This window comes from Amblyomma maculatum, chromosome 4, assembly GCF_055883805.1.
Source record: "Amblyomma maculatum isolate TAMU_Amacu chromosome 4, ASM5588380v1, whole genome shotgun sequence".
NCBI classification, from domain to species: Eukaryota; Metazoa; Arthropoda; class Arachnida; order Ixodida; family Ixodidae; genus Amblyomma; species Amblyomma maculatum.
Genome location: NC_139347.1, coordinates 99,644,347 through 99,716,435, shown reverse-complemented (window position 1 = coordinate 99,716,435; position 72,089 = coordinate 99,644,347). Strand labels below are relative to the sequence as shown.

Genomic DNA, 72,089 nt, shown 5'->3' with positions numbered 1-72,089 from the left:
GCTCGTTGTGTGTGAAATTTAATGTTCGGTGTGAACATTCGAGAGGAGATCAATGCAGAAACAGGTTTACCTAAATGTTGGTATGCTAATTCTAATAGTTCTATAACATTCAATTTTTTCTAAGTGCTGCCCAGTTTTTGCAGTCATCTGTGTTGGCTGATTTTCTTTTTATGAGAGTATTGAATGGAATTCTGGGAGAAGCACCTAAAAAATTGTGGCATTTTATTTTTTTTACCCTACAGGAGTTTCTAATCTACCATTCTTGCCTTGTACAATTTTCTGAACCTTTCTTCATGTGCTTTTATTACCTAAACTGTTTAATTTTGCTTCCATTTGTGTATACATACTTCAGTACATATGTGCAGCCCAATTCTTAATGTGGCATTTTTAAAGAGCATTTCTCATTCTCGAGTAATATGCCCAAGGTACGAAGAAATTGTAATTTTTTGCCAGTCACATTCTACAGGCTTGTGAAAGGGGGTGTACTGCTTCTGTGTAGGTATTTATCATATTCAATGTGTGAAAGAAAGCAAGCAGATGGAAGGTGCAAAGCGGCATGCGGGCTGTTCGCAACTGTTTGAGCACTTGCTGCAAATTCAGAGAAAAGTAAAGAATACTACAGAGCTACAAACAATATTGAAAGCACTGAGCTAGAACCTGGAAAAAATGACTCAAAGCAGAACAAGGCAGTCTGGTCTCATGCCTTTGGCATCTTGGCCACCTTGTAGTTGCAGCCCTGTCTCCAATAAAAGGTTCCGTACTCCCATTTTCACCATTTTGTCCAGCCAGCACAAGTTTACAAGCTTTTTGCACAGCAATGTTTGAGTTCTTGTATCAACTGCCAATCCAAGTCAAAATTGCAAAATTTTGTTTTTAGGACCAAGTCTACTAGTGTCTTGAGGTATTTTGTATTTGTTTGCTCTTTCCTTCCTTTGGGTTTTGTTTGCATTCTTTAGATGCTGTATTGCCGCATAGCTTTGTCTGTTACATTTGCCTTCATATTTCTTAAAAAGCTCTTGAATAAGCTTTGCTTGTTGGTAGTATAGGACCTGCCATCGTGGTGCAGGGGTTAGGGCACTCGACTGCTGTGCCCAAGGATGCAGGATAGAGTCCTGCCCGCGGTGACCACTTTTTGATGGAGGCGAAAAGCAAGGCACCTGTGTGCTGTACAATGTCAGTCCACATTGAAGAACCTAGGTGGTAAACTTCCTGACCCCTCCTTTACTGCATCGCTCATAGCCAGAGTTGCAGCAAACAAGATTTTGGCTTGAGTTGAGCATTGAGTTGATTCAACGGGGCACCTGCAAAGTGAATGGAAGAGCTTAATACATTGGCAATAAGCCTTCTTTTTTTTCCTACGCCAAAATACTTAGAAAATGGGTGTCTGTCTGCACCTTGAATAAAAGCCCTCATAATTATGATTGAGTGTGATTAGCTTTCTATTGGTAGTTCTTGAAGAGAGGTATAAAGCCTTTATTATTGAATCATGACTGTATTGTCTCATGTATTTGGGGCTTTTTTGCTTGCAGGTTTCAGTAGTTGAGGCAGAAACTTTTGCCAGAAGCTTAAACCCAGGCTTGCCCAAGGATAAGGTGCCCTACTTTGAAACATCCAGTGCAACAGGAGAAAACATTGACAAGGTCTTTGAGTACATTTTTGAGTATTGTAGCCGTGAACATGGCCTGCTGTCATGTTGTCTGAAGAATGTTCACGAAAAAGACCTAAAGAGCATCACTCTCAAACCAGGCACGTTCAAAATAGCCAAGAGTGTTGCAAATTGTTGCATATGATACTGGTGCTTGTCACCTATGCTCGCCTCCCCACAAGACAAGCCAATCTGGCATATTACTAACTATAGTTGGACGCAACTCAAGAATGAAATGGTGGATTTCCCTCAAAGGAATCCTTTTAGCCATTGGTGTTCGTCGATTCTCTTTACTTCATGGTTAATACCTATACCTACTAGTGAGACATCAGTGTGTGGCAGGTAAAGGAGATTGACCATCACACCATAAAAATTGTACAATGTCTTTGACTGAAAGGCATCTGCCACTCACTTTGTTCTTGAGTTGTATGCAACCATATTTCAAATGCATTTATATAAATACTTTGTGCAGCCTTCAGGCGGCAACATCGTGCACCACACTTGTGAGGCCAAAGTACACTCTGCTATGCTACTGACAATTATTTGTGCTGCCATGACAATGCACAAAATGCTGTGATATCTTGTGATGAAACCTTGACTCCTTTTTTCTCACAGGCCATAAGTTTTTATTGTATAAATGTCGTGACCATGTAGGTTTATTTAAATCATTGTCAACTTGTGCATGTTTTTATTCTGTATATACATTATGTATAGAATGTTCATATGACCACGGACGATGCATGCTGTAATAAAAATGTGTGTGAACATGACTAAAGAGTGTTGCAGTTTCACACTTGCTTTCTTTAAAATATCTGACAAGACTGGGCTTCCACAATGTGCAAGGCCATGAAAACATGGTTATCTCATAGTTATCAATTTTTGAGTGCTGAGTGGCAGATAGTGGTTTTATTTTGTCTACTTCAGACATGCCAAGTTGTGTTTTCAACTCTTGCATTGTTCTTTTGCTTGATATCACTGTTGCACTGCAAAAGACAATGAACCAACAAGACCAGGTGAAGTTTTACTGCATGCAATCATTCTGGTGTTTTATCAAAAGAAAAGTTTTGAGGAAAGCAAGTGGGACCGGGGACCTGTCTTGGGCAAGCACCATTGATCTAGTTCTGCCTTGGGGCTTGAACGTGGATTCAAGTAGAGTACAAGGCTTGGTGGTTTTGGGTTTTATGCCTACAAGATATAAATTTTTAGGTAGTTCTCGGGCTATGCGAATTAACTCTGATCCAGTGACACGACTCGTTAACAAGGAGAATGGTGAGAATGCTGTGCCAATTACACCAACCTGTGCCTTTACATTCAGCCTGCTACATGCTTCTACAAATTGTGCCACTTCTGATACCAATCTAGCAACCAGTAACTGGTATGGATGAGGTGGTGGAAGATGTCTCCTATTGTGCATAAATAAGCACTACTTCAATGTATTCTTTTTGTGATGACTGGAAACATATACCTGAACAGTTTTACCTTGCGATTATTTACTGCCCTGCAGTTAATATTGTTTGGGCACTTTTTTGCACGTCGGCCTCGATGACGCTGACATCCTCCGGAATGAATGCAGCGATTAATTTAGTAATAAAGAAAATACTTTTGAAAGACAGTTTAAAGGGACCATGAAAATCTATTTGCTAAAATTTGAAAACTCTCACGAGCAGTAGGTATTCCATCAGTCCTCTCTGCCCCGCAGTGGAGCGGCTGCTGTTGTCTAAACATGGCACATACCCACAGAGGGGGATCGGCCAAGTATTGGGCAGCAAAGAAAGTTTTTGAGTATGCTTACTTGTAAAAAAAAAAATGATTGCAGGTGTAGAGGAAAAGGAAAGAGTGAAAAAAATAAAATAAAGTCATACAGGAGATTGACACTGGGATTTGTAGATGTGATGTTGAAAAATTTAGGCAAGCGATTTGATTCCAGTAAAAAAATTTTCATGGCAGTAAAAACAGACCTGTGACAGTGTCCAAGGGGATGGTGGTGCCAAATTATAACAATGTCTGACTACTTAAACTGAGGCCTAGCTGTTGCAATGGCCTTTCCATCAATTGTCTTCTCAACGTAATGAAACTGCGGAAAAGCAATAAAAAATGATCTAATGATTCCTGTTCACTACAAAATGCGTAGGCTGGAGGAAGTGCCAAGCCAGACTTGCGAAGATAGAAATTTAGAGGAGGGTTATGGCAGTGCAGCCTTGTTAGAGAAACCTCAAGTTGCCATGAATGGCGCAACTTCCTACTCCAAGAATATTTGAGATGCAGGTAGTCGTTAGACCATAAAAGGTGTCCAGTTTGCATGTTCAATAAAATTTTTCTCCGAAACCTCACTGCAGTGATACACACTGTCGCCAGAAGGATAGATAATACTGGGCCATTGAGCGACTGCCAAGTTATAAGCCTATTCATTGAAAGTCTCATTGCTGTGACCTGGTACCCATACCATGTGTACAAATTTCAAGTGTCGAGGGATCAGGGACAGAAAGGTTTTTACAATTGCAGAATCCACTGACGAAAAGAGGGATGAACACAAGGATAGAGAATCTGTAATTACAGCCTCTGCAGAAAAAGAGGAATCTAGTTTTGGTAGAGCGAGTACCACTGCCAGAAACTACTCTTGAAAAATTTGGGTGAAGTCCGGAAGATGAACAGAAAAAGACCAGTCTAGATGCGGACAATATATTCCTACACCTGCCTTTTCATTACACTGAGATGCATCATGTCGCCCCTTTCTTGGTGACATGGTTAATGTGGTGCTACCATGAAAGTTTATCGTAGATGACCCCTAGATAACTTTAAAGATCTAATTGGGGAATTATTTGTTGCTGATACGTTAAAGACAGACTTATGGGATCTTTTATATTGCAAACAAGGACAGTGCTCTGGTTCACATTTAGCGTGACGCAAGCCACACGACCAATTCTCAATTGAGTTTAGGTACATTGGCAAGCAGAGATAAAGGGATTGAACATCCAATGCAGCTGCAAAAAATGCAATATCATCTGCATGTACGTAAGTGCGGACATCATGATTAACTGGAATTGAGCTGAGTAGTATGTTGAAAAGCACAGGTGAGACGACTTCTCCTTGCGGAACTCCCCTGGCTTGCTTGTATCTGCCATAATGAACGCCATTTAATGCACAGAAAAACTCTGTTTTGAAGGAATGCAGATACATATCTACGTCACTAAATAATGTGGAAACTGAAGAACATTTAATTTTTGCAATGAAATGCTATGTTCATAGCTATCATAGGCTTTAGCTATATCTAATGTTATGTCTAGTGCTAAAAGAACTCTACTCTCAAGGTCGGCATGCACATTCCAGATGGGACACTTTTGACTGAAACCAGATCGGCAAGGGCTGAGGATATTTTGTTGGTTCACGAGGTCTGAAATATGTATAAGTATGACTTTTTCAATTCATTTTACGATGTTTCATCTCAATAAAATTGGTCTAATATTATTCACGGAAAAGGCACCACCTTTGTTCTTATGTAGCGGAATCACTTTGCCAAGTTTCTATTCTGGGTGTATCTGAGCATGTTTGATGGAATAATTTACTAGCTCTAATAACGAGTCAGGTGACTCCTCAAAGAGGATCTTTATCGTTTTTGAAGTTACGTTATCAGGACCAGGAGGAGTGGCTGGTTAATCTCATTATTATAGGAGAAAGCTCAGAAAGGGTAATTTGATGATCATAATTACCTGGATCCATTGGCACCAAAACGAAATCAAAGCAGAAGCTATTAGTTCCACCTTTATCCTGGCCGCTGACATAAGCAGTCTGTGACTAAATTAGTCCAAAATAAAGAGCCTTGAAATGTGAATAGCGGTGTGTATTATAACGGTTGGACCGAAACAATTTTTTTTTAAACATGGGTAACCATAGGAATTCGCGTGCAAACAAGTGGTCCGTCCTACGCCTTCCGACGTTTATATAGTAAGTAGGCTAGCCGTAAGTTTAAAAATTCGCATCGCTGTGGTAGGGGCTGGGATCCTACCCAGGTTACCCTGGGGCCGGGATTGTTGTTCCGCAATCACGTGCCCCCTCTTTTGTTAAAGTACCGCCAGTTCTCGTTTATGTATGGTAATACATTCAAAAGATGCAGCTTGCTGACATTTAAGCCAGAGTAAGCGGAAATTTAAACCCATTGGGTGAGTGGTTACAGTCAATTATGTGTAGCATTTTGCCCGTTTCTCTAGCCAGTGCCAGGGAGCAATGTTCATTGCGTAATGAATGTTCTGTCCTAATAATGCGGGAAAGTAGTTGTAGTAGAAGTTCTAAAACACTGCACCTCATGAAGCACTCGATCGAGAGACTCCGGTTCCGGCCACAGTGTTTACTGCTAACAGCGCTTTAAAACAGCGCACTGGTCCTGCTCACAGCATGTATTTAGGGTTGTTTCTTTTACGTCGCATATAGTTTTCTAAACAGGTGGGGGGGGGGGGGGGGGGGGAATCGGAACCTATTTTCCAATTTGATAATAGGGCGTGAACCGGGTTTTTCGTGAAAACTGCCGAAATTCGGATTTTCTTTTTGAGGGGGGGGGTGATTTACAAGCTGTAATAGTTATTTGATTCTTCTTGATCGAATGGTAACAAATATGGCTATGTTTTGCTGGTAAGCGGGGAATAATCTGAATTACCAAGAATATATTTCGGAATTACGTGTTTCTTTGATAATTAATAATTACTAGCAGTAAAGAGCCTGGAACAGTTTTGGGACATGAAACATGTTATTCACACAAGCTGGTTATCGACTTATTACACGTCTTTTCACATACATATATATAATTTTCGGTTTCGCTACGAGACCTGTCCGGTCTTTGGGGATATCTCTTCTGAGAAGCTGAGAGAAGGTTCTCTCAGCATCGCAGCTACCATTATCTAGGCGCAACAATGTAAATGCGGAATTGGTAAGCCCGGAGTAGCGCACAGTTGCGTCGTGCCAATAGTCATGCAATGACTTCAACACCTGCATTAGTGGGCTGGCTTCCAGAAAGTATACTGGTTAAACTCCTCGAGAAGGGAATCTACAGCGTCAGTCACGAGAATCGAGAGATCGATTCATCAAACGACTGAAACAGAAGCCGCTTCTGAAATAAATACAGTTGTTAGTCCAGTCGTTGTGCGTGCCTCGTCTATTCTCTGTGTTCTGTCTTTTGACTTTTTTTTTTTTTTTCAAAAACATGCACCAATTGACCGAGATTTAAACTCTACTGCAACGGCTCCCAATTTAGAGCAGTTTTACGGGCACATTTTTCTTTTTTTTTCTTTTTTTTTCAGAAACGGGGAAACAAAATCGGGTTTTACCTGATTTTTCAGTAACATGCTCGGGACGCTAAAATCAGGTTTTATCGGTAAACAACCTTACATATATTTTAATTTGGAAGTAACCCAAGTAAACTTAAGTAGATGCTAATTTCTTTTGAAGAGCGCATACGCCGCAGCCTTTATAAGGTGCCGGTGCAGATGAATGTCAAAGGAGATCCCAAATAAATGGGTGGCGTTTCAAGGTACTGTTATCTGCGCGCATGCGCACTTGTTCTTCCGCGCAACGGGTGTATGAACTGAACCGGCGATTGCGTCAAAACTGGGCAATGACGCGTGCACGGGCTTTGTTTATCTCCCAGCACACTAAAACAGAGGAGTTGCTTTGCTGCAGGCGCAATGCGCGCGTATCTTTTCGACGTCGTGGACCCGACACCGCTCTTTACTCCCTCCTTCGTTGTGTACAGTACCGGGAAAGACAATTGAAACACCAATCAACGGGGCGCCAGTGCACAAACTGCCCCAGCAGCAGCAGCAACGTGCTCCGATAGCTGGGCCTGTTTTGCGCCGTTACTCTGCACAGGGAGCTGGTAGGTTCATCAGTGCAAGATGTACGCGCGGTTGACAAGCCGCTGTTCGTGCTACTGTTTCGTGCTTTTTAAAAAAGCGCACCGCAAGCGGGATTCTATCCACGGTTTGAACTATAGCATGAGCTGTTGAAACATATATGCCCTGCGCTATAATGACTCTGAAATTATTGTGAACTACTTTAGTAGCTGCCTCGGCTGCCATTCGAACTTTGCATGCTACGTCACTTACGTGAGGTATGTACCGTCTTTGCCAAAAGTAGCCAGGCTGCATGTTTTGCTTTCCGCTTGATTTCTAAAGTCAACATGGAATCCCACATTGTCAAAACTTGTTAAAAACTGAGGACAGGAGGTCGTCTTTAGTTTGCATATGTTTAGAGCTTCAGAAGTTCTACGAATTCTCTACTACCGGACTGAGAAGGGGAGCACGCTGCCTGGTTACTTTTGGCAAAGACTATATATGCACAAGTGTTGATATACAAGTAAACGGAGTGCGCTGGCCCGTTCCCAGTTCAACAGAACTTACTGGAAATGAAGGAAGAATGCCGTGACCATACAGGGAAGTGAGCTAGAGGACACGCTACCCCCTACTAAGTCACATTGGCTTATTCGATGGTGGATCGTTCGGTTACTGGAAAACTCCCCGAGCACGTTATAAGGCGAGGCCTTTAATGGATCATACTTCCGGCACTATAGCTGTCAATCAAATGACGTCATCAGAAAAATCATGTCTTCACCGAGAATCGAACCTCCATCCCTCGGAACCCCAGCCGAGCGCTTTAACCAACTACGCAACGTCCAGGATCATGAAAAGCGTATCATATCTCTGCTTGTCGAACGTGAAGATGATAGTAGCGAGGACAGTGACGCTGCAGTTATTGATAATGGCAATTATGACAGTAGCATTGATAATGACGGTGCATTTGATTGATAATGATAATGAGAACAAACGTGATGCACCCTGTGCAGCAGCAACGCTCAGGCTTTCGCATTTCTGCAGTGCAGATTCAACAATGCTCTCGAAATTTTTATAACCGCGATCGTTTGTGCTATGATTCCGTCACACATCCAGTAGCATTGATAATGACGGTGCATTTGGTTGATAATGATAATGAGAACAAACGTGATGCACCCTGTGCAGCAGCAACGCTCAGGCTTTCGCATTTCTGCAGTGCAGATTCAACAGTGCTCTCGAAATTTTTATAACCGCTATCGTTCGTGCCATGATTCCGTCACACATCCAGTAGCATTGATAATGACGGTGCATTTGGTTGATAATGATAATGAGAACAAGCGTGATGCACCCTGTGCAGCAGCAACGCTCAGGCTTTCGCATTTCTGCAGTGCAGATTCAACAGTGCTCTCGAAATTTTTATAACAGCTATCGTTCGTGCCATGATTCCGTCACACATCCAGTAGCATTGATAATGACGGTGCATTTGGTTGATAATGATAATGAGAACAAGCGTGATGCACCCTGTGCAGCAGCAACGCTCAGGCTTTCGCATTTCTTCAGTGCAGATTCAACAGTGCTCTCGAAATTTTTATAACCGCTATTGTTCGTGCCATGATTCCGTCACACATCCAGTAGCATTGATAATGACGGTGCATTTGGTTGATAATGATAATGAGAACAAACGTGATGCACCCTGTGCAGCAGCAACGCTCAGGCTTTCGCATTTCTGCAGTGCAGATTCAACAGTGCTCTCGAAATGTTTATAACCGCTATCGTTCGTGCCATGATTCCGTCACACATTGATAATGACGGTGCATTTGGTTGATAATGATAATGAGAACAAACGTGATGCACCCTGTGCAGCAGCAAGGCTCAGGCTTTCGCATTTCTGCAGTGCAGATTCAACAGTGCTCTCGAAATTTTTATAACCGCTATCGTTCGTGCCATGATTCCGTCACTCATCCAGTAGCATTGATAACGACGGTGCATTTGGTTGATAATGAGAACAAACGTGATGCATCCTGTGCAGCAGTAACGCTCAGGCTTTCGAATTTCTGCAGTGCAGATTCAACAGTGCTCTCGAAATTTTTATAACCGCTATCGTTCGTGCCATGATTCCGTCACACATCCAGTAGCATTTATAATGACGGTGCATTTGGTTGATAATGATAATGAGAACAAACGTGATGCACCCTGTGCAGCAGCAACGCTCAGGCTTTCGCATTTCTGCAGTGCAGATTCAACAGTGCTCTCGAAATTTTTATAACCGCTATCTTTCGTGCCATGATTCCGTCACACATCCAGTAGCATTGATAATGACGGTGCATTTGGTTGATAATGATAATGAGAACAAACGTGATGTACCCTGTGCAGCAGCAACGCTCAGGCTTTCGCATTTCTGCAGTGCAGATTCAACAGTGCTCTCGAAATTTTTATAACCGCTATCGTTCGTGCCATGATTCCGTCACGCATCCAGTAGCATTGATAATGACGGTGCATTTGGTTGATAATGATAATGAGAACAAACGTGATGCACCCTGTGCAGCAGCAACGCTCAGGCTTTCGCATTTCTGCAGTGCAGATTCAACAGTGCTCTCGAAATTTTTATAACCGCTATCTTTCGTGCCATGATTCCGTCACACATCCAGTAGCATTGATAATGACGGTGCATTTGGTTGATAAAGATAATGAGAACAAACGTGATGCACCCTGTGCAGCAGCAACGCTCAGGCTTTCGCATTTCTGCAGTGCAGATTCAACAGTGCTCTCGAAATTTTTATAACCGCTATCGTTCGTGCCATGATTCCGTCACGCATCCAGTAGCATTGATAATGACGGTGCATTTGGTTGATAATGATAATGAGAACAAACGTGATGCACCCTGTGCAGCAGCAATGCTCAGGCTTTCGCATTTCTGCAGTGCAGATTCAACGGTGCTCTCGAAATTTTTATAACCGCTATCGTTCGTGCCATGATTCCGTCACACATCCAATAGCATTGATAATGACGGTGCATTTGTTTGATAATGATAATGAGAACAAACGTGATGCACCCTGTGCAGCAGCAACGCTCAGGCTTTCGCATTTCTGCAGTGCAGATTCAACGGTGCTCTCGAAATTTTTATAACCGCTATCGTTCGTGCCATGATTCCGTCACACATCCAGTAGCATTGATAATGACGGTGCATTTGGTTGATAATGATAATGAGAACAAACGTGATGCACTCTGTGCAGCAGCAACGCTCAGGCTTTCGCATTTCTGCAGTGCAGATTCAACAGTGCTCTCGAAATTTTTATATCCGCTATCGTTCGTGCCATGATTCCGTCACACGTCCACTGATAAGAACAAGTTGGAAGCGCTGAATTCAGCACGTGCGCACAGCTTTCATTGGTGCAGCGCGTATCAGGCTACGCCAGCAGTCGATCTTGTTTTAAAGACCTGATATCACCGTCCGAGAAGTTACGTAAGTGGAGATCAAAGTCATACCTTGTCAAGGTGAGAACCTGCCATATGAAATTCTGACTGACCGATCACTCCATGAGAAAGCGCACATTTTTAAAAGCGTCCACTGCCGGCATGTACATATACTAGCGGGATGTTTCAACGAAGCAGCTCGTGAAAAAAAGAAAAAAAAATGTTAGAAAGCAATATAGTGTGTTCTCTTTACTGTTGTAGGCGCACCTGTACTTTCTAGCGCATACACGCTGCGCTCTTTCGTCAAACTGACCAAACGCAAAAGAAAAAAATATATGTGCTGGGTCATATTTTCTGTATTAAAAATAACCTGTCTTCAAACGCATGTATCACGTTGCAGATTTTAGTGAAATGTCTTTAAACGATTTCTTTATTTTATTTTCGCCATGCACTAACTGAGTTCAAGCCGCAGAACTACATGCGTGCAAAATTAAGGTATTTTAATATCGGACCACGTGTGTCGAACAAAACGGGAACAAAGTTTGAAAACGATCGAATGCTAACTAGTTGCGTACGCAAAACTTTTTTATTACCATTTTCATAAAAAAATCTCCCCATGGGATTTTCAAAAGTGATTTCGCTGGTCGTGGCTCAACAGGAAGGTACATACTTTTAACGATCGGTGAGCAAGAATTTCATATGACAGGGTCTCACTTTGATCTCTACTTGCGTAACTTCTCGGTCGATGATATCAGTGATGTTAGGTCTTGTGAAACAAGGTCGTCTGCTGGGCGTAGCGTGATGCACACTGTACCGATGAACGCTGTGTACACGCGCTGAATTCAGCGCTTCCAGCTCATTCATCAGTGGACGTATGGAGGAATCACGGCAAGGACAGTAGCTGTTATAGAAATGTGGTCGGCGGTCTTCCAGTGACCGAACGATCCACCCCCATTTTGTTGATTGGTTGGTTTGTGGGGTTTAACGTCCCAAAGCGACTCAGGCTATGAGAGACGCCGTAGTGGAGGACTCCGGAAATTTCGACCACCTGGGGTTCTTTAATATGTACTGACATCGCACAGCACATGGGCGCCTTGCTTTTCGCCTCCATCGAAAAGCGGCCGCCGAGGCCGGGATTCGACCCCACGGCCTTATGAACAGTAGTCGAGCGCCGTAACCACTGCGCCACCCCGGCGGGGCGCACCGCCATTTTGTAGCACGAATAAGCCGAAGGGACTAATAAAAGGGCTAGTATATCCTCTTGCGCACGCATCTGTAGGGCTGCTTCATTCTTTCCAAGCTCTGGGGAATATTTTCATCGCTAGAAATAGAGAATACTTATGGCTGACAACGGAAGATGATTTCGTTTCAAGACATGCGATGCTTTATATAGGTATTTAGCCATGGTTTTTATGTCTTCTAATTAATATCCATACTGTCCGGAACGCCTATCGCAGCTGTTAATCATCTCCTGCTAATGATAATTAATTGCATGAAATAAATACGATTTTAGGAGTGAAATGCATCTGTTATCAATAGTAAAGCATTCCGTACATGCATGGGGTGGTAAAAACGTACCCGAGTGTTTGGAGAAAACACCATGCGCCTACTACAAGGGAGTGCGCTAACGGACGTGGTGCACCCTTTTCATTCCTTAAAGGACAATTTGTGTTTAGACTTTGGCTGAAGCCCTCATACAAACGGCTGTTCTATACTGAGCGACTTCCTGGTGAAGCACACTTTCTACAGCCGCATTTGTTGAGATTTCACAATAAGTCGACGTTTTCGAAGAAAGGTTTCAGTTTTGCTCTGCCGATTACCTTCCCATAGCAAGCTTGCGCCAAAAGCAGTGTTAATCAGCGTGCGGCTTGTTCGAACTTTTTTTTTTTAGCAGCCTGGTGATTTCTAGTGTTTCGCAATGGCTCGTGACCTGCACACACCCTGTGTCCGGAAGGCTGTAGCTGCATTGACCGAGCAGAACGGGTTCTCGTTTGTGAATGTCAACAATGATACCTGGTGAGGAGCGTTTGTTTTCTCTTATCTCTTATGTGCAGTCTTTCCTTGTGGAATTCACCTGGGTTTTTCCATTAGAACTAGAGAGGATATCCTAAGGAGAAAGTGTGGACAAATTTTCGGAAAGGCTTTTTGAATGCAGTTTTTTTTTTTTTCGCATACTGTAAACTGTCCACAACACAACAATCAGCATGTCCGCAGATACTCTCTTGGCTGGCTCTTAGTTTTTGCTATTTCAAGGACGCATCGATCCTTTTCCATGACAACTTTAATTATTAGTCAATATCAACCAGTACATGACGCTATCCCATAATAGCACACTAGATGTTTGGTTTGGTTTGGTTTATGGGGTTTAACGTCCCAAAGTGACTCAGGCTACGAGACGCCGCACTCCAGAAATTTAGACCAACTAAGGTCTTCAATGTGCAGTGATATCGTGCAGCACATGGATACCTTGCTTTTCACCTCCATCGAAAAGCGGCCGCCTTGGCCGGGACGCAAGCGAGCATCCTTGGGCACATCAGTCGATCGCCCTATCCATTGAGCCACCGCGGCGGGGCCACTAGATGTTGTCTTCCAATTAAAAGTGGTGTTTCAGAAAGCTGGAATAGCATGTCATCCGCTTTACTTCGACGATGCACGGAACACCGTATGGTGATACAGTTTTTAGTGCTGTGAACGCTTAGCTTGCTAATATATATTTTTCAGTTTGAGTTACTGGCATTAATTCGTGCAGTCGCGGCCGTAACTATACACAGCATGCTTCAACAATAAATTTCTCTTTCGCCTTGCCAATAGAATATTGGGAGGGACACTGCAGTCTGTGGAGGGATACGGCAAATGTCTGCGTTGTGCTCACCTGTTATTGAGATGGGCCAAGTTTTCCTCCACGCAGTGCGTTTATTAAAGTTCTAACGCAGAAGCGTGCTCCATGTTACAGGTACGTCGTGAGAAAAAGTGGTATACAACGCGCACGGTGGCGGAGATCGGGAAAACTGCGTTGCAACGGCATCTAGCAGCAGCTGTCTGGGATCGAGACAATCGTAGCGGTGCCCCATTTTATCGACATTGTCACTGTTATGTTCCTGTCGCTGAACGGTCTGTCGATGCAGTTTTCCCGAGCTTCTCCACCGGCTGCGTGTTGTATACCACTTTTACCCATGACTGTACATCCAATTGCCTTTGCAAGCAACTTCGAATTTGTTTACCTAGCTCCATTACCTGTTTGGAAAATGTCACTTTTCGCGTACCCCTAAAAATATTGCGCAGGCCCGCCCATCACAGGTGTGTGGCCTAGTCGGAACCACACGCTTATGTTGCGTCGCTGCGAATGTTGTTGTGGTATCCAGAATATTAATCACTTTCCACCGCCATTAACTTCATTCACAGCTCGCCAGTTTATTCCCTGTTCACAACAGTATACGGCGTGCGCTAACTAAACGTAATCCAACTTTTTAAAGGAGCAAGTAAATGAGCACTTTTCCCAGTACATTCAACCATCTGAGTGCAGTATTTTTGCGCGCGCCAAAATTATTTGATTATAGTAGATTAATAGGTTACCTTTATGATCAAAGGTACTGAAGTAAAAATTTTTGTTGGGCTAGTTGGTCCATTATGATATGAAAAAAACAAAAAACACATCGCGAATGAAGTAGCCAGAAGGCGAACAGAAGTGACAGGAAAAAGTCAGTTCTCGTTTATTTCTTTCCTTAGCGCCTGTTTTTTTTTATTTATTTATTTTATTTTTTATATCACATCTTTATAATCATTTGCTTCAGAAGTGCCCACACATGGCTCAATGCTGATATAAAGGTTTTCAAATCCAATTCAGAGCAAAGTGATAACTCGGAAAATTGTAGATCACCTTGAAAAACTGCTTAATGGAATGCTGGCTACAAGGTAACAACGTATTTTTTTTTTCTTTACCGACTTTAAAACTTGACTCGCACAATTATATAAAAAAAAAAATTGACATTGGTGCTGCTTCAGCGAGACCAAATCGAAGCAATCGAGAATAGTATCCGTATTTGTTTGGAGCGCTCTTTCCGGCGGGGTTTGCTTGTGCATTTGGCAAGAGGCATACGCTACCAATGGATAACACGTTTTTAAGGCCACCCAACAAAGCTGTGCCAATGTTAAATATACCTCGGTGCAAATGTTTCTGTCAGCTGTTTCATAAGACGATCTACAACTTCTGAATGGAGCTTATTGCTGAATCCGATGATTTAGAATGTTAGATAATTGGTCTTTATAATTTAACTCTGGAGAATGAAAAAATTCCACAGACTAGGCTTCGGGAACCGGGGCTGCCTTCAGTGGGTTTTAGTGGGCTAAAACACTCTATTTTTAAAGCTTGGTTATGCGCAGCGCATAGTCTCAGCCGTCACAGCTGTTCAGTTGTACACAAGAGATTAGGGATGCCGTTGTAATTCGAAAATAGCAGTTTTAGTGCATGAGCTGCGGAAAGCATAGGCAGGAGTACGCGTCTATTGTACCAGCTTGCGATTGCAAATAATGGGGGCGGCGTTGCGGTGACGTCATAGCAAGGCGCCTATGAGGACGGCTCACATCCTCGGTTGTTAACATGATATGCATGCGAGTGCATGTGGTGGGAATTTCTTCGCTGTGTACGGAAAGCTCGATTAAGACGAAATACATTGCGTCATCATATCTGCTTCCTTATAATCTGCACGAATTGTTTGTAATAACAATTGGTTTGCACAAAAGGAAAAACGCAGGATCTGTCGCATTTTTCCCGTGGACGTCTGAATCTCGCCGTAAGGGTGGCGAGGAAGGTGGGAGTGAAGGAGAAAGATGTGGCGTATAGGACTTCGTAGTGATTTCGACCGCCTGGGTTTAAGCCCTACATAGAACAGAGAAACCGTCAGAATTGTTTTCGTGGATGCTGTACGCGTCGTTAAACGAAAAATAAAAGCCGTCGTTATCGACGGCAACCATAGGATAAAGATCTCGGCTTCGATCAAAACGAGGATTACTAAAACCGCAGAGGGGGTTGCCATAGCACTAGCGATCACACAAGCTCGAGTAAATCAAATAGCGATTGTAGAGAGGCCATCCGAGGATACAGCGCGAGGGTCATTCTGAAACACGCGGCTAGAATCCTGGATCGAAATCCCATAGACAGAAAAGTAACAAGTATGGACGTCAGCTCACGCCGGATTAGACGGCAACGAAGGGATTAACAATCTGGCCCGAGATATCTCATGCCGGGGCAGTCAGGGGGTATGCGGCTAAGACGCATAGAGCGAGAAACACAGCGAAATCACGAGACACTACAGGCTAGGCTGGAGGGCATTACCCCCACCAAACAGAGCCCTTGATAAAGCGAACGAGATAGTAGGGAGGAAACTCCAAACAAATTCATATTCAAAACTGATTTTTGAAGGTGAAACTACAGCCAACCACAATTAAGGAAGAGAGCAGGACACGTTAGGCTGTATAGTTTCGCCATTCACATGAACCAAATAGATCATATCCAATCCGCTTCTAGCCAGTCACATTTGACCCGGGTTAACATCATGCAGATGCAAACGCAGTAAGTTACAGGATCGGAATATCGCAGACGGGTTCGGTGTTGCCTACAACGGCTGTAAGAGGCTCGGCAGCAGTCGTAGCGAAGAACACAGCCGAGCGCTGGTGGAGCATCTTTTCCATTATGACCGCGCGTAGTAAAAATGGGGTAATAGTTGATGGGCTGCGCACAAGACCACCAAAAATATGTTCCTTAACCCCACGCATCAGGGGGCGCAGCTTTCTGTCTTCAGACACGTTTGGATCCGCTCGTAGATCCGCTCGGATCCGTTCGTCCTGTCTTCAACGTATACAGCATGACCGACTCGTTTGACATCTAGATTCGGGACTGCAGATTCGGGATTGCTTTTGTACTGCTGACGCATTGTAATCTTTTATGGTTGTCTACTTTCCTGCTTCTAATACGTGCAGTATACACTTGAATGTATCTGGCTACTTGGAGCTACTGGCGAGATTTTATTTTCCTGTGAAATACCTTTCCTTCGTTTTCTGTGAGTTAAATATATTCGTAATATGTATAAAATAGTAAGTGACGAGTCAATATGAACGAATGTGCACTTCTTACATCAATATTATTTCAGACGTAGCACCTGTCTATACTGTACATTCTTTTGCACACTTCTTTTCGTTTGTTTCTACATGCTAATGCATGTGATACTGTGACAGTCTGTCGGCCATGTCAAACAGGGGTAGGATCGAGACTCGTCAAGCTAGTGCTTTTGTAGCTTTTTGTTCCAACCCCGCATTATTCATCGGATAAAAAATGCTGAATAAAGTTGATTTGATTTGATTTGATGGCAGTGTGACACCCTCTGCACATGCACAAATTACGTCCGCGTTCATATAGCCTCAGAAAGCTTTCGCCTTAAAACCTAAAAGTGGTGAAGGGGCAGGGCGGTGAGGACGGTGACAGGCCCTCGGGCCATTCTAGATGTCCGGGCACATTTGGGCCACGCGACCTTCAAGATTGAGCACAAAAAATGTATGTGGCACTTTGTACCACGAAAGTGTGGTGAGGCTAAAGCCTTTGTTTGGAACGCCGCTGACTGCTGATTTACTGCGCCTGCTTCTGTATGCTGTGTAAGGGTAATTGATTCACAGGAAGGGAAAGGCGCAGTATCTGTCACACTTGTTTCTGTGGACACCTGAACCGCGCCGTAAGGGAAGGGAGGAAGGTGGGAGTGAAAGTGGATAGAGAGAAAGAGGAGCCGTAGTGGAGGGCTTTGGAGTAATTTCTACTACCTGGGGATCTTTAACGTGAGCTGACATCGCACAACACACAGACGCCTCTTCCCGCCGAGGTCGGGATCGAACCCGGGTATTCCGGCACAGTAGTCGGGCGTCTTACCATTGCACCACCCCGGCGAGGCTGTATGCTGCGTTGTGCGGCGTTTTAGGAAGCACCAAATGAAAGATGCCTGGTTCGGACGCCCGGCGGAGTCAGCTTCGCGTGAATCGCCTGGTTGTTGCTGTTGTGGCTGCAGGAAGAAGGAAAAGAAAATGCACGGGCCTGCTACTGGCTCTGCATCTGAGCCACCTCCGCTGCCTCGTGCGGCAGAAGAGAAAATAGAAAAGAAAGGAAAAGAAGATTGGTTTGGTTTGGTTTTGGGGTTTAACGTCCCAAAGCGACTCAGGCTATGAGAGACGCCGTAGGGGAGGACTCCGGAAATTTCGACCACCTGGGGTTCTGCACTGACAACACACGGGCGCCTAGCTGTTCGCCTCCATCGAAATGCCGCCGCCGAGGCCGGGAAAAGGAAAATAAAAGGGAATCGCCTGGTGAAGTTATTGGTCATGATGTCACGTCCGGTCATGGCCGATGACTTCACCACTTGAATATGCCACAACCTCGCGGTATCCCGCGGCATTCACGGACATTCATAAGATACTAAAGATTTCGCCTAAAAAAGCTGTAACTGCGGTTGCGTCTACGCAGAGAAGCCTCCCGTCACCCATGTGATCTTAACCATTGAAAGGGTTGCCGCCACTATAAAACGACTTATTACAGCGAAAGCTCTACTAATTTAGAACCCAGAGTTCACCCTGAGTAACATGTGTTATTGGTTTATAGGAAAGAAACGGCGCTGTAACTGTCTCCGTGGGCACCTGATCCACGCATTGAGAGAAGGGAGGAAGGTGGAATTTGGTTTGGTTCATTTTGGGGGTTTAACGTCCTAAAGCGACTCAGGCTATGAGAGACGTCGTAATGGAGGGCTCCGGAAATTCTGACCCCCTGGAGTGCTTTAACGTGCACTGACATCGCAAAGCGCACGGGCGCCTAGCTTTTCGCCTCCATCAAAAAGCGGCCGCCGAGGCCGGGATTCGATCCCGCACAGTAGTCGAGCGCCCTAACCAACGTGCCACCCAGGCGGGGCGCACGTGTAAGGTGGGATTTAAAGAATATGGAAGTAGGTGGCGCAGCGGAGGGTTCCAAAATATCGACCACCTGGAGATCTTGCACTGATATCACACACGGACACCGGACACTTGCACAAACACAAGGACACATTTGTCTGTTGCCTTGGCTAGGTAGGTAGGTGAAAACTTTGTTAATGAGCCTTAGAAAGGATTTTACATCCTATGGTTGGTCTAGCTCTTGGTCCTAGGTGGTGGTCAACTGTCCATGACGTGCGGCGACCTTTCCTGCCCACTCTACCAGCCACCTTTGTGAGGGTGGTTTGGAGCTGGAGACCGCGACCTCCCACCCTTTAGGTCCGTGAGTTTCCAGCGAGATGGTGGCTGGAATTATCGGCAGAGGTATAAAGCCTCACAAAGAGAGCATTCAGGTTTGTAATCGCCTGGGTGGATAAGGGCTAACAAAGCCGATGAAGAGAATGTGCGAGCTGCTGTCTCCAGGCAGATTTTTGTTCCTTTGAGAGGGGGGCATGTGGTTGGGGAGAGACGAGTCTTTGCTCCCATAGTGGACCGTGATGATTGACGAGTCAGTCCCTAGCCCTACCCTATTCTATACAGTGTGCTTTGCTCGGTTGACGTACACTTGAACAAGAGAGTGGGCCACTTTGTTGTCGGGGTTGCTTGCGTGGGCTGGCAGCCAAACTATTTGAAGTGATTTAGGTTTTGTGGAGCAAAAATTGAGACTTTTTCGTGTGGCAGAATGGATCTGTACCTGTGAAAAATTCGTGATTGCGAATTTAGAGTCGCTCGGAATGCGTGTAGCAGCGGAGGGGGAAATGACAAGCGCTATGGCTGCTTCTTCGGCCTCGAGGGAGGTGGCTGTCTTAATTGAGCACGAGACTGTGCTTTAGGGGGTGCAATGCTACTCTGGTGGCGTAGGCCGTACTGTGGCTGTATTCTGCCACGTCCACGAAGACCGCGTCTTTGTCGTTTTCGGGAGCTCTATGTAAAGCCTCGACACGAGCTTCGCGCCTGGACTGATTGTGAACTGGGTGTGCGTTTTTTGGGTGGGGATGAACTATGAGTTTGCCCCTGATGTGTGTTGAGATAGGTTCGGGGTTAGGGGGTGGAAATGTTGGCTGAATATTTAGCGAGGTGCCTGTATTTGTGGAGGAGAGTGTATCGGAGTTGTGCGGGGAGCATCAGTTAGTTGTTGTAGGGTAATGTGTGCTCCTATGCATGCGGAGATGGGGGTGGTTACTCTTTGTTGGAGATTTAAGGCTGACTTTCCTGCTTACTTATTAGTGCAGCTACTTTCTCCCCCGCCTTTGTAAGTTAGAGGTAGGGAAGGGAAGAAACCACCCGACTAATCGTGAAAGCCTGCACCAGCCGTCTGAGGTCATGTTTATGCATGCCTCGGTGATTGTTGGCTATCCTTCTAATCAGCCGGGTGGTTTGGTGTGTAGTGATAGTTTGAAGACGGGCTCCGTGTTGCGTCCGTTGTTCTGTAAAGACATGCCTAGGATGCGTATCCTTTGTACATCACTGGTAAACCATTCGACACGCACGGAGGGGTTTTCTTTCCTGTTGTGGTTCAGCTAGGGTCGGGTGGAGTAGCAGAGACTTACTTGGCACAGGTGGTGGCGGCGAAAACTTTATTTAGTTTCAACATGCGGCTCCGAGCTCTCCAAAGCAGTCTCCCCCCCCCCCCCCCCCCCCTAGCACACACACAACTGCGGACTGTTTAGATGCCAGGAGACGGGGGGATGTGCCAGACGTGAATAAAGAATGGGAGCATAGCCTGCTCGCGGATGGCTACAGAGCGAGCATTCGGATGAAAAGGCACCGAGGTGAATAAGGTCAATGCGTTCAGGGGAGCGGAAAGTGTGGGCCTATAAATGGCACCACGCGCTTTGTTGGAGCTTAGGAAGGGATTTTTAAGGGGGAGGGAGTGATAAGCGGGAGGGCGATGAAGCGGGATGTCATGGAAGGTGAGGTGGGAGTCACGCGTGTCCACCCAGAGTGGAAGAGGCCAGCTCGGTCGATCATCTCGCCAGAGATGGAATTTGCAGCCTCATTTCCAGGGTGCTGCCCCGAGTGAGCCAGAGCCCAGATGGGTTGGATATTACGGGAAGGGAGGAGGAGTGCTCAAGGATGCTGAGCGCAGGGGAAGAGATTCGACGGGCGAGGACAATGGCTGCTTCCTCTGTGACAGGGGAAGTGAGAGCAGGGATGGTGGCGACAGGGACGGGGGTAAGTGAAAAAAGAAACTAAGCGCGATGCGAACGGTATGGTGCCGCATCAACGTACACAGCGTCGAACCGTGTGCCGCACTGACGCTAGAAAGTGGAGGCGCGGGAAGATCGGCGGGTGGCGTGATGCTCAGGGTGGATGTTCTTGAGAAAGGGGTTGACAGCTAGTGAGCATGGAGAAGATAGAGGAGGGTAAGGGATGGGTTAGTAATCGTAAGTGGCGGGATGGGACCGTTAGGCATCAAGGATGATGGAGAATATCTAATTATTCTGCAATTCGCCGATCCCATTGCCCAGGGGACGAACTGCAACGAATGATTAATGACCTAGACATAAAATGTAGAACAGTAATCATGAAAATCAATATGCAGAAGACTAAAATAATGTTCAACAGCCTCGGGAAGGAACAGCAGTTTACGCCATAGGTAGTGAAGCACTGGAAGCAGTAGGCGAACATGTCTATTAGGACAGGTAGTAACCGCAGACACGGACCATGAAAGGGAAATAACAAGGAGAATAAGATTGGGATGAAGCGCATTTGGCAAGCACTCGCAAATTATGACTAGCAGCTTACCGGTATCGCTCAAGAGGAAAGTATGCAATTGTATTTTACCTGTACTCACCTATGGGGCTGAAACGTGGAGGCTAACGAAGCGGGTTCTACTCAAGTTGAGGACAACGCAGAGGGCTATGGAACGAAAAATGGTAGGGGTAACATTAAGAGATAGGACGCGTGCAGAGTGGGTCAGAGAAATAACTGAAGTTACTGACATTCTAGTGGAAATCAAGAAGAAGAAATGGGCATCGGCAGGGCATGTAGTGCGAAGAGAGGATAACCTATGGTCGCGGAGGGTAACAAACTGGATTCCAATGGAGGGAAAGCATAGCAGGGGGAGACAATGGAGTGGGTGGATGAAGTTAAGAAGTTCGCAGGGGTCAAGTGAATGCAGGTAGCACAGGATCGGGTTAAATGGAGAAATATGGGAGAGGCCTAGCTTCGCCCTGTAGTGGGTATAGTCAGGCTGCTGCTGATGATGATGATGATGATGAGCTATGGGGCTGAAACATGGAGGTTAACGAAAAGGGTTATAATTAAGTTGAAGACAACGCAGGGGACTATTGAGCGGAAGAATGGTCGTGACCTTAAGGGATAGAAATGCTGACAGGGGGTCAGAGCTCCCTACAATGCAGGCCGCATGGCACTGTGCAGATTAGCAATACAGCCAGTTTATTACTCTAGCTGCGGGGAGATGCTACCGTTCGCAATCAGACGGCACATCAATATCCCACCCCTCCCCAAAAACATGAAAGTGAAAAGACATGCAGCTATGAGAAAGAATCGTACTAAAAAAATCGAAGACAAGCTAGTACACTAGTTACTCAGCCGCAGTCTTTGTAGACGCAGCCAAAGCAAAGGAAGGCAAATACTTCGCCACCATAGTACGAGCGACAGACGACGAGCCCAGGTTCTTTGCAGTAGCTACAGCTGTACCCAGAAATGTGGTGCAACAAACACAGTCATATGAGGAGAAACACAACACAGGCGCACACTACCAACTGTAATATGGATCTGAACACACACTTCCTCTTCACCACTCATCCTCCTCTACACCCAAGAACATCTTCACACACACCTCTTCTTTGCCAAGGAGATAGTAGCACTTTCTTCCCCGCAGAACTAAACATCGTCCAAGCATGGCAGTCACCAATTCTACACTCAAGTACATCTCCACACACCACTTCTTTGCCCTGCAGATAATACCACAATCGTCCCAGTGTAACTATGCAGCACCAACTTGCCCCTCAAGCTGTTATTTATAGCGACAGTTGCCTCAGCAACAGAGGCTGAAAAATATACCATTACATTAGCTCTCAAGGATGGTAGTGTAGAAACAATAATTAGCGACTCCGGGATTGCAATACGCATTTACAATCCAGCTCAAGCCGGCTTCCGCCCTAACCTTGGAACGCATGACTGCCTTTGGCTTTTGCGAAGAGTTCTGAATAGAGCTCATCGTAAAACGCTACCTGACTATCTCCTGGCTGTCGATATACACAAAGCTTTTGACAATGTTCGCCATGAGGTTATCCTGGAGGAACTCGCCAAACGCTTTCCTAGTAATCGTGCCCAAATCTGGATCCGCAATTTTTTGACATCTAGACCCATTCAGCTACATGGCAAAGCTCCGGGATGGGTGCCCAAAACCTATTACTTGGATAGGGGTGTACCTCAGGGCTCCATTCTCGGACCCATATTGTTCAACTTGGCCATGACACGCGTCGCCGAGAATCTGGAAATCAGCACAAGCGCAAGATTCGCTATATATGCCGATGATATTACCGTCTGGACTGAGGCAGCGGATTACGTAGACAAATATTCTATGGAGACTGAACTTCAGGCGGCCCTTCTTTGTCTTGAAGATACACTAACCAAAATTAGCCTCGAACTCGCACCACATAAAACAGAATTGATTAGTATCGACGGAAAACATAAAACCAACCCCCGTATGCAGATCCATCTTCACATCGGAGGCAACACCATCACCTCCTCAAATGGGCAAATCCGCATTCTTGGCCTGCCCATATCAAGCTGCAACAGCCCCCAGAAATGGGTTCGTCAGTTACAACGCCTTTGGCCAGCACTGCTACATACTATTCGTCGCCTGTCCAACCGGCATGGCGGTGCGCGGCAGCATGCCGTCCGTGCGATGGCCAGAGCAGCGGCGGTCGGAAAAATCCTCTATGGTACACCGGTCCTCCAACTGTCGAAGACTGACTTCGCTAAGGTCGAACGCCTTCATCGCGCTACACTGCGCACTATTACCGGTCTACCTAAGCACACTCCTATAGCCGAACTTGAGCGTTTGGCCGCTCTTCCACCGCTCACTACCATCGTTACCGAGTCACAGACGCGTCATCGAATACGTCTAGAGAACACTGTCCAGGGGCGTCGCCTGCTGGCCTGGGATGAACAGCGTAACGACAAAACACCAGCCCTATATGCATCACTTCCCCCTTGGGAGATGCCAGTAGTCACACGCGTCCATCGCCGACCTATAAACCGCGATTTTGTCATTCCCCGGGAGCTCCTAGCTGCCCATCACCGACAAGAGCGAATCCCCGATACGACTGACATATACACCGACGCATCCATTACAAGCGAATTCGCATCTATGGCCTGGGTATGCGATGACAACCCTTCCCTTTCAGGCGCTTATGCCTGCCATCTACCTCAGGGTACCCCTCTTCACGCTGAACTCCTCGCGATTTGGGGAGCCTTGTCAGGAGTGCCTTGCACCGGAACTGGGTCACTACGTATTCTTACTGATTCCTTTGAAGCTTACAAGGAAATCGCTACTCCGGGTTCACAAGATGCAACAGCTACGGCTATACAGCGCCTCCTTAAACGCCACCAACTCGCGACCAGAACTGTCGCTATTCACTGGACCCCAGGTCACTCGGACGAATCAGGGGGCAATGCGGCGGCACACGCCGCGGCTGCCTTGGCAGGTGGGATGTCCACATTTACTTCCCCACCCCCCTTGCTTCATCCTTATTCGACCTTGGGCGGGCAACTCACCCCTTCTCTTGCCCTTATGCACTATACTCGGACCAGTCTTCGTAGCCTCAGTCAGCATCGCATGCAGGTGGCCACACCAGACCCACCTTTTACGAGAAGAACCCACATCACCCGAAGTCAAGAAGTCTTTTTGAATAAGCTCATCGCCCATGCGGCTTACACGCCACATATTATGGCCCGCTGGCGTCAGTATAAAGAGAAAATGATTACGTGCCCCCACTGTACGACTCTAACCTGCGGCGGCATATCTCATTTACTTTGGGAATGCCCTGCTTTTTCTACTGGACGCCCCGAGATCGAACCCTACCGCCTGAACTACCGTTCCCTTCTAGAAACTGATGCAAACACACAGATGATATTTGCCAAGTATGGCTCGCTTAGTGGCCTGGTTAGAGCAATGTGATTCGAGTGACGACCTAAATAAACAATGAAGATTATGTCTACTCCCCTTTATCCCCATCCATGGCCATGAGCCTTCCCATTCAATAAAGGACATTCAATCAATCAATAAATGTCGTATTTACTCTGCAGCAGTAGGACTAATCAAGAACTGCCAGAGAGTAAGCCGAGTAGAAATTTTTTGGGTCCCTGCACTTGAGAGAAATAGGGAAACGAGAAGGCGAACCGATATGCCCGAGATCTAGCAAACCGGGAGGGATCGGGGGGTTTCTTGAAGCTCCCGTTAAAAAACTTACATATACAAGGAAAACACAGTCATATTCATGAAGTGCAGAAATGTTACCTTGCACCTCACCCAGACCTCACCAGAAAACAGGCCAGAAACCTACGTAGAGCCCAAACTGGGACAGTCATAACCACCATTCTTCGGTCGAAAATTACCAAATATATCCCATCGATCCCAACTCCTTACACTGCGGTCACAAAGCGACAGAGCACGTCATATGTGCTGTGCGATGTCAGTGCACATTAAAGATCCCCAGGTAGTAGAAATTACTCCGAAGCCCTCCACTACAGCACCCATTCCTCGCTTTCCACTTTCACTCCCACCTTTCTCCCTTTCCTCACGGCGCGGTTTAGGTGTCCACAGAACAAGTATGACAGATACTGCGCCTTTTCTTTCCCGTGAACTAATTATCATTATTATTACACTTCCTATGGGACTGTAAGATAAGACTAATAGACCTCCTACCAGCACCCTCACAGGGGGCCTGGCTACAGTAGCCTGGCTTAGGCTCCTGAGGGAGCCGGACAAAAACACACAAGCCAAACTTGCGGACTTGAGGGCCACTGATCCCATTGTATTGATCTTCTTCATTAATAGTTTCTCCAATCCATTCGAACCAAAAACACAACAAAAGCATCGACAGTACACGCAGGCGTGACGTAGACCCTATGTCACTTTTGTGTCACGTGATTCGTGCCCATGATTTGCAAAAAAATACCCTGCCATGCTCTGTAGAGTGAATTTTGCGCTGTGAAAAAGATGGCGCATGAGCTACTCCTGAACAAAACTCATTCTTTTTTGAAGATGTGAAAAGGCAATGGCAAAATATACCCTGTTTTAGTGTGCAGTACGTACTATGACCAAGACCAAAATGTGTAGGATGAGACCGTTTGTCAGCTTCACAGCTCCTAATCGCACTAGGATTGTGGTTTGCATCGCATTCCAACAGGCGAGCGGAACAAGCTCCTTCAATTTTTTCCCGCACAAAACAATGTCTTTGTAAACTCTAGAGCATTCAACCGCTGATGCAACCATGCTTTCCGCAAGCGCTGAATATCTAATTAATCTACAAAGAAAAGGTTTCGATCCTGGAATAAATGAACGAATGAATGAAAACCTTATTGGTTCTTTAAGAAGTAGTAGCGGTAGAAACTCCGCGAGGTCAGCAAGGCGCAAATGTTACGTAACGCTGACGATCGAGGCGCCTAGAGCATACCAAAAAACATTCTCGCGGCTTAAACGTTTGCTTATTTTGGCTCAAAGTGCGCATAAAGGTAGTATTACATTACAGTCTTCGTTTTAGATTACGTTTCGATGAGGTACTTTCTGATTCGGTCAGAATTGTCAAAATTATTCGACAACTATTCGAACACCTAGCTAATTTTCGTTACTTACCTAATACGCTATTCTATTTGCTGGGGTCTTCGCTTTTTGTGCTTATTCAAAATTCTATTATTCTATTCTATTATATTCTATTATATTCTATTATATAGTATTCAGGTCCGAAATTTGCATTTATAAATATCACATCCGGGCTGCTTTTGGCTACTTTATCTCTGGTAGACCAGTTCCGGTTCCGTACACCATACAGTGTTCTAGAACACTGTAACCATAGAGAGCGAAAGCGATGACGGCACTCACATGTAAACACTCTCCACTCCTTTTGCTAATCGTGTCCGCAGCCATGATGGTACTTCTCACATGCTACAGCCGCGTACAGCCAGTGCCCTCTAGTTCTAAGTACAGCAGACGATACAATACGAAACTATCGCAAGTACGCTTTTATCAACCCTTATAACACTTAAATTTTACAACTGTGAAAAAAAAACGTGAAAATATTTTTTATCAACTTTATTGCTTTATGGACCTATTTTTTAGTTTTTTTGTGCGAGTAAACAAAAATAATCAATAGGAGTACCATCATGGAACTACACGTGTGTAGCACAACCTCCTCGCTGCGCTTTATTCCCCTGTGTAGACGGGTCGCGCATAAAGAAAGAAAATATATAGAGAGGACATTCGGCTGAAACTGGCCTCAGGAAGTACGTCATTCATTCATTCATTCATATATTCATTCATTCATTCATTCATTCATAAATCTTTATTCAATAGGATGACCTGAGTACGTCACAACTACGCAGGCGTCTAGTATTCTCACCTAACGCCAGAGTATAGTGTTCTAGAAGAACACTTAGCCAGAGCCTCCTTGAGTCAGAGGGCATGAGTGGAAAAGTTTTTAAATTCAAGCATACAACACTCTTGATGTTAAATAATTACCTTGTTTTAATAATTACCTCGCCACAGTTTTAGTGTACATATTAAGATGTAATTTATTGAAGAAACATGCAACTGCAAGTCGTCTGCTCTATCAGCTCGGTATTGCTGTGGGCACCAAAACTTTTTGCTTGCTGGACAACAAATGAGACATGTTTTTCTGCTTGAGAACACCGACAGAGTCAGCAGAGGTGTGTTGTGTTTTTACATTGCAGTGGGTTGAACGAACCTTTCCCAGACAACACACATACGTCCCGAGGACATCTCAGGGATTCCGATTATGGGAAATTCGGATGTCCTAGGGAAGTCTGGAAAGTCCTACAAAAATCTCCAAAACATCCCGAATGAAACAAGGAGTGACTTCTTAAGGACGTCCCAAACAATACTGAGGTGGGACGTGTTTGGGGCATTTTAGGAGCTTATTGGGACATTAGATTTTCCTCTGCTTGTTATTCTAGGCCCTTTCTTGTAGAGGCCTCGTAAGAAGCATGCAATTATATGAATCTCGGCTCATGTTGCTGTTATGAGCAGACCCAAGTTGCCATCTTTAATTCGTATTGGGACAATTAGGGCAAGGATTGGCTGACGGTGTGTGGCGGGAAATACGTCATGCATAAACGTTTAATGATGACGTCAAAATGATGTTTCATTACGCAAAAGATGTTCTGCCATTTCTGTGAATATAGTTGGGCGCCGCATTTTCAACCACTTGAGGCGGCCGCGAAGAAAACATGGCGAATTCAATGTGCAGTGCAGGCGGCCGTTACCTCACCGCAGTTTGATAGAGAGTCTGGTGGGTGGTGATTAAGTAAGCTGACACATCTTGTTGCAATTGCAGAAAGCACTAAAACGACGTCATAAAGGGAACTTTTCAGTACGTCATCTTTTAGAGGATTAATATTGAAGACGCAGATTTACAGCCGCACGAGAGTCCTAGCTACCCTCCCGTTGCAAATGCTTTGCTCTCATAGAGAAACCATTGATCCGCGCCGTCGTTGCCAAGCGCAGCAATGCGGTCTGCTAACTCAAGCGGTTGATCTGCGCGAGACGAGGCGTTTCAGAGAGCAACAGATAATGTGAAGTTGGGCGATTTGTAGGTTGTTCCGTGGGCGCTCTTTAACACAGAGAAAAAGAAGAGAAATAAAGGCGCCAGTCCCGTGGTTTCTTCTCTTTGTCTCTAACTGTGTTAAACAGCGCCCAACAAACCATCAAAAATTTCAGAGAGTACCGCGATGCTTTCTAATTATCTGTCTGATCGGTTCGTGAGTGCAACCTGAGGGGTAATATGATTCGATGGCTGTGCAGAAATTTCGGGCGACACGCAGCGAGCGATCACCAAACACTTTCTTAAAAGTCGGCCCTAAACACTGACTTTCTTGCCTTGCACTATGCGCACTCACTGCAATTTTAATGAATTGAACAGCCTTTCCACGATGGGCAAAGCAAGCAAAAATACTCACAGCTTCTATTTTAATAAAGAAATGTATGTTCCATGTACATGGCACATGTTTCTTTGCCACATGTGATGTGTTTAATATATAAAGTTTTCATTTAATATGCACGCGCGCGCTCACAATTTGCTTATTTTTTAGAAAAGAAAAAAAAAAAGCACACCGGAGCACGTTATGACGGTACGCTCTAATCATATATGATGTAGCTGAGTGACAGTTTGTGTTGATTGCTTTTTTAATACAACCTGAAAATAATCTCTCTTTATTAATTTGCCCTAGATTCATACCATGATTTCCTCAGTCATCTTTCGCTTTCATTCCATATTGTCCGTTTATCCCCCTTTGCACGCGTACGCGGTAGCCTGAGAATCGCCTATCTTTCCTGCTATTCTGTTCTTCTGTTTCGTTCTCTTCCTCGGACACCTTTTGCGTTTCGCAAGAGCTTTTCGCACGCCAGCGCATGAAAATTTAACCGACTAGGTGTAAGGCCAGCGTATGCCTTCCACTTCGTGTGTGTATGTGTGGAAGACTCTCTCTCTCTGCGCTGCTTTCCGCGCTCTACACAACTCAAGCCGACACAATATGTTAGAAACTTAAGCAGGCTTGGTGACCTGACGGTAGCTGGTCATAGCGCCTTTTGAAAAAGGTGGACAGCACAGCCAGTACCCAATAGTAATTGATACTTTGAGAATGCTAGCGTTGTCCTCAGAAATGGACATTACCGGCAGCGCCGGCATCTCTTCGTCAGTGCTAGAGCTACTTTGGAAATCTGTCGATTCCTTCTGTTTACGACCAAGTCCTTAAACGTTTTAGTTTCTGCATTATAAAAGCCGCTGATAAGTGAACTGAGGTCATCGGCGCTTATGAACAACAATGCTACTTTCCGCTCCTATTTTGCACCATGCTCTTCAGCTGAAACTCGCGCAGCCTTTCCGTGCGTAGCTGATGCCGAATGTTCGACCGCAAGTATATGTCATGACATAATACCGCAACGCCACAACATTTGCGTGTCATCATCATCATCATCAGCCTAACTATACCCACTGCTCCACTGCAGGGCGAAGGCCTCTCCCATATTTCTCCACTTAACCCGGTCCTGTGCTAGCTGCATCCACTTGACCCCTGCGAACTTCTTAATCTCATCCGCCCACCTAACTTTCTGCCGCCCCCTGCTACGCTTTCCTTCCCTTGGAATCCAATTTGTTACCCTCAGCGACCATCGGTTATCCTCTCTTCGCACTACATGTCCTGCCCATGTCCATTTCTTCTTCTTAATTTCTACTAGAATGTCGGTAACTTGAGTTATTTCTCTGACCCACTCTGCACGCTTTCTATCTCTTAGTGTTACCCTTCCATTTTTCGTTCCATAGCCCTCTGGGTTGTCCTCAACTTAAGTAGAACTCTCTTGGTTAGCCTCCACGTTTCAGCCCCATAGGTGAGTACAGGCAAGATGCAACTGTTGTATACTTTCCTCTTGAGCGATACCGGTAAGCTGCTAGTCATAATCTGCGATTGCTTGCCAAATGCGCTCCATCCCAATCTTATTCTTCTTGTTATTTCCTTTTCATGGTCCGGATCTGCGGTTACTACCTGTCCTAAGTAGACATATTCGCCTACTATTTCCAGTATTTCGCTACCTAAAGTAAACTGCTGTTCCTTCCCGAGGCTGTTGAACATCACCTTAGTCTTCTGCATATTGATTTTCAAGCCTACCTTTCTACTTTTCCTATCTAGGTCATCAATCATTATTTGCAGTTCATCCCCCGAGTTGCTTAGCAAGGCATCAGCAAATCGCAGATTACTGAGGTATTCTCCATCTACCCTTATCCCTAACTGCTCCCATTCCAAGTCTCTGAATGCTTCCTCTAAACAAGCTGTGAATAGTACTGGGGAGATTGTGTCTCCTTGCCTAACACCTTTCTTTATGGGAATTTTGTTACTTGCTTTATGCAGAACTATGTACAAGTCCGTTTAATTACGACTTTTACCTTAAAGGTGTCGCACTGCAGACATGTAACAGGTTAACATTGTTTTTCTTTCATCGCATCGCGTTATAGAACCACGTCTCCAGGAAGCTAAGCACCTTTTAACCAATCATGCAGCTTATCGTAAGCTGCCAAACGCATGGCCACCCGATAATAAGCCGCTCTATAAACTGTGGTCAGCAGATGGTATTCTTAGATATTTTTTGGCACACAACGCAAACGCATAATAAATATTATGGTATGATTTATTTAACGTAAATATACCACTAATACCACTTCTTGCTTTCTTCCGTTACTTCCGTGATAGAGTTCAGTTTAAATGTTTGCCGCTTCGCAGCCAAGCCAAGCTAAGCCTATGGCGCGTTCGTGAGTTTTTTTTGCTTTATGCGCTGGCGTTCTTTCCACGTGCTGGTTTAAATATTTGTTATGCCTCCAAGGGATTCAAGGAGGAATTGCGGTCCAGACACTGCCAAAAGTTATGTGCTCTATCAAAAGCGCGAGTTAACTTTGGTAAGCATGCAAAACTACCCGTGCGTCTGTTCGTGTATTTGTCGGCGATCTTGTGCTAAACCACGAATCGTCATCCGATTTCGAGAAATGTTTGTTTTGCCTTGAAAACTTGCAAAGAAATATGAATATGCCCTTTTCGTTACAGTTAGACAGCTCAGGAAAGCGTCATGACGGTCGACAATTTGGGGACATTCGTCCAATATGTGAGTAAAGTTTCGTGCTCTTGTAAACTCGTGTACGAAATGACCTCCGATGTCTGGAAGCTGATTGTGGACTAATTATTTTCTATTCCAGTTTTAAAAACAGGAGTGGTCAGCCAAGCCAAAGGGTCTGCTTACGTCGAAATGGGAAACACAAAAGTTGTTTGTTCAGTGTAAGTAGCACCAACTTATTTTGATGTTCTGCTGTGATGCTGGCGTCATAAATTCCTGCGTGTGAATTCTACAATTAAGTTAACATGAATAGCTTGCACAGGCCCTTGTCACCTAGATGAATCGTCGTCGTATATTTTGCCCCGTGCATCTTCAGCTGATGGCAGTGCTTTCTTGAGAGAGCGCTGAACTCTGGGTTTTTGGTCATTTTGCGATTGTCATTGACAAGTTTCAGCATTAGTGCGTGCGTATGCCTGTTCGTTTCTTGAAGTAGAGTTTTGTGTCTATTTCATGCAGTTATGGCCCACGAGAGATCGCTCGTCGAAAGGACTTCACTTATAAGGGCCAAATCAACTGTGAGTTCAGATTTGCTCAGTACTCTTGCCAAATACGTCGCCAGCATTTGAATGACAGTGAAGCTCTCCACTTCTCTCAGCTTCTGGAAGAAGCACTAGCCCCGGTTGTATGCTTGGTGAGTGAACGTCTTGTTGTGTCGCGCATGTAACTGGAAGTTTGTTTCGTTAAACTTCCGGTCATATGTATGTGACGTAAGAGATGTGTACGGAGGGATGAGAATAAAGGAGAGGCAGACGGTGACGTGGTACTTGGCGCATAACATCTCAACTCTGTGTCAGTTGATTACTTATACAATGCAATACTTCTTTCAGCATGCTTTATGGAAATATCATCCTGTGCATGCTAGCATGGCTGGTGTGATATCTAATAGGCTTATTGTCAAAGTGCCATACGTTTGCTTGAAGCAGCGCCATCCAGAAAACTTGGCGGTATTTTCATGGGGCTGGTTGGCGCATACTTTCCAAATTAAGAAATCTATTACAAGAAGAAACAGTTGAGGCGGCATTTGTGCAGTGCAGTGAGCTTGCCTGTGTGGAAAAACTTATATTCTCGTATGGGTGCCATGCCTTGGCTGGGCATTACTAATTTGATGCGGCCCTAATTTTGTGTGAGTAGAGTTAACTAAGAAAAAATTTGCTAGCGATAGTAGCTCCGCGTTTAGAGGTATAAAGGAAGAATTTTAATGATTCCCATATTCTGCTCTGTCGTGGATCCTTGTTTGCGTACATGTACTTCGCTACTTGCTTAATTAGGAATCCCTAAAATTTTGCCTCTTAACCAAGCCATACAAGTGTGCCTGTGTGGTTTCGGGGCAGCGTGTCTGACGAGCTCCAAGGGTCCCGAGTTTAATTTCTATCGTGCCCTCTCATGAAAGTTGCCCGAGTAAGCAGCTCCTGCCAGCCCTGCCATGTTATGTAGTTTCATGATGTCACACAAACCACTGATCAATTGGTGCCAGGCCATGTCATCTGCCAACTACTGCCTGATGTAGGCATGCTTGAGATTTTTCGCTCGCAATGCCAGCAATGTCGATAAAGGATTTTCTGGAGAATGGGGTCTGCTGTCACATTAAAGGCAAGGATATTACCAGCACTCTATCTCAATAGCCATATGGGAAGTAAATGAATCAAAATACAGAAAAGTACAAGGAATGGAACAAGCATTCACTCTTCAGCTGACATTTGTTTGAAACCGACTCACCAGATCATACATTATGTACCACAACTCCAAGAAACACACATGTGCTTGCAGCTCTTGTTGCATAGTTCCTGAATATTCGTGTATTGTGCTGTCAGCAGAAGTCTCCTAACTTGTGCTTAAAGTGGCTTGACAGTGCTTAAAGTGAATTGGGTGAAGCTCAAGATTGACGCAGGAAGGTAAGGCAAATGTTAAAACCAAATCAGAACGAAAATGGTCTGCACAAGGTAAAAGTGACGGAACTGTTTGAAAATATGCGAAATGGATGTAGCTACTGGGCATTTGTGGCAAGAGACTTCACTATACATTGGGTAGTGCGATCAAAAAGCTATGAGAAAATGAAAGTAATGTGTATGTCAGTGCAATAAACCCCCTCAAAGTTAAAATGTTCAAATGCTAAATTCATGAACGCAAATAAGGTTAAGCAGCGACTTGGGATGTGCGGCTTCCTGGTTTTTATCATCAGTGTCATAACCTCGGAGAACGACACAACAGACAACACCCAAACTTGGGTGGACTTCATGTGCTTGTGCAAACATTCAGTGATTTCCTCATTTGTTACCATTAAAATAAACTTACTTGCTATGTGAGTGGCCGGTCACACAGCATTGGAAATTTGGGAGGCTGTACATGCCAGCTGAGGAAAGGAGGATGGCAAAAGGTATGGGGGAAAGAGAAAGATACAAGGTGCTCAATGCGGATTTTCAGAAAATAGCAAGGAGAGATAAGAATGCCTTCCTGAACATACAGTGTCAAGCAGTTGAGGACAACAGCCAATTAAGGAACACAAGAGCTCTGTATAAGACAATCAAAGATATCAAAGGAAGCTTCTGTGCTAAGCTGGGCGTGATAAAGGACGAACGAGGCAAGGACCTCACTGAAGCCTCAGAGATAAAGAAGAGGTGGCAGGAATACACAGAAGAACTGTACAAGAAGGACCCGGATGTGCAAACCCAAGATAGGACGGTTGTGATTTCTGATCTCGAGCCGGGCATCCTGAAGAGTGAAGTTGAATGGGCCTTAGCCAGCCTTGCTAAGAACAAAGCTAGCGGAATTGATGGTATTCCAGCTGAGTTGCTTCAAAACCTCAACCACGATGCTGTTAACACACTGCATACATTATGTCAAAAGATTTGGACAACCCTGCAGTGGCCACAGGATTGGAGGAGGTCAGTTTACATCCCCATTCCAAAGAAAGGCAGTGCCAAAGATTGTTCCAACTACCGCACGATCGCGCTTATTTCGCATGCTAGCAAGGTGATGTTAAAAATCCTGCAAGGTAGGCTGCAGCAGTATGTGGATCGGGAGCTTCCGGACGTGCAAGCTGGGTTTCGCAAGGGCAGAGGAACTAGAGACCAAATTGCCAACCTTCGCTGGATCATGGAAAAAGCAAGAGAGTTCCAGAAACCCATTTACTTCTGCTTTATTGATTATGCGAAAGCGTTTGACTGCGTAGATCACAGCAGATTGTGGCAAGCTCTCCAAGAGATGGGAGTTCCAATTCACCTCATCTGTCTCCTCAGGAACCTTTATGAAGGGCAAGAGGCCACAGTCAGAACTGGGCATGGTCTTACTGATTGGTTTCCGATTGAGAAAGGGGTGAGGCAAGGCTGCATACTGTCGCCCTGTCTATTTAACCTATATGCAGAGTGCATCATGAGGAAGGCCGGTCTGGACGAGTCTTCAGCTGGAGTGAAGATTGCTGGAAAACGTATCAACAACCTTAGATATGCGGATGATACCACTTTAATGGCAGAAAGTGAAGTGGAACTCAAGAGACTTCTGATGCGCGTACAAGAAGAGAGTGAGAAGTTTGGGCTTAAACTGAACATTAAAAAGACGAAGATCATGGCGTCTTGCCCTATCAAGTCCTGGAGCATCAATGGACAAGAAGTGGAAGCTGTGACAGATTTTCTATTCTTGGGTGCCAAGATTACCTCGGAAGGAGACTGCAGCCATGAAATTAGGAGACGCCTGCTTCTGGGAAAGAGAGCAATGGTTAGCCTTGACCGCCTAGTAAAGAGCAGGGACATTAGTCTGCCAACCAAGATCCGTATAACTCGTGCTATGGTCTTTCCAGTTGTGATGTATTGATGCGAGAGTTGGACTGTGAAGAAGGCTGACCGCCGAAGAATTAACGCATTTGAATTGTGGTGCTGGCGGAGACTCTTGAGAGTTCCTTGGACTGCCAGACGATCAAATCAGTCGATATTGTCGACCATAAACCCTGACTGCTCATTGGAGGGTCAAATTCTAAAGTTAAAGCTCAGCTACTTTGGTCATCTGATGAGAAGAGAGGAGTCGCTGGAGAAAGATTTGATGTTGGGAAAGGTTGAGGGTCGCCGGAGAAGGGGTAGGCAGCGAACGCGATGGTTAAATGGCATTCTCGAGGCATTGCAGATGAAGCTATGTGATGTTAAGAAGATAGTGAAAGACCGGAAAGCGTGGCGTGACATGGTCCATAGGGTCACGAAGAGTCGGACACGACTGAACGCCTGAACTGAACATGCCAGTTAGAAAGGACAGCTAACGGTTGCTAAAATCTTATTTTATTATATTTCAAAGTACACCAGTGCAACCTGATTCGGGGTTTTCTAAGTCTTGACTGTGGGTTGCCTATAAAATCTCTGTCTAACTCATGTTTGCCACTTTACCTATGTTCTCTCCAGCACACCTTACAATTTGCAGACAAATAGGCTTTGTACTTGTTGACAAGGTAGGAGGGGGGGGGGGGGGGACATATTCCACTTGCTTTCTGCTTAGTTTGCAAGATGCAGTTTTTTTTTTATCATTAATTAGTAACCAGCAGCCTGGAACTCTGCAATTGTTTTGTTTTAGTATATTTTCCTTATTTTATATTGGCCTTCATTTACAACGATTTCTCCTGTTCAGATGATGTTTCATTGAACTGTTGACTGTGCATATTACTGGCCTTAATGTCCATTAGCTTTTTAAAGATGTTGAGTATGCTTAGTTTATTGAGAAGGCAGCCTATTCTTGCTCAACACATCTTATTGTGGAGGCCAAGCTTTTCAATTTAAGCCTGCTCTGCCATTTCATTCCCAAGCCATATCTAGGCCCTTCAAGTACGTATTTGTTGTGTTCACAAGTGGCACTGATTCTTTCTTTCACAGCACAAGTTTCCAAAGTCAACGGTTGACGTGTTTGTTTATGTGCTGGAAAATGATGGCGGAGGTAAGATGTTGACTTTTGGAGTTATACCAGTGGGCAAATTTCATGTTGTAAATTCTGCGCACATACTTGATTTCTATTAATGCATGTTTCTTGTCTCGTGAATCTAGCCTTGGCAAGTGCCATAACAACAGCTGGACTTGCGCTGGCGGATGCGGGAATTGACATGTATGATGTTGTCATTGGATGCAGCTTGGTGAGTTGCTCCTTGTAAAATTTCCACTTTCAGAAAAAAAAGAAAAAAAAAAGAAGGTAAGCATTATATTAAATTCTTAGTTTAAGACTGGAAGTCTCGGTCTACCCTGTGCCCTTGCAACAAGCAAAAGCTTCTTTCTTTCTTTCTTTTTTTTTTTTATATATTTGAGTGAATCTTGTGGTTTCTGCTTTCATTGTGAGCAAAAAGTGGATCTGAAGCCTCGTTACAGCTTGGGTAATGAGAAATTAACCTGCTCTTAATGTATGGTATCTAAGGAATGGTAAATTATTTCTGATCACTGAAACTCCACATTAAAGGTTAAAAAAATTCTTGTTATCGCTATGGCATATGCTCTTGCGCTAGTATACATAATCAGTTATCATTAGTCATGGTATTATAGCACAAGATGCAAAATAAGTAAGTGCCACTTTAAAGCATTATTGGGGTTGGCCTAGCCAAGCCCCAGCATTTTGGCTTAATTATTTGTGCATGGTTCTGCATTCAGCGCTGGCAGTGAATGTGCAACAGTCAAACTGCTATGCTTTCTTCATTGTTGTACACCTGCATCTTGAACATTGTTCATTGCATAGCATTTGAGCTTGTGCGCCGGCTTTTATGAGGTTTGCAGTGGTGTTTTCATGTTGTGACATGCATAGCTGAGGTGAAAAGAAGGTTGACAGAATTTTATGCACTGTTACGGTGCAAGCATTGGCACATTGGTTAGGAGAGCAGCTGCAACAAATTATGAAAAATATGAGCAATGTTTTTATGTGCTATATGTGTGTAGCCACTGGTAACGGAATAATGCTGCAGTGAATGTCTCTCAGCCACGAGATTTTCAGCTGAATTCATAAACACATTTCAATTTGATGCTCCATTTCCACATTGGCAAGTGGATAAAATAGCTGTTTCTCAATTTGACAGTCAGATGCGCATCAATGTTCCCTCTGGCTGGGTCTCTTGAGGGATCTCCCTCTGCTGCCCCATTTCCGAGGAAGCCTTCCTCAATGGCTTATGGGGATAAGATTAAGGCCAAACTTTGGCTTAAAAACTGCATGCTACTACATGTAACAAGCACTTTCTGTCCCATCCAATCTTTTAAATAACCTTCACTAGCAACTTCAACCTTTGCAGCCTAGTGAAACATGTTTTGTGGGTTTGTGAGTGAATCGCAGTGAAGAGTGACCGTAAATGCTTTTTGCGTCTGGCAGCAATCGCCACCAGGAATGTAATGTGTACATAGGACATAGCATAGAAAGCTCAGAAATGTTGTGAAACCTGGTTACTTCTATTTGGGATTGGTGTGAAATTTCTCTCACCCTTCACGGTGAACGATGAAAGTACGCAGCACATTGCTGCACATACACTAACGAATGAGTTGGATTCTATGGACCCTTTGTAAAATTGGAAGTCAGCTTCACTGTATAGCAAAAACTCCTTCACCGTGGCTGCCAAACCCGTCTTGGTGCAGAAGTTGGGTGCAGCGCTGAATACTTCTATGTTAAGCCTGATTTCATGCACAAACCTGGCAAACAGAATTCCTTTGCTATTGAAAACCAGGTGGAGGTAGGGGCGGGGGAGGTGGTATGAATGGCACTTGGGAGGCACTGGAGGAGCTCTTGATTCGCAATTGCGGCAGCAACACAAGGCAGAGGTTGTGCAGGAAATGGATGTGACCATTATTGTCACAATAGACTGTCTCCTGCCTGCACCCAATCTCTGCTACCAAGACAGGTTTGGCCTCCATGGTGAAGTGGTTTTTGCTGTGTAGAGAAGCTGACTTCCAGAGTTTTGCAAAGTGTGCATAGAAGCAAATGGCAGTGCTGCAGTGACTAGGGCGCTCGACTGTTATGCCCAAGGATGCGGGAGTGAATCCCTATTACGGCGGCCACTTTTCGATGGAGGCGAAAAGCAAGGTGCTCATGCGCCGTGCGATCTCTGTGCGCGTTAAAGAACCCCAGGTGGTCGACATTTCCTGATGCCACCACTACGGCGTCTCTCATAGCCTGAGTCGCTTTGGGATGTTAAACCCCATAAACCAAACCAGAAGCAAGTGCTGCTTGAAGTTTGAAAGGAAGCTGGAAGCTGTAATAGTGAAAGCACTTAAAAGCCATGCTCTTTTGCTAATTGCGAGTACCCCTTACAGCAATTTAGAGAGAGGGAGAAAAAAAGAAAATAATACTCCCTTTGTGAAGTGAGCAAACTCGCACGTTCCCTTGACAGTGCTGGCTTTTTGTACCTGAAGTGGCATGCAAACTATTGATGTGTGCTGTGCTGAACTTAAGGGCATTCAATGTCATTAGGCTTATTCTTTTATTTACAGCTGATTTTACTGCCATCAGTAATTTTTGGTTTAGCCATGAACACACACATGTTCAAATGTCCCATGCCAGAAAATAATTTCAGTGAGACCTCATGAGCATGCACCTTACAGGACCACTGGAAAACTGTGTGTAAAGTGCCTGTGTGTCCTAACTAAAGGCAACTTATATATATGCACAGATTAGCTAATTGACGACACTTGAAGTTTTCCATGAAGGGAGGCACACACAAGAACTCGGTTGGGGCGCATTGGGAAGTCTCAGCTGCATTTTCTGTGTCTCCAAACATGCAAATTGTGACAGTTCTCACAGCTCGTTGCTGTTGCAAAACTTTTAGCAAGACCTCTTCACAGGCTAGTGGTGATCAACACTTGGAATTTTGTCCAGATGCTAGATGCTTTGGGTAGTACACTGTCATTTGGAAAGCACTAAGCAAGGAGAGTGCGCTATCTGGGACACCATAAATGCGAGAACGCAATGGGTTTGGTCACAGAGGAGCTGTGATTCCATTTTGATAGTAACGTGGGAATAGTGACTGGCACACTGAAGAAAATGGAAATTTGCTGTGGCTGGCAGGAACTGCGGAACTTCCATGCTCTAGCGAGGCCAAGTTCACGTGGCTACAATAAGCGTCAGCTATAGTGATTGGCACGTCCGGGCCACTCTGACCGAGAGAACGCTTTCTCTTTCTTGGCGTGCCAGCAAACATGCTTTCTGTGTGCTGCACTGTGTCAGTTTTGACGTGTTGCTATGACCTATGCATTAGGAGCACCGGTAAAATTTTCTTGCAGTAGCTTGTTATGTCATGGCTTTTTTACAAACACATTCTGATTTGTTTGCGATCATTAAAAGCACACGCTAACCTGAGACATTCGGGATAAGCCACAATGTCATGAGCGGGCCTTAAATGAGGGGCACCTCTAAAGGGGCACTACAGTGTCTTCTTCATTGCTGACTATTAACGGATAGCAGTATTCCTCATGAGTTCCAGAAAATTATGCCGAGAAAGATCAGACGAAAACACATTTCATTCACCCAGGGCTCGAACCGGAAGCTAGCAACCGAAACTGCATCTTAGATATGCGCGCCGGAAGCTTGCATGCAATTGTTGCCTTGTCAATGTTCCTCTGTGTAAGCACCGTAGAGGATGACAGTGTGACTAACCGCCGTATTCACAAACACGCCTTCACTCGAACTTCTACTCCAAGCGGCCCTCGAGGCCTGTTTTTCGTTTCACAAAGCAATCTCCACTCGAATCGCTCCTCCAGTGGCGGAGAAAACTTGAGTTTTCTCGAGAATCTCGAGTCTGCGACGACGCTACCTTGGCCGCTCCTCGACCGCCACTCCGCTTGTAAACATGGCCGACATCGCATCGCTCGCTCGCTGTGTGGAATTCGTTCTACCGGTATACCGAAAAGTTTCACGAAAGAAGATACGACAAGGATGCACCGAACCTTTCGCTAAAGCATCAAGCTGTGACAGTGACCCGGGACTTCTGGCACGCTATCGTTTTACGAATGTGGTCATGGCTAGTCTCCGGCCGTCCCTGCCGCTCACGCCGAACATGGATAACCGTGATCAGCCACCGACGTCTGTGTTGTTTGATCGTCGCATCGTCGCATTGCGCGTGTGTGGCGCGGGCACATTTCAATAAGTCGTCACTGGATAAATGGATAACCTTTTCGGAGCCCACTGAGTGTAGAGTTGAGGCGCGATTTGGCCAAATGGTGAGCTCGCCCGCGGCCGGAGTCGAGCTGCGGCGGCGCACTTTCCGTGGCTCGCCCCGCGCGCTTCCGCAGACGGCGCCGAACTTGTGGGGGAACAGCACCGGAGGTGCGGTGGGACTGTGCGGACATAAATGGCTTGCCCGTTGCCCGAGGGTACGTAATACGTCTGCGGACACGCGGCCGGCGCGGCGCTGTTGAGGGAGCGCGTTGGTGTGCTCCTCCTACGGAGAGATATTCGCGGCCGACGAAGAGCATGGCTTTTCAAGTACGTTTTCAATTAGGGCTCCCTACTTGTTTGGAAACCGCACGCGGCATTTTCTTCTGGAGGGTCGAATTCAGCGTGCATGAGCTGCAATGCGCTGCGAAGCAGCACGCATGTTTAGCTCGCCTCCGAGCAGGCCGAGCCATGCTGGTAAGAGTTCACGGCTCGTACTTTTTTTTTCCTACAATGTATTTTGACGCCCGGCAAAAAAAAGCATGGTAAAAAAAAAAGTCGGTCAAGCCTGTCAAAAAAAAATAAAAAACGTCTGTCAAAGCCTGGCAATAAAAAAAGGCAAAGCGGCAAAGGCCGAGCGTAGATCTCACACGAAAAAATAAACCGAAGTATTCACACCATTTCTCGAAGCTGACGTCACCAGCAGCGACTGTTGCCAGATGCGAAAACATTTTCAGCCATTTTTCACAGCCGCCCTTTTCATCCAGCCCACAAAACAAGTTACACTATGTTGTTAACGTCGAGGTCGGTTGCGAAAGTTGTTTAGAAGACTTGACATGAAAAACTGAGCATGTTACATAGTTCAGCACGCAGTTTTCGGGCCAAAAGTTCATCTTAATCTCGTCCCCATATGCCACTTGCGCTGCTCCGAGTGGAGGAGGTATTGTCGAGGAGAACTTGTCGGAGGAAACGCCGAGGGGTGTTCTTGAATCCGAATCGGCCCTGGAGTGGAGCAGCGGCTGTATTCTCCGCTCCAACAAGTGGAGGTGGAGCGTCGAGTCGAGACGCGTTTGTGAATACGGGCGTAACTCAACCTGTGCCTCTACTACTGGTTAAAGAAAGCTCCTTTGATGTTACTTTGTTAGTAGGTTGCAAAGGCGACAGCTAGTTCCTTTCCAACCTTGCCTCCTGTACGACTTTTCTTTTCATATTTTTGTTCGCCCCGCCGTGGTGGCACAACGGTTAGGGCGCTCGACCACTATACCCGAGAATGCGGAATCAAATCCCGGCCTCGGTGACCACTTTTCGATGCAGGTGAAAAGCAAGGAGCCCATGTGCTTTGCGACGTCAGTGCACGTTAAAGAACTCCAAGTGGTTGTTATTTCCGGAGCGCTTCACTATGGCGTCTATCATAGCCTGAATCTCTTTGGGACGTCAGAGCCCATAAACCAAATCAAATCACATTTTAAGGCTCGTCGTTGTCGTCAGCAAAAGTGTCACGCTTTTGCGGCAGCTCTGATACTTAAAAAATAAATTAATTAATCTTGTCTGCCACCGGATCCGGGGAATGGAACCTCCATTCCTTGGATCCCCAGCCCAGCGCTTTACCACTGTGCCACGCTCCGGATCGTGAAACGCTCTTCGTAATTCCCCTTGCCTACAGTGAGAATGATAGCGAGATTCCACGAATGACTACTGCGCTTTTCCATTCCTGTAGACGAATTATAGAATGTTGGTGAACTTTAATGCATTTAATGAAATGCTGGTTGTGTTCGACAAGAGGCATGCGATGTACCGTCACGACAGGTTAGGATGTCACAAGGCGATTCATGCATATATGAAGCTGACCCCACCGGGCATCCGATCCAGGCGTCCGTGCGCCTTTTCATTTGCCGCTTCCTTGAATGCCGCACCACATAGCGAACAGAAGCAGACCCAGATGTCTAGGAGGCGTTAGTACAGTAGGCATCAGCGGCGTTTGAAATTGATTTACAGGATAGAAAAGGTGCAGTATCTGTTACAGTTCTCTGCGTAGACATGTACCGTCTTTGCCAAAAGTAACCAGGCTGCGTGTTCCGTTACTCAGTCTGGTAGTGTAGAATTTGCATCACTTCTGGAGATGTAAATCTGTGCAAAGTAAAGGCGAGTTCCTGTCCTCACTTCTTAATAAGTTGTGATCATCTGGGAATCAATATCAGCTTTAGAATGCAAGTGAGAAGCAAAACATGCAGCCTTGTTACTTTTGGCAAAGACTGTAACATGCCGTAAAGGAAGGGCTGAATGTGAAACAGTAGTCACCCTCTTTACTCGAAGCATCATTCACCGCCACATTCGCAACAAATGCATAGTAGAATGCAGCACTCAGGCTTTCTCCTTTCACCACTTTAGTCGCCAAAGTGCTTCGTAATTTTTTGTTCAATATGTGTTGGCCGGCTTTTACCTTTTACTTTTGTTGCTGCTTGCTTGGTACGGTTTGAACAGCAGTGCTAACCCACACAAAATTTTAAACTGTTGCTTAAGCAAGTAGGTCTTCACTAAGTTTCACTGCACAGAACTTTTGTTCAGCACCCTGATTCCCATCAACCTATGCTTGCTATAAGTGCTTAGTTCATTGCGTGACATGTTTTGTTTTTTCATTTAGAATTATAAACTCGCCTATTCTCCTTTCTTTTTTTGCTGCACTACTGGTTGCAGATGAGGTTTATTTTGATCACTTATTCACTTTCATCTCTGCCCTCAGCGTCAAGATGGCAGCACGTGCCTGTTGGATCCAACTTATAGAGAAGAAACAGCCCCTGTGGTAAGCACAATGGTTGCCTAGTATTTCTTTCATGGCTGTTTTTTTATGCCGCATTCTATTTGGGCATGCATAATGAAGTTATGTGTTGTGGTCACAGAAACGTTGGTACAAGTACTTTATTCTTTATCTCGGTGTAGTCTATTGCAGCACTTCCAGAACTGCAAAACGTTTGGAGGCACTATAGTAGTGTCCTGAAGAATATAATGCTAGTGGTGAAAAAACATATTACTTGATTGCAGCATCATGTCATGCTGTTGGCATTTGTTGTTTCATTTTGTAGCCCCTTTCTGTGCAAGAAAGTAGGAGATTGAAGCCTTTGTGCCCGAATATTTAAGGATATTTTTTTTGTTCACGACCTTGTAACATTTAAAAGTGTTCTTTAGTTCTTCACATAGCTCTTAGTAACAGGTATTTTAGTCTAGCATTCAGACATCTTGGAACAAATTTTGTGCACATTTTAATTAACCTGGAGAATGCACACCTAACTTTTAACAGTCATATACAACACATAACATCAACATCATCATCCTTTCAAAAACTTGGACTTCCTCGTCACTAACTTAAAGGAACTCCAAGCGAAGTAAAATTATTAGCGTGTAACTCGTTAATAAGGCCTAAGCTAAAATATGCATAGATAATTTGGGATCCACACTCAAAGACCCAGCTGAAGTTGAAAAAGTGCAGCGGTACACTGTCCGCTTTATTTGTAACAAATATCACTGCACTGGCTCACCTGGTGGCCTAACGACCGCTGTTGGTATTTCTCTCCTTCAGATTAGGTGAAAAGTGTCACACTTGTCATTTATGCTCTCGCTTATTCATAGGAATTTTGGAATTTCATCTAATTAAACCTCTGGAAACACTTAAAACTCGCCACCATCATAACTTCTCTATTTCGCAATACTTTGCTCGCACAAACACATACAAGTTTTCTTACTTCCCCAAACCATTTCTGACTGGTACAGCTTACCAGAGAGTATTCTGCAAAATGACAACTTTGAAAAGGCATTGTTGGAATGGCTTTTGAATGTTCTTTTGTTTTGTTTGTGACTAATTTACCTGTGTTCCTTTTGTGCAAATAATGAATATTTCTGTCATCACTTGCTCTTGACGTATCAAGCATCCGTTTATCACTCAAAGAATGAATTCTCCTGAGATACGTAATATTTAGTTTGTCATCAGCTTGGACCGAACAGTTATGTTTGCAGTATTGTATAAATAAAAAGTAAAAAAAATAAATAAGAGTGTTGCAGAGGACTGCCAGCAAAAAGGCACCTGCAAAGTGATAACTACTGGCTAGAGACTCGCTAGGCTTGACTTGTGCGATGGCTGCAGGACATTGGTACCCAGTTACTTTTGCTGCAGTATGGCATACAGCACTGACAACAGACACGACCCTATTGTTCTTGACTGCTGCATTGTATCGCTGCTTTGGTGCCGACACCAACATCTACCCATGTCACTGCTGCAGCATAGTTTCAGAGTTGGTAGGTGTACTCAGTGGAGAATCACCACGCTTTGCGCTTATACCATTTTTCCTACTGTATCTACAGGTGTCGTGAGCAGGTCAGAACCTTATGACAAGGTGCAAAGAAAAAGAAAGAAAAGAAACAAACCTTTTGTATCGGTTTATCATCTGGCTTGACTGTGGATTGACTGAAGAGTGCTACAAGCAGGTTATGGGATGGTACGGTTCGCACGAAGCAGATTAAAAGAACCCCGGGGATGAATTAATGCTCTCCAGTATGGATAGCTAGCCGCAGCCTTATGACAAAGAGAATGTTTTCTGTCCAACTGGGTGTTTTGTAAGCTAGGAAAGGCTGAGAGATGGGATACAGATGTTGCCATCGTCAGCCAGTTTTAAGGTGAAAGCCTTTAAGCTCTCATCGTTGTCAGCAGGAGCTGTCGGCAGAGGGTGTCACACTTTCGAGGGTGATAGTGCCTTGTCTCCTTAAAACCTTGTCTCCACCGGGAATCGAACCTCCATCCTTTGGATCCCCATCCGAGCGCTTGACCAACTGCGCCACGCCCTGGATCGTGAAACGTTCATCATAATTCTCCTTGTCTACCATGAGGATAGCGGAATTTCATGAGTGACAGATACTGCGCCTTTCCTTTCCTGGAAACGAATTATAGAACGCCAGTGAACTTTGATGCCTTCAATGGAATGCTGGTTGTGTTTGATAAGGGGTGCGCAATGTACGGTCACGACAGGTCATGAGGTCACCAGGCGATTCATGCATATATGAAGCTGACCCCACCAGGCATCCGATACAGGTGTCCGTGCCACACAGCAAACAGGAGCAGACCCAGATGTCTAGGAGGCGTTAGTACAGCAGGCATCAGTGGCATTTCAAATTGATATATAGGATAGAAAAGGCGCAGTATCTGTCACAATTCTCAACGGACACGTCATAAAGGAAGGGAGGAAGATAGGAGTGAAAGAAGCGAGGGAGATAGAGGTGCCGCAGTGGAGGGCTATGATACACCACGCTATAATGGCTTTCTCCTCTTCACACTTTAGTGGTCCAAAGTTCCCTCTAGAATTTTTACAATACTTTTTATTTAACATCATCAGGATGTAGGGTGCGCCGGCAAAAAGCCAGTGATGAGGCTTGACGAGGCTGACACACCCTACAGATGCAGTTTGGTAGTGGCACACATAAAAAAAACCTAACCGAAATAAAGAAAAGCATGGGTTAACATTCAAACATTGAAAACATGAGATAGCACGGGTATCAGTCAGTTGTTCATCAACTCTGATTCGTCATTTAATGACGAATGCCTTAACAAAGCATTTCTGGGCGCCGATCGTGAGCCTGGTTTCACAACATGATGACCTTGGGGTCTCTTGCAGTGTAGGTAGATGTCACAATTTTAAATTGACTAATGAGAAAGTTCTTTTGTTCAGTTTTGTCTGCAATTATAAATGCAAACTTTTGTTTGCAGACAAATATTGGTACACCTAAAAAAAAAAGGTCATATAATCGATTTTTAAAATGAAAATAGCATGGAGTTGTCTTAGGTGTTATTTCGAAGCAGTGTTGTTGAAGCACAGCAACGGTTTTTACGTGTTAAGCACTGAGAATTGTAGGTGCCTTTTGAGGTAAAGCTGTTGCTAAAAATGTCCTATGAGTAGTACCATAAACTAATGTATTGCAGTAGTGACTGTCTCATTGTTTGGTGGAGGGAGTTTCTTAGTGTAGGCTTGGTGAAGAGTCTCTTATTCGAGTTATTCCATTCGGAACAAAGATTTGAAATGAGCAAGGTGCTTGCAGAAAAGCCTTCTTCCTTGTTGAACACTTGCAACTATTTTAGTGGGCGCGCTCTAATATATTTCAAAGTGTCTAGTTACTTGCACCTTACAAACCTTCCAGTGTTGGGCATCGATGTATGTCATCTACTGTGTTTACTTATGGTACCGCATGACAACTCCAACAATAAAATCTTGTTAATTCAGATTTCACGGGACTAGTGATACTGTCTGAAATAACAAGTGTCAAATTATCAGAGTGGAAGGGCGGGGTGGGGGGTGAGTGACTAAACAAAAATGCCTTCCGTCAGGATTCTTTTATTTCTTAGAAATGCCTTTTAATCATTGATATCTTTTGCGGAAAAAAAAATTTGCATGAAAGTGTTTTTTGCAGTTGTAGTGCCTAATCGTTCAGTGCATATACACTGAAACCATCAAAACGGTCAATCGACGACACCGAAACAGTTGGTGACATTTGTTTTCTATGCAGGGTGCAGAGAACATTGACCGTGGCTTTGGTCGTATGACCCTGGCCTTTATGCCGGCACTCCAGCAGGTCGCTGCACTGGTACAGGATGGAGACCTGGATGCAGCTACAGTAGTGTCGGTAAGCAGTGTTTTGCACCCTTGAAAATTTGCCAGTTTCAACAGCAGCGGGGCCAAGAATACTTCAAGCTAAATGTCTGCTCTCCAAGGCTTTCCATCTACTCATCTGCAACTTAGTCAACTGCCTTTGGTGAAGACTTTGTTATCGTAGATTCTCAGATAATCTGAACAGTTTGGGCACCTTCTCTTGGAGCTTGAATGACGGAGTTAGGAAAGAACTTTCAGTTTATGCAAAGCATTGAACTTGCGCACATTCACAAAAATAGAATCCAGTTGTAAGTCCAAGTGGTTATTTGAAACCTTCTGCAAGTTCTCCTGTCTGCCAGGTTTACTTTGGTTTTATTTAAATTCCTCCTTGAAACTTGTGAAAAGCTGCTGCTGAACATCTAATGTTTCAGAAACAAGTGCAAAACAAATGGCAGCCAGCTGAAGTCTTAGAGTGCCGGGACTTAGCCCAGCTTTCTCTGCTTGCAAGAACAGTGATGGTCTGTATGGGTGTGACCGTAGCAGTGTCAAAGTGGTGACAACATCCGTTTCGAATACGCATGTTTTTTTTTTTGTTTTTTTTTTCCGCTGTGTACATAACTTTCTGCAGTGCTCTTGAAAGTCTTAGTAAGATCGGCTCTTTGGCTCAAACTTGCGCAGAATAAAACACCATAGCTGGAGCACTTATTGGCCAGGTTGCTCTGGCATCATCAGTCGTCATCATCGCCATGCACATTGCAAGTGATTAAAATGCAAACTAAACTGTCCGCTGTGACGCTTTAAAAAGTAAAAAAAATGAGTGAACAACTGTACAACTCAGACACATCTTTGCGGCATATAAAACACATGTCCTTGCTGCTATCTGTACAGCATTGAAACTTTGAGGTTGTTATAATTGCACTGGGACACTGGAAACTATAATCTGTAAGGGGAGGGAATAAACTTTAAATGGTGCTGGCCATTAGCCTTCAGGTCTGCCTACAGATAGAGGGCTTCTCGACTACCCTGTGGCTATGAAAGTGAAATACAAGTGCCAAGTTAGGAACCATTAATACTGTGAAAACTTGTTACTATAGTGGTCGTAGGACACCATAAAACATTGTAGGGCGGGGATTTCGAATTTTCTGGTAAGAAAGCAAAAAAAAAAAAGAAAAAAAAAAAGAAAGGTTTCTTACTCTCGATGCAGCATGTTAGACCTGAGAACATTGCGCTGAACATAGTTGCGGTCAGTATTTATTTAACTATTACAGTTGAATCCCGCTACTACAAAATCGGCGGGGCGTGCGAAAAATTCCGCTGTCGTGGAATTTTGTTGTCGAGAATTTAGACAACTTGAGCAAAAAAAAAAATTTATTTCCAGAAGTCCGTAAGCTTTGTCTGCTTGTGTTTCACTGCCATCAGCGGCGTCACGCGACTCACACTCTGTTAAGAAAGCTATTGCAACATTATTATCATGAGAGCCCAGGAACTTCCTGAAAACATCGAAGGCATCCATCACCTGCGACGAGGTTGCCAAGGCGGGTGAATCCTGGGCGAAGTCAGCATCGGACGACGGCTCTTTCGGCTTGCCAACACTTTTAACGATTTTCTCATCACTTAGCTCTTCGTAGACAAGCACATCCGCGCCAGCGTTCAGGAAATCGTCCAGCTAGATTTCGCCAGGGACGTTTCATGCATCCTGGAGGGATTTCTAGGCTGCACTGATCCCCGGAGTCGACGATGATGATGAGCGGCATCTTCCGGGGCTGTAGCTGTGCTGGTCATCTCCTGGTCAACAAACCCGGCGTGCTGGAAGCAGTTGTAGATCAATATCGACCAGGTCACGTTCCACGCAGCAGCCATCATCTGAAGAGCCATGAATAGGTCCACCTTTGTCTCCTTGCCAGTTTCGAGGTTCAAGAGAATCCGCTGACAGCCTTTCCCAATAAGCACACTTCATGCTTCGGATGATGCCTTGATCCAGCGGCTGAATGATCGAAGTGCAGTTCGGTGGGAAATCGCACTTCGACGCTTGACAGTTTGACGTCGTCAATGCTATGGGCAAAACAATTGTCCAAGAGCAAACAAACCTTTCGGTTCTGCCTGCTCATGTTGCAGTCAAATGCTGTAAGCCAGTCCGCAAATAAGGCACAGGTCATCCATGACCGCCCGTTAGCGATGTACTTGACGGGGAGGCTTCTGTTTCCCTTGAAGCAGCGCAGTTTGGCACTTTTGCCAATAACTAGTAGAATCTCGATGATACGAATTCCAAGGGAGCACGCAAAATATTCGTATCATCCCGAATTCGTATGATCCAAAACAAGTCAACTTCCACATGGGAATGAATTGAAAATGAACCAAACTTTATTAAGGCAAACTACTTGCGGCCGAAAAAGTCCGTAATGCTTGTCTGCACTTTTTTGCTGTTGATGTCGCGAACAAGCTCCGCCTGAAAGGCATAAAACTGTGCCGCGGTTTCATTGCTCACACTGTCGGCACTTACGGTGTGGCTCAGAACGTCCAAAGCGTGAAGAGTATCTGCCGTTGACGGCGGCTGATCACACTCGTCATCAGCGTCACCATCGCTGTCAGGCTCATTTTCGCAATCATTCGCTTCGTTGGCCAAGTCTTCAATAGACCTCAGCCCACAGGTCGCGACGTTGTCGTCCGCGGTAACGAAGTCCCGAGCCGAAGCTTCAGTTTCCAGATTGTCCCAGCCATCAATTGTGAGGTCTTCATCTGGCTCTTGACAATCTCCTGCCAAAGTCGCGTCAAGTCCGATGGCAAATCTGCACTTTCTAAAACAGTTCGAGATTGTGTCTGAAGTTACACTTCAGACACGACATGGCTAGAAAGTGCAAAGCATCTAAGAGACTGATCCGCAAGTTTGCTTCTTTGTGGTCAATTTTTGCCAGCAAACGCCTCACTAGAAGTCCTTTGAAATGATGTTTCACATTTCTAATTATCCCAGCATCCAGTGGCTGAAGATGGATAGTAGTTTTCGCCGGCAGGAACTTGACTTTCACGTTATTGAATCTCATTTCCTTTGTGTGGGCAGAGCACTGGTTCACGAAAAGCAAAATTTTCCGGTTTCTTGACGCCATTTTCCGATCGAGGCTTGTCAACAACTCGCGGAAAAAATCTCCAGTCATCCACGCCTTTCGGTTACCTTTGTCAAAGACAGGCAAACGCTCCGGCGATCGGAAACACCTTGGTTTCTTCGACTTACCGATGACGGTAAGCTGGAGTTTCTCGGATCCATCCAAGTTGCAGCAAAAGAGTACTGTTACTCTCTCCTTGCTTTTCTGGCCGCCCTGGCATAACTGGCCTTTTATGCACAAACTTTTTTCCGGTTGAAGGTTGAAAAAGAGGCCCGCCTCGTCGGCATTAAATATGTCACGTGGCGCATACTCCGAAATCAGCGCCGGCAGCGTGTTCAGCCACTCACCTACAGCTGACTGGTCCACTTTCTTGCCTTCACCTGAAACGACCCGGTAGACAAGTCCGTGCCGCTCCTTAAACCGGTGCAGCCATCCCCCAGACGCTTGGAAATATTCAATTCCAAGCGAAAGCGCGACGGTGTCGGCTTTTTCACGTAGCACCTTGCCGTCCACGTTGACGCCGGCCGCTGTCACTTCGCGGAACCAAGTCAGCAGAACCTCTTCCAGCTTGACATGGGTCGCTGTTTTAGCCTGCTTCACGTTCGCACCGAAGTGCTGCACGTTCTTCAAGATGGCATCTCGCTGCCCAACAATGGTGCAGAACGTTGACGGTGCTAACCCTAGCTCTTTTGCTAAGGCGACACGTTTCTTCTTAGGGTTTTCATCAACCCTCTTCAGCACTTCAAGCTTTTTCCTTAAAAGAAAGGGATTTACGCTTCCGCGACATTTCGGCAGCAGCGAACGCTGGCGTCTTTCTAACGTTTGGGCACTTCACGTCACAGCGAACGACAGAAAGAAGCGGCAAACAGAGAACTACCAAGGTGAACTACTGCAGGGGTAGCCAGCGTCACAGGCCTCCTGGGAACAGCCGGCGAGACAACTTTTCGATAGACCAATGAGCTGCCAGCGAATGAGTGACGTACACGACTGGGCACGTGCCTCGCCTTAGCCGTCCTTGTCTAGTGCTCGTCAGTTTGCTACGAAAGGGAGGTGGGGGTAGGGTGGCTAGTGGGGTGAGGGGGGTTGGAGAGGAGAGGCAGCTGCAGCGGTAGGTACCCTCTCCCCCTGTGAGCTCTTGCACTGAGCTGCTCGGTGGCTTTGTGCGTTTGTACAACGTTCGTATCATTCGCGGCAGGGGGGGGGGGGTGAGAGTGAGGAGTTAGCGGCGGCCGCGTCGGTTATGTTACCCTCATGAGGCCGGCTTGCTCGCATGCGCGACTAGTTGGCATGTTCGTATCAACCGCGGCGGGTTCAGAAATTCTTCGTATCACCCCGAATCTTAACATATTCTATACAATGTAGTCCGTTCAAAGCATTCTTAGGATTCGTATCATCCCGAAATTCGTACCAGCCGTAATCGTATCATCAAGATTCTACTGTAATGGGGAACGTTTGTCCGATCCATCTATGCTTTTGTGCACAGCAGCACAGTCATCCTTTTCTTGCTGTGCTTGCCACCCTGGCAACGCTGCCCTTTAAAATCTAGCGTCCTTGCTGGCAACATCTCAAAAAAGAGGCCCATCTCGTCCGCGCTGTAAATATCAGACGGCACGTAGCCGTTCATAATATCAGCCACATTGTCTACCACCCATCCCGATACGCCGCCAGTGTCCGCAGAACTTGCTTTACCGCATAAAACTTTTCCCACGATGTAGTGCCTCGCTTTGAAGCGATTGAGCCAACCTGAGCTGGCCTTAAAGTCATCCAGGCGTAGCAAACAGGCGTAATTGAGGACCTCTGACGGGAAAAAATTGTCATGCTGCATACCCGCTATACTCTCGATAGCAAACACTGCTAGCAGCACTCTCCTGCAAGTTGCAACTTGCTGCAAGTCATCACATGCCCGTCAGGCCTCATTCCCACAGCCGACTTTTCCCTCCTTTGTTGTCTCCATCTCGCCGGCATCTGATAGAGGTGGGGTGGCGATGGAGCCCCACTCAATCGAGAGGCAGAGCTCTATCGCTGTGATATGACTACACATCACGGCTTTTGTTTAGCTGCGAGTGAGAGAGCCAGGGGTGTGGGTCGGCCCGTGGTGGTGGCACGAGTCCACATGCATCCAATTCAGCGGTCATTGTTGCAGCTTTTTCATTTGAAGAATGTAAGTCTGAGATCATACTCAGTCTTCTGTGTGGCAATTATTGCTTCGTAGGTTCTGGAAGAGATTTTCAGTTTTAACGGAATTATCTGTGTATTTCTTCAAGCTATAAATAACTAATGGGTTTATCTGTCAGGTATTGGATATCGTCCTTGTCTTTGTGGGAAGTCAGTGCATCCATTGCAGAACTCCTCTTTGTCTTTCTAACTATAGCCGCAGTGTTCTTACATGACTTATTTAGTCCCTACTTGAGATATATTGGCCCCAACTGAGGCAGTGGTGCCATATCTGAAGTATGTAAAACAGCGTTCGACAACAAGCAGACTTCTCACGTTGTCCATTGTGCCATCTTAGTATTCAGACAGACAGCTGTTGTGCTGCCCCTCACTTCCCCATGCAAAGCGGAGTGATGTGGAGCTGTTGACATTGCTTTTCTCTGATGATGTGACTGTTCTTCAAGATATTCTCCAGTCAGCAAACTTGCACATCTTAATTCTGTGATGTCGCTTTAGCTGGCATTTGAGAACTTTCTTGCGATTATAAACGAGATGTGGCACTCATCTAAGAGAAGCTGTATGCAATGCACATTTGAGTATATAAGGAGGACCTGGGCACGATATGTCTCTTTGCTGGGGAAGTTTTCCGGGGGCTTGCTTCCTTCAGGGTTTCAGTGTACTCTAGCAAGACGAGTTCCGGCAAATGATGTAAAAGTTTTTAAGCATCCGGAGACTGATTAGTGTCTGGGTAGCTCGGATGAATGTGCTGCGGACAGTTACTGACACTCATTGAAATGAACCATCAGTACATTTTGGTAATAAACTTAACTGTTGATCCCACACTTCCAAGCTCAGCATTGCTAGTGTGCCTTGCTTGAGCTTTCAAGAAGAAATACCTGTGACAGCTGGTGAAAAAATTGGATTGCTCTTGCATTTATCTTCTCAACATTTCTGGGATGTACAGTACTCACGGATTGAAATAGGACACTCGGAGCGCGTGGCCGTCGCTGCATGCAGCGCCGCCCGCGGATGCTCATGGAACCAAGGTGCTGCATTGTGGTATAGCGCGAGGGGGAGAACTTCTAAAAAGCAGAACTGCTCCTTCCGGTCGCCAATCAGCCGGCCTGTTGTTTACCACACTGCCTTGCATGCAGCGACGGCCACACGCTCCGAGTGTCCTATTTCAATCCGTGAGTACTGTACATGCTGTCTTGAAACAGACTGGCTTACCGAGGAACCTTGGGGCATTCTGCTCAAGTCCTTTAAGTAGACACCCCGCATCTGTTTCTTCTTGAACATTCTTAAAAATATGGTTCTGGTCAGAGGCAACTTGAGCGGGGAACTTGAAGGGTCGGTGTATCGTGAAGTTGGTTTATAAAAAGTCGGCACTCAAATCAACAGCTCCAAGAAGTGCATCTTGTTGCTCACAAGTTCTTGTCAGAGGTGCATCTCATGCACGAGACTTCACAGTTTTGACTGGGTTGTTGCAAACCATTCTACCTCAGCAGTCCACCCTCTCTTGACAACGTTACTATATCTGACTTCATTTGAGGAACTACTGAGGGACTTCTTCACAGTATTTCTGCACCAAAAGAAAAGCAGCCTTTCGGTTCCCTGAGTGTTCGTGAGATTTTGCAGAGAGGTGATGCAGAATTATACATTGCCTGATACTAGTCATTTCTGAATGCATAGTGCAACCTCGTTAAACAGAAACGTATGTAGGGAGTTATAAAAAAAAATGAAATTTTGATTGGTGTGGTGCTTTATTTCTATGGCAGTTCTGTCTATAACGAAACAAAAAAATTCAAAATCTAATGCACCCTGCCACGTTAGTTAGTGTGCTCAACTGCCGTGTCCGAGGATACGGGATTGAATCTCAGCCGGCAGCCGCTTTTCGATAGAGGTGAAAAGAAAGGTGCCCGTGTGCTGTGCGATGTCAGTGCACATTAAAGAACCTCAGGTGGTTGAAATTTCCGGTGCCCACCATTATGGCATCTCTCATAGCCTAAATGTCTTTGGGACTTCAAGCCAACGAAACAAAAATGGGATTCTCGACCATTTAATTTTTCTTTGCATTTACATGGTTGAAAATGCATAAAAGGAGCAGGAAAAAGTTCCGGAAATGGAGTATTTCGATCGTTGAATCGGTCACCGCAGAAGTGTGTTTGAATCATCCTGGCGTTTGCACGCCATGCCATCTAGGGGCAGCAACGGCTGACAGGCATGTGACCGACACGTGATTGAGCTATGGCCTCATTATGCCGCAAGCCTCTGCTATCACTCCGATGAACCCATGCGCACACGTTGAAATTCGCGAGTTCGTTGACTGTGTCGTGCAAAATGACATCACAGAGTTGCAAAGCAGTTTCGCTTGCGATGAAAATCAACACATTTAGAGCATTTGAAAGTGTGCGCAGAGAGGGCACGTTGCCTCGGGCCTTGTTTTTGTATCTAGCATGTCAACAATTTTGTACGCAAGGCAGACAATCAAAGTGCTGATTAAAGACTTCCTCTCCAAAGGTCCTATGAAGAAGGATCGGAAGCATGTTAGTCTTTTCATCATGTCAGCTAGCGCTTCCCATTGTTACGTTTGAAGTTTTCGTCGCTGGTAGTGACATCTTAATGGTGGTACCATGGCGCTCCAACTGACCCACCAAGAAATTGTCTATCAGCTGATTTTTGCAGGTGATGCAAGTAATGACGACAGAAAATTGGAAATAGGAGAGCGAGCATCAGACAGTACTGAGACCATGGTCGTGGTCAAGATTGTGCCGGTTTTTAAATAAATCTGTTCCTGCGCTGGGTCTACATCCCTACTTGAGTGTTCATTTTTACTCTCCAGCTTGGAACGAAAAGTGAGATTTTGTATTGATGCCAACTTGTGCGTTTTTGCACCTTTGTATTCTCCATATTAGAGCACATTTTGCATGGTTATATTTGCACACTTGTTTGCAAGATTGTATGCTCATACTTTTAAAAGGAATATCATATCATCATCGTCATCATCATCAGCTGGAATATACCCACTGCAGGGCGAAAACCTCCTCCATTTTTCTTCAATTAACTCGGTTCTGTGCTAGCTGCATCCACTTGACCCCTGTGAATTTCTTAATCTCATCCAGCCACCTAATTTTCTGCCGCCCCATGCTACGCTTTCCTACCCTTGGAATCTAATTTGTTACTCTTAAGAGACCATTGGTTACCCTGTCTTCGCATTGCATATCCTACCCATGCCCATTTCTTCCTGATTTCGACATCAGATAGAACAGCCAATTTTTCGTGCCCATTACTAGTTTGTTATAACGAGGTTTGGCGGCACGGGCCTCTCGGTCTTACAATTAACCATAGGATCTAAGATGATTCTGGCTTCCATGCACACAAGCCCCGATTCTTTGACCACTTGTAGAGACACACTAACATGGCATTTACTTCATCTGCTCAAGCTTCTTTTGCACGTCAGTTGTAGAGTGGATGCTTTTATTTTGTGCCTTCAAGGCTTTTTTTTTGTCGAGCTACATTTTCCATTGCAGGAAAAGCACTGACGAACTTCACTTGTCTGTTTGCATGCCAAACGACTCAAGACAAGCTCACTGCATGCAACACCGAGCTAGTGCTGATATCGCGGTGGCATGAGATCCATGCTGCAGCCATTGGATGTCTGCCTGAACACGCTCAATACAGATTGTGTTCAGGTACTGCACAGAAGGTGGCTTGTTAATGGTTTGCATACTTTCATGCCAACCAACATTGCCAAGCTTATGTTGCTGGATGAAGTTTCAGTGTGGTTGTTCATGGTGTGGGATGCCATCTCATATGTTGTAATTATTTAACATTCAGGAAACACGCCGTTATAAATTTGTTCTGATGCATACATAATGCCTTGCTGAGATGTCTCAGTGATTTACTGTTGACTGCTGATCCCAGGGATGCGGGTTTGATCCTGGCTTTGGCAGTGGAGTTTTGACGGAGGCAGAAGGCAAGGCGCCCATGTGTTGTGCGATGCCAGTGCAAGTTAAGAAACCCTTGCTGGTTGAAGTTCCAGGAGCCTTCCAATGTGGTATTCCTCATAGCAATAATCACTTGTGAACATCAAACCTTATAAACTAAACCAAACCAAACTAGCATCCATAATACCATATTGTACACCGTGGTATGGCATCATCTGGTGCGGAGCATGACATGCCATGGCACACAGACACTCATGGCTTGAGGGCAATGGGGACTTACATGGAAGTAGAGAAAAAACATTGCTTCAAGCTTTTGTGCATTTTTGCTGTTTTTTGGAACGAGAAATTTGGTGCCTACAGGAATAGGTATACGCTGGAATGGGGCAGCTATGGCACTGACTTTCACAGGGTTGATGGTGACATTCCTCTTACCTTGAGGAATGCCATTGCTGCACAATTGCTTCTTAGCGTGGTGCTTTCAGCTTGACTACTTCGGAAATTTTCATAACTTGTGTTGTATCGCATGAATTTGCAGGACCTGAGAGCGCTGATGAATGCCTGCCATGAAATTTATCCTCTCGTCCAAGATGTTCTCATCAAGGATCTGGAGGAGAAGCTTGAAGGCGATATGAAGAAGATGGTTGTGTCTAAGAAAGAAAAAGATGGTATCATCAAGTGACCGAAAAGGCATTTTCGGATAACTGTTCATCGACGCACATGTTGATTTTTGGAAGGCACACTCATGTCGACTGTAAATAAGCATTGAATACACGGATGTTTTACATCAAAACAGCTGTTTAGTATGGCGTCCTTTTAGTGAGCACTCATTCTATTTCTTGGCTTGGGATGGTGTTTGATTTCTTTTAGAACTTAAGGAGAATTTTGCTTCTACCTTGATGTTCATCATTTGTTCTTAAACTCAGCTTTCTTCAAGAAAAATTCACGTCAATTTGGGGGGAGAGTTTATTACCTGGGAAAAACTTTAGACTTTTTTTTTCTTTTTGCATTCGCATCATGGATTAAACATTTGCAGAAAAGATGTCTGCATTATTCAAACAAATGACCCCGGCACGGCAGAAGAGGCTGCCATTGCCATAGTTTTCATGACGTGTAATGAACATGCCATAATACTTGGTGATTCGCAGTCAGCATGCAGGAATAACCAAAAGAGAAGAATTTCCAGCATATCATTTGCAATTCTTCATCACACCACAGCACGCCGCCTCCTAGGTGTTTACATCATACGGACTTCGGCGCACACCCACCTGGAAAGAAACGAGGCTGCCAACGCCTCGGCCTGAGGATACGTTAACCGGGCACCTCTTCCAGAAGGATTTTGTAGAACCCAGGATGTACCCAAGTAATATACTGACATCCTCCTGCATTACAGACTTGACAGAAGAAAGTATTCTACCCACCCAAAACTAACCAGAGAAAACGCAGTCACCCTCCGAAAAATACAATACAACAGTCAGGTTCACAGCCCACCACATACAAATATGAATGTGCATTCTGTGACATGCCAAACACCCTTCACATATGGTGTGGGGATGCAAGGTACCACAGGGTACAATAACCACCAAGAACCTTACAGAAGACCGCTGGGAAACCCAGCTGTCATGCCCCAGTCTGAATGACCAGTGTAGTCTCATCAACCGGACTAGGGACGGGGCTCGAGTTCACGGCTTCCTGGACTGAGGAGGCTGCCCACCTGGGGTGAATATCATGCCTGCATTCACTAAAAGTTTCTCTCTATCTCTTGCGAGAGTTGTCCATTCTCCTATTCATCAATCAATGAAAGCACACGGTCAACCGAGATCATGACACCAGCTTTTAGCATAGTTTGCTTCAAAAGGCATTTGTTTATTACTGTCGCGCATTCCAAATATTTTTTAGCAGTGGAAGGAGATTGTACATGGTCAAATCTACCTTTTACAAGTCCAGGATTACGAGACAAGTTGTAGGATTTGTAAAGCTGTCATGCATGATATTTCTAGTCTTCTTCATCTCTATCACATGTAATGGTGCATTTTCTTTCAATGCATTTCATCTGACTGATTGTTGATTGTCGCATGCTGAAGCTCTTGATAATTTTCAAAATGCTTTGCACACTCCTGTACTCAGCACCCATGGAAAGTTATTTCTTGTACTGAAATTAAAGTTTCATTTTCCACTTGAAGCTGATATGCATACAAAATGTATTAAGTTATTCTTTCGGGAGGAGCTTTGTGACATCAGAGTTAAAAACAAAAAATAGGGTTAGTTTAAACTATGAACACATGGCATGCTTTATTACTCATGTGAAGCTAAATATCCACAGTAGAAAGGTTTTTTTTTTTTTTTCTCGCAAAGTGAGACAGCCGGAAATCCGGACTTGCCATGGGACTGCAGTGATCTCTGAGAAGTGAACTTCATCAGGGACAATGAACCTTTACGTCTTTCGACACGCTGGCTTAAAGCATTTCGCACTTGAAGCAAGGCTTTTTTGAGTTTTCGCGTGTGCAGGACACGACTCGTTTTCAGTTTTGAACCCCGTGAAACACGGTAACTCGAACCACCTTTGCAGGCTGAAGTGCTCCAAACTATTTTGCCCCAGAGGGAGCGCAGCGGGGTTTGCGGAGCCTCTTCCAAGCGCACACCCTTGTGAGAGCCAGGCGCCAGGCCGGGGGACGCTTGTACCCATTTTTACCGGTGGGTGTCCGGTGGCGGGTTTCGAACGAACCACCTACCACAGCCGAGACGGACGCCCTAACCACTAGGCCATGACTTATGCTATTTCTTCATTATGGTATTTCTTCATTACAAGTATGGAATCAAGAAGTTTACTGTGCCCTGCTGTGGTGGCTGTGTGGTTTAGGTGCTTGGCTACTGAGCCAGGGGAACCTTCGTTTGATTCTGGACATGATGTCCTTGTTTCGGTCGAAGTGAAACACAGAACAGCTGTTTGGTGTGCAGCGTTGGCACACGTTGAACTCCAGAGGGCCGAAAGCATCTGGAGCCCTTCACAATAGCGTCCCGCATAGCTCGAATTGCTTTGTGACATTAAAACGGTATAAAAAAAAAATTATTACATTTTATTTTCATGTTAAAAATAGTTCTGTTTTCTACTTTTTGCTAGCTGCTAGTCAAACCTGAAATTTGAAATGTGCAAATTTTGTTGGTCCTGTGCAGGAATAATATTTCGGTCAAGGATCGCATCATATGGCGGAAATTTAGTGCCTTTTGGAAGGATTCCCTATAGGCCTCCAAGCAGAAAGAATTTCTATACCTCAAGAAATGCTGGGATACATGCCCTCATAAAATCACTAAATTTCTTAATGCTGTGCACAGCTATATGTAATATGATTCCTTCATGCTTTACACAAATCGAATTGGTACAGGAAGTTGCAAATACACTATTTTTCTTCCAGACTCTAATGCATTTCCTGGCATGGAAACAAGAGAAGGGTGTTTGATATATATCATAGTGTGCTGGATTTCGGTAAATTTAAGCTGGGGTGAGACGTGTCAAAAAGAAATTTTTTATATTTTGCAACTTCATGATAATGTGCTTCTTTAGCTTGCAAAATGCTTATTACACCTGGTTATTTGCAGTTTCAAAATTGCTCATTTGTCTTTTTTCTGAGTGTCGAGCAGAGAGGTTCTCCCTAGGCTTCATTTGCATTTTTCTTAGTCGCATTTTTAGGCGTTGCTGTATTTTCTCTGAAAGTACAAGGCATAATTGAATAAAATTTCCAGACTTCAATCAATGCCTTTTACGTAACTTCAACTAGAATTGGTAAAAATTTGTATATTTAATAAGAAAATTCAAAGGTGGCAGTTTTCAAGAAGAAAGCTAAAATATATTTTCATAGTGCATATTTTTAGCCCTGGCTGTATAACATAACTATTTCTGCTACTTTGCATGCAGCAGATTTCAAGAAAAATCGGCATGAGTAGAGGAAAGAAGAACAGTGTACTATAAGATATTTCAGTCAAGAGCTTTAATGCAGCTTTGTCCATTTTGACGATTGCTAGCAAATTTTATAGCCGTAAATTTTTAGTTAAGACCACCCTGATGAAATTGTTGAAAACTGTTGTCAGTCTCATCCACCATAAGAGTATTCTGCCTTGAATGAAAAGGTGAGAAAGTTATCACTTTTTCCATTTTGTTTGTTAATCTCGCTCGTCAGCACTTAATAAAGGGATCTACAAAGATAGCTCTAGTAAAGTTTGATGCTTGGCTAGTTGGTACATGTTGAGATAGTTTACTAAGCTTATGTTAAAAAATCATATTAGAAAAAATGTTATGGGCATGAAAAAAACAGCGATATAATAGCCGATTCTTCACTTGTAGTAATTCCTGTTCTTGAGACAGGCTGGCTTAATCATTGTAGTGGATTCAAATGACACGGAAATGATTATATCGCGGTATTTTCATCCCTCGCGTGACCTGGACTTGGCTGTGACGTCATATTTATCGCTCGGCTGTTGAAATCGATACCGAAACAGGTGAGAAAATAAATTCGATTATAAATTATTCAGAAGTCGTACATGCATATGACGTGGTGATCCGTATATTGTAATGTCTTAGGCATCGTTACTACGAACCCAAATACGTGCCTCGTAAGAGCCGCCACAACATGCTACCCTTGTGAAGCATTAAAGTCGTCTACGGTGGATCATCAGTTTTGTTCAGTTACGGGAAAGGACAGGACATTTGGAATGCAGTTGGGGTCACAATATATAGATCATAAATCGCGCAGCGTTCGTGACTCGCAGAAGTGAATGAAGCCGAAGAATAAACATTGGGCAAGTCTCCATCGCTGCTGACTCACAACTGGAGCCTTTGTTTCCCAGGCTGGGAGGTAAGGAAGGAAATATAATTCCGCTCGGTTGCTGTCAAGAATTGATATTGCATGGGTTATGGCTTAGGATGAGTCGGTCATTGACAAAACAGGCCAGAAGCAGCTTAATTCCGTAGCGGGTGCAGCCCCTTAAGACGGTCCCATTCGAAAATCGCGCGCTCACTAGCCGGCGCTGGCAACGCCACTTCGCGGAGAAACCCAGCGTAACGCCAGCAGGCTATTCATGAACTAACAGCCTTTGTCATGCAAAAAGTCACTACCATACAATTACACATAGAACGTTAGCTCAGAACACGAGATCTCCTATCAAGGGAACTCTCCGTTCTAAGAAATGAAAACCGCATTTCGTCAGCTCCCTAACGAAAGACTTATGAAGTAGCCGACACCAAATCGGTAGACACTCGAGATTATCGCGGATTAGAATACCTTCTCCAGATCAAATCAGACAGTGGATTGCTGCACTAGCTAGAGTGGAGTAATAATGCAACAGACTCTTCGCGGTCTTAGAGGCCGGCATGGAGAAGCATTTCCAAACGCTATCGGAGCAGTTTGCCTTACAGCTCCAAACCAACAGCCAGACAATAAAGGCCTGTTGAAAGACCTCCGAAGCGCGGATTGTAGGCCTACCGCTTTCCTCCTCGGAGGGGAGCCAATGTCCCCCTATGCGGAACGTCAACGCGTAATACTACCATTTGGCAAATTGAACTCTAGGAGCTTTGCGCGTGTGCTCCAGCAGTTCCTCAATTGCCTGTAAGTATACCGACACGAGATGTTAACATTTCAAGAAGGGAGAAAGCATGTACAGCTATCTGGTTACAAACCATACACATCATGCAGGCGCTGCAAACACAGGCTGCCACCTTGGTGAAGCGCAACGCTGATGCCATTTCCCACGAATTAGTCCCTGACTTTCCCGATCATTTTGGAAATCCTTTTGTGCAAGTCCTGTGATCACGGGACTAGCCTATTCATACTTACGTGCGTCTCGTTGCTTTCGGGCTCAATGGGTAGCAAATAAACGGCCGCTTATCATTCTGGGCGATTTGAGCGCGAAACGTTCAGCCTGGGGATACCATAACTTCCCCAAGGGACGGACACTGTGGAATGCTTGGCTGTCCTCGGGTCTCACCCTGTTCACAGACGCGACCTAGCTCATCCATGTGGGGGATCGGCGCAGCAAGAGATACTACTCCGAACCTTACTTTCACTAGCCGAACCGTGCGGGTCACGTGGTACAATAGTTGGGAAACTTTTGGTAGCGACTGTTATGTTCTACAAATAGTGGTCCAAAAATTCTCTCGGCAGCGTTTGCAACCGAGTAAGCTCAAGGACTGCTGGGACCTTTCCTGCGCACGCCGACCGAGTCAGTGGATTCGATTCCTCTGTTATAAACATCATTGTGGAGTGGTTTACTGCCTATTATACAACATGTGGCGGGCCCCACAAGACACGCAGAAAATGAGTCATCGACCCCAGCGTGTGATGCTTATAGCGGAAGTCTGTGGGACCGCAAATGCGAGCTATAGAGGCTCGGCTTCAAGCCCGGCGATAGGATAAGGATCTCCGACGCCGTCTCCTCCAGGTTCACCGAAACATTGAAAATCATGCCCTTGAACTCACACGCAGGGACTGGGACAATTTCAGCAGGTGGCGAATGCGGGCTGGTTGGTACATGAATCGAGTAAAACAGCGCTAGGCAAGACGAGACACGTAACGGGCAGACATATGCGCTGACTAGCAACCAAAGGGTTTATTGCTACAGGTGAGGCAGCATATAAAGGAAACATGAGAAAAACAAAAATCACAAAAAAGAAAAGCGCAAAACCATATTACAACTTGGAATGATGCAACGTCACTAGTTTAGATACTTATGTTCCTTTGGGAATAAAGCATTCGATGGGCTACTGATGCAGATGTCTCCTAGCCTTTCTATATTGGAAGCCTCAGAAATTAGCCTCTAAGTTTCATCTTTATATTTGGCGATGATGGTGGTGTGCATGAGATGCGCTTCGCAGTCTTTACATTGTGCGCAATGGATGACAAGATGGCTTCTCGGTGACTTGTTTTCTACATCTTTTGTATGTTCTCATACATAGTCTATCGTTGATGCAGCGTCCTGTCTCGCCGATTTAAAAATGGCCACATGACGTCGGGATCTTGTAGACAACACCAACGCAACAGTCCATGATCTTGTGCTTTTTGTGGCAGCCTCTTTTCTTGCTTGCATCATGGCCCACTCGATTGCACAATCCGCTCAGTTTATTCTTGGCCTTTTTCGGCCACACAACCTAATTCCCGCTGTGCTCACAATTTTTTTTCGATTGTGCGAAGCTTTGTGTACGTACGGAATACACGCTGTTTTCTTTTTTTCTGCCAGGCCAGCATCGGTGCGCTTGTTTTGCAGTCTACATTCGGCCAGCAGGAACTCAGCAACACTTGACACAATCTTCCCCTGGGTGTCCAGCTGCAGATAACCTATTCATTTGTGCGGAGACAGTGGCGTCGCAATGGGGGCGCGGGGAATGCGGTCCGCACCGCGTGCAGTGCCCAGGGCGGTGCAGCTGGGCAGTGAGAGAGAGAAAATGGGGGGGGGGGGGGGGGCGAAATGAATGACTGTGTAAAGACGCGAAAAGGCGCCCATTGGTACCGCTGGGACACTGACTGTCAAGTGTGATCTTCTCGTAGAAAGAATTATTCTGTTGTGAGAGGGCTTGAAAACGCATGCCTTAGTTTATGCCAGAGAATTTCCACGCCATTTTAACGTTGGACCAGGCCTTTGTGTGTGCGTGTACTCTGGAAACACTCATTAACTCGATACCCATCAGAAACCCCTACGCGGGAGCGTGTTAGACGACAGACGACACCCGTCGGCGGTCGCGCTGCCTCACAGCCTCTGTTTATAGATGTGCAGTTCACTCTCCTTTTCCACGCGAGGACCGCTAGCAGAATCTCTCTGGCAGTCTTTTGTCTTGGTTATTTATCTCCGTCTGCATCACGCTTTCAAAACACCGAAAGGCATGGAATGACTGTTGCTCAGTGGAATGGCAAGTCTGATCACTATGCGCTTACTAGGAAAAAATGAGAAGGGAAGGAGAGCACCTTTAGCAAGGCCAGGTATCTTTAAAAGGGGAAATGAGAATGAATGTACGCAAGGGTGCCCACGTAGTGTCTTATGTGGTTCTTACCTATTCTCTCTGAAAAAGGCAAAATGATTGTTAAAATGAGAAACGCAACTTAAAGCGTTAAAAAAATGAGCCTGTAGACGCCCACCATCTCCCAGCTCCAAAAAAGCCGTTTCGCGATTAATAGTTTCTGTTAGGTACCAATGCACGTTTGTAACATTGCAGTTTGGATGCGGGAGTCAACTTGCACCTTCTGGAGAAAAGGAGAGGAGAAAAGTTGAATGTAGAGAAAGTAAAAGGCTTTCACGGGGCATGTGAAAGACTGCTTGGGACCAAACTACAACCCGTGGCATTGAAAGTTTTGAGGAAAGGGTTCGGTTACAGATTTTGCTGAAAGAGTGTTTCTCTGTGAGCTCCCATTATGCGACCTCGATTGCTTACAACCACCGCCCTCTTACCCCGCCGGGGTGGCGCAGTGGTTACGGCGCTCTACTGCTGCGCCTAAGGACGCGGTATCGAGTCCCGGCCTCGGCGGCCGCTTTTCGGTGGAGGCGAAAAGCAAGGCGCCCGTGTGCTGTGCGATGTCAGTGCACGTTGAAGAACCCCAGGTGGTCGAAATTTCCGGAGTCCTCCACTACGACGTCTCATAATCTGAGTCGCTTTGGGCGTTAAACTCCACAAACCAACCAAAAACAACCGCCCTCTGGTACTAACACTGGAGCCGAACACCCCAAGATAGTTCCATGATAGTTCGCTGCAGCATGATAAAGACTTCCAGTTGCAACATTTCAGAGGTGCTTTCATTGCGTAGTTCATGAGGCCCCTTTGTTCTTATGGCCTCATATACTGGGCAATCACTTGTCTTAAGCCGCATGCTCAATGAATTGCCTCGCAACATACACGTGTTCGCGTTTCTGCCTTTTTTGAAAATATGTGCTTTTGATGTGATGTTTTGCTGAATTATCAGTCGTGGGGCACGATCGCTGCGTCTATGTGTTAAAAAATGTGTTAAACTTGACTCCAAGCAAACCGTGAGGAAGAGGAGGTAAAAGGAAGTTGCGATCCAGTGCAATTGCGATTCGGGAGTGCAGCGCCGCGCCTCCGCACCGGGTGCGCGTGACCCTATAGCGACGCCACTGTGCGGAGAAACTGACTTGTTTGTTATACGCATGATCCAAGGTCTATGTACAATACCGCTTAACAATCTTATAACGAGCCGACTTGAAAGGCAGAAAGCTCTTCCTGGACAGCGGCGAGTATGGGAGGGTATTTTTGCACACCGTGAACGCGCAATCACGTGACACAAAAGTGACATGGGGCTACTACGTCACTTCTGAGCGTCCTGTCGACGTTTTTTTTTTGTTTTTGTTTGTTTTTTATTCTACTGGGGTAGTGAGAAAAGCGCTTGGCCGTCGGAGCGCGGCTTCGAGCTGGCGGAGGGAGAGCATCTAGCCGTCCGCACTTAACAGCACGCTTTTGTTTTTGTTCATGCTTGTTGTCGCAAGATGCTGCTTTATGAGTTTCTTTGTCGCGCAAGATGCGTCGAGAGGAATCTAGAAGATTCCTGCTACTCGCGTGTGTTTCTGCAATGTTCCAGATTACGCTAGTCACGGTTCGGGGCTTTATCTCGATGTTTCCTTGCCGCCTTTAAATTGAGCGTTGGCGCCTGCGACGAGCCTTCTTAGTTCGACGACCGACGAGCACGTTTGCTGTCATCCCCGGCGCCGATCCGCTTAGCTCTTTTGTGGGCGCGTCAGCCCAATAAAGAGTTTTATTCAAGTGCGACACCAGTGTCGTCGTTTCTGGCTACCGTGCTTGTCAACGCTATGGTGTCACCGCTACGTGACAGTGAGTACATTCGATTTTCCAGTCTTGGACTACTTGCCTACGGGTCTCGGCTTCCGCTCTGACAGGAAGCAGCGTGATGATCACATGACCTTGCAAGCTCCCTCCAACGTTTGCTTTCAGCGGACGTTGCAGCCATCATGTCACCATGGACTCAGTTCTTTCGCAGTAACGCCCATGGTAGCACCGCACGCACGTTTATCTTTTGGCGTGTGTGTAACACTAAAAATAGATACCTAACAGAGGCGCCAGTCAATCGATGCTTTTCGCAAACAGAGCGTGACATGCCTGAATGCGAAGCGTTTTACAGAACTCTGTGCAGGGTTTGTTTGCCGTTGCTACTAGCTAAGTTCCTACAAGGACCCAGCTCACTGCATTCGAAAGCTAACGAAAGTGTTTGAAAAGACATTTGCAATAAGCGTTAGCTGCTTTAGTACACAGCGGTTCGTTTGCGACGCTTTCAGACCTCCGCGTTGAAAAGATTGCGAAACAGCTATGAAGAACTTGACAGCACGAACAAAAATCAGTGTTCGGTGCTCTAGACGCTTTCAGCTGCAGAGAACGTAAGACATGAAAGCGAAGATGCTAAGCCGGAGCTTGTGTCATTCCTTAGCGCATGATATCGTATGCAGGAACACGAAAAGTATTCGGAATGTACTCAGAATGCGCTCGGAGTCTAACTCAGTATGGCCGCCGGCTCAGGAGCTTTAGTTGTGGGCGCGACTGATAATCGAATGTACCCAGTATGATATATTTGTTGTCTAGAGCGACAAAAGTCGACTGCGAATAAAAATTTATCAATTATAAAAACCTACTAACGTCCATTACACATGCGTTTTAGAACTTAGTTACGCCCAGGCGATCAATGAAAAGACGGAAGTCACGGAACACTGAGGGAAGGAGTAACACAAGTCCGTGTCAACTGAAAAAGTGCTTACATGAGGTGGGCATTCCTTCAGAAGGAAGTCCGAAACTGCCTTTTGCTTCCTGATGAGGAATGGGTCGTACACTTCCAGGGCCCGCTTGCACAAAACAATCTTAAGACTGTCTTAGCTAAGTCCAGACTTAACTGGAGTCTAAAGAATAGGCCACTAGCATGGCCGAGACTGGAGTCAAGACTGGGCTTCAGTCCTGACTTGAATAAGTCGCTTGTATGATTACGACTCTAGTGCTGTCTTGATTAAGACACAAGGACTCCAGGTGTCTAAGTAGAGAAATTAGGGAAATACAGGGATGCACTGGCACTGTCCCTGCATTAAGATGTACACATTCCTTCAATTTTGCGTTGTGTAAAATCTGTGTCATTGCTTTTTGCGGCTTAAGATTGCGTTACGAGGAAAAATGCCCCAAGTGGTTGCGGAGGCCGTTCTGGAAAGCCACTCTGGTGAACATGAACCCGAAGCGTTCGACGTTCGGAACACGAGCCGTCTTAAATAAGCTTGGTCTTTCTAAAGACACCATTTAAGTCTGGACTTAGTTCGGACTTTATCGTGCAAGCCGGCCCAGGTGAGAAAGGCACTTCTGCATGAATACAGAGACTTCGCGATGCCACGTACCTCTTTCAGACACGATTGCGAGGAATGAATACTGATCTTTGTGTATCTTGGAACTGAAGAATACTGATAGACTGGTTCCTTTTGATGCCTTCACGACGATGCTAGCTAGCCTCGAGAGGCCTGCTTGTTCACAGAGTTGAACTGCTTTGTCTTGCAGTTTCACTGGCTTGACGACTTTAATTTTTTTGAAGTTGGCATGTAGTGCTACCTGATCCTTTCCTTTGTACAGATCATTAGGCACGATAACAAAGCCACCCTCTTTATCGGACTGCAGCAACTTGACGTTTAGCCGTTGCGGCCCTCAAAGACCTCTTGACCTTTTATGAAAGGGACTCCCCGCCTTTCATGATGCACCTGTTGGCGTCAACCGGTGTTGCCTTTTTTGCGGCTGTACGTACAAGTGAAAGTACGTACAGGTGTCTGCCAGCATCCGCGTCACGACAAAATCCGTATCTTCGTGACCAGATGCGTATCTCAGGTCTGCATCTGCAAACACACGGAAGCAATTCGACTGTTCTCAAATGCATAGACCAGTCTACTATGCATATTGATGGACTAATTCGGCGGGTTGCCAACAAGAATGCGGGCATGCGAGAGGCGAATCTTCTACGCCTAATGCAAGCTTTCATCTAAAGCCGCATTACACGTCACTTCATATCTTCGCCTCACACGCGGAGACCTGGATCGTATCGACACATATCCATCCTCAAAGCATACACGACAGCTATTGGCATTTCAATCTTAACTTCCACATCCAAGCTCTTGGCACTGGAGTTTCTAACGGAGTTAATTAATTACTGAAGCCACCTTTACGGCCCAATATGACCGGTTGTCCCTAACTCACGCTGACCGTGCAGTTCTGAACAAGGGGGGGATTCGTCCGATTCGCGCTCCATCGACTTACCAGGACCTCCCTCCTGCTTACCGAGCAAGCCTTAAGATTCCTCCCATTACATATGCACCCGGAGTACCAACTACAGCCGCGCTTCGGGATTCGTGCTGAAGTTACCTATACAGAGCAACCACGCGTCACAATCACAAAGCTAAGGTTGCCGTAGCCGTGGCTCCCCACTGCCACATGCAAGTTCCTTGCTGTATCCAAAACATTACCGACCCCACCATCGCAGAGGACGTCGCCATAGCGCTAGCCATGTCTGACCCTATTACCAAAATCATTGTGAGTTTCAACTGACAATTAGAAACTTTCACCTATCGGACGTGTTGTGGGCGCCACTGACGACAGCGCCCCAAGCGGCAAGCTAACCAGGCGGACCGCCGGGAGACCCCGGCATGGGCGACCGCGCCAAGCAGAGCGAAAACGGGCGCCATTAAATAAATAAACGGTTTTGCTTGTTATACAGGCTACGCTTACCACATGGTGGCAGCGGCGGGATAACCAACGCAGCGTGACACCCAGGACAGCGAGCAACGTAAGCGGCCGCAGAGCCACGCCAGATACTCGCGGCGCGAACGAAGGGCGCGCGAGCGGCACTCCGAGAATGACGTTCAACCCGCTCGCCGTGGAACTGCCGACAAAGCTCGATTTCCGCAAGCCCGAAGATTGGACACGATGGCATCGCAGGTGGGAACGCTACCGACTCATCTCTCATCTGACAGGACAGGACGAGACGACGCAAATCAACACATTACTCTACGCCATGGGCGAAGAAGCAGAGGACGTGCTCGCTGCTTTGAAACTAACAGACGAACAGATGGCATCATACTCCGCCGTGGTGAATGCTTTCGAAAAGCATTTTCCACCTCGAAAGGATGTCATCTATGAGAGAGGTGATTTAACTCTCGGAAACAAGAGCAGCATGAAAACGTCGACGCATTTACGACTGAACTGTTTCAAGATAGCCGAAAGATGCGATTACTGAACTCTCAAAGACGAACTGATTCGGGACAGGCTCGTGGTCGGTTTGCGAGACGTAAAACTCGGCGAGAGCCTGCAGCTTGACGCAGAACTGACTCTCGAAAAAGCAATCACAGCTGCCCGCAATTCAGAGAGCGTGAAACTTCAACACAAGGAAATTCGCTCCATCGAACAGCCAGCTCTCGACATGGGAGAAGTTCGCGGCCAGACAAACGTCAAAACTCGCCGGAACGAAGTGAAGGTGCCTTTCAAGTCGCACCCTCAACGTACACACAAGACGGGAGACGAACGCTGCAAGTGCTGTGGTGGTGTGCGTGACCACACGAAGACACAGTGTCCCGCGATAGACAAGACGTGCAACCAGTGTTGGAAAAAAGGCCACTACGCCTGCGTCTGCATGTCTAAGCCGAAGGACGAGACCTCGAGTATCCGACAACGACCAAAAGATATCGGGGAGCTATATCTAGGCGAAATCAAAGTGGAAGTGAACACGCCGTGGAGGATTACTGCTACCGTGAACAACTTGCCTTTTACCTTCAAGGTCGACACCGGCGCGGATGTGACTGCAATCGCACACGACCAGTACGACAGAACCGTCGTGGGACCCATCAAGTCAGCGCAACAGTTGCTGATAGACCCAGGCCAGACAGCGATAGCCACTGTTGGCTACATCGATGCAACCTGGCGCAACACTGAAGTCCAAAAACCAGTCTTCATCATCAAAGAATTAAAAGAACCGCTGCTCAGTCGACCAGCTATAGAATCACTTGGGATTCTACAGCGCCCTCTTGAGCTAGACGAAACCCTCGCACAATCAACTGATGTCCCCAACTTCTTGGCGTCATACCCAAAGCTAACGTCTGGGCTTGGAGTCATGAAGACTGAGTACCGCATCAAAGTCAAAAAGGATGCTGAACCATGCGCAGTCAGTTATCCTAGGCGCGTGCCTCTTCCACTGCTTCCACTTGTGAAGAAAGAACTAGAAAGGATGGAAGACTTGGGAGTCATCCAGAAGATCGAGCGAGCAACCGAGTGGTGTTTTCCAATGGTTTTCGCACGAAAAAAGAACAATGAGCTGCGCATCTGCGTGGACTATGGTCAACTCAACCAACAAATAATACGCGAACGTGTGCTCATGCCTACGGTGGACGAGTGTCTTGCAAAATTAGCAGGTGCAACAGTTTTCAGCCGCCTAGATGCACGAGCAGGGTACTGGCAGGTGCCACTGTCCAAGGACTCTCGCGAATACACAACCTTCATCACACCAGTTGGCAGGTTCCAGTTCCCGAGACTTCCCTTCAGAATCTCCACAGCGCCAGAGTTCTACCAACGAGAAATGCTCCGTGTGCTCGAAGGACTAGAGGGCGTGAGTTGTCTACAAGATGACATCATTTTCTCAGGGAAGACAACTGAGGAACACGACACCAACATACTGCTTGTGCTGAGGAAGCTGGAAGATGCAGGTGTTACCCTCAACATCGACAAGTGCTCCTTTCGACAAACAGAAGTAACATTTTTAGGACACGTCGTATAACTCAACAGGAGTCAGCGCCGGCCCGGAAAAGGTCAGGGCCATAGTCCAGCTCGACCCACCATGTGATGTGTCAGAAGTCAGGTCTTTGTTGGGCTCTGCAAACTACCTAGCGAAATTTCTTCCAGAGCTAGCAGACTTTACGAAGCCTCTCAGAGACTTGCTCCACCAAGACGCCGACTGGCACTGGGACCCAGCTCAGCAGCAGAGTTTTGACAAACTCAAGCAAGCCTTAAGCAGGATGCCGATTCTTACTCACTAAGATGCTCAGTCGCCTCACACAGTGTCTGTTGGTGCTTCCTCATATGGTCTTGGGGCTGTACTTCTACAGCAGTCGCACGAAAAGCTCCTACCTGTGGCATATGCATCACGCTCCCTTGCGGATACAGAACAAAGATATGCCCAAATCGAAAAGGAGGCACTGGCAATCACATGGGCTTGCGAAAATTTCCGCAAATACCTGCTGGGATGAAGCTTTCACATGGAAACGGACCACAAGAAGCCGTTAATACCGCTGCTGACGACTAAACGACTTGACGAGCTGAGTCCTCGCCTTCAACGTTTCAGGATGCGCCTTTTGGAGTACGACTACACCATGTCCCACACTCCCGGCAAAAAGCTGTACACAGCTGACCTTCTGTCGCGGAAGCCATCTGGGA

At 45.6% G+C, this 72,089-nt stretch overlaps 2 protein-coding genes across 3 annotated transcripts in view; both read left to right on the top strand.

Moving 5' to 3' along the window:
* The window catches only part of LOC146191790 (ras-related protein Rab-7a-like), a 5,688-nt gene extending 3,264 nt beyond the window's left edge, over window positions 1-2,424 (top strand). Inside the window, exon 6 of the mRNA XM_084602291.1 lies at window positions 1,530-2,424. Within this exon, the coding sequence (XP_084458417.1) occupies window positions 1,530-1,790 (261 nt within the window). The 3' untranslated portion in view covers window positions 1,791-2,424. The remainder of the gene's footprint in view (window positions 1-1,529) is intronic.
* Window positions 2,425-31,353: 28,929 nt separating this feature from the next.
* Window positions 31,354-57,443, top strand: LOC146191789 (exosome complex component MTR3-like). 2 transcript variants are annotated; one of them, XM_084599989.1, is made up of 9 exons: window positions 31,354-31,532; window positions 31,678-31,735; window positions 31,827-31,905; window positions 32,201-32,375; window positions 36,592-36,652; window positions 36,760-36,845; window positions 43,569-43,628; window positions 47,372-47,488; window positions 57,189-57,443. In XM_084599989.1, exons 1-9 carry the CDS (start codon window positions 31,449-31,451, stop codon window positions 57,330-57,332), a joined length of 864 nt encoding a protein of 287 aa, XP_084456115.1. In that variant the 5' UTR covers window positions 31,354-31,448; the 3' UTR covers window positions 57,333-57,443. The 2 variants fall into 2 exon arrangements, with proteins under 2 accessions (XP_084456115.1, XP_084456116.1); XM_084599990.1 differs by lacking the exon at window positions 31,354-31,532 and having other exon boundaries at window positions 32,201-32,259; window positions 32,340-32,375.
* The last annotated feature ends 14,646 nt before the right edge of the window (window positions 57,444-72,089 follow it).

What these genes read in the sequence shown, in the direction of transcription:
- LOC146191789 (XM_084599989.1), top strand. Translation starts at nt 31,449, where the DNA reads ATGCCTCCAAGGGATTCAAGGAGGAATTGCGGTCCAGACACTGCCAAA. An exon ending in AAAAGCGCGAGTTAACTTTG is followed by an intron (nt 31,533 to 31,677) that starts GTAAGCATGCAA and finishes TTTTCGTTACAG; the next exon opens with TTAGACAGCTCAGGAAAGCG. An exon ending in ATGCAGCTACAGTAGTGTCG is followed by an intron (nt 47,489 to 57,188) that starts GTAAGCAGTGTT and finishes ATGAATTTGCAG; the next exon opens with GACCTGAGAGCGCTGATGAA.